Here is a 52444-nt window from a genome sequence, read left to right as displayed (position 1 = left end):
GATCTCGGAGGGTTGGAAAGGGCTGCGGGGCGGGTGGGCACAGCAGAGCTCTCTGGGTGAGCACGCGGAGGTCTGCCGAGGGCTGCAGGTGCGCGCCGAAGCTGCGGGGAGCCGGCGCCAGCCTGGGCGGGCGCCGAAAGCCGAGAGCGGGTCGCGCCACCCCAAGCCCAGTGCACGAGCCCCGCCCCCGCCGCTCCGTCCTGTGGGCCCCGCCCCCGCGACCTGCCCATCGGCCAATCAGGCAGCGCGGCTGGCCTCCCGGCCCCCGAGGCCTCACCCCCTACCGGCGCTCCGCCAGCCAATGGGCGGCCGAGCCCCGCGCCCAGTGCGCGCAGCCCGCGCGGAGCCGGCTCAGAGCGAGAAAAGCGAACCCAACCCGTCGGGGCCGCCGCTCCGGACCCGCCAGCCGCCGCTGCCGCCTCCTCCCCCCGGATCGGGTGTACTGTCCCAACCCGAAAGTCCAGTTCTGCGGCCCGGCAGCGGCGAGCGAGCGCGATGACACAGGAGTACGACAAGTGAGTGAGGGAGGCGGGAGTCCGGCCGCCGCGGGGCGCCGGGCCGAGGGGCCGCCGCCGCCTGCTCCCTCCGGGCCCGCCGGCCGCACCTGCCGCGAGCGAGCCCGGCGCTGGCGCCGGCCCCGGGAGCCGGCGAGGCGCGGCGCGGCGAGGCCGGCGAGGCCGGCGGGCGGGGGCGGCGGGCCCGGCCCCCGCACCCCTGCGCGCCCCTTTGTTCGGCCGGAGACTGGGAGAAGACCCCTTCCCGGGGAAACCCGACACCGGCCGCGGCCTCGCTCCCCCGGGAGCGCGCGGGGAGCACCGGCGACCCGCCGGCCCGTGGCGCAGACCCCGCGCGCCCCGGGACCACTGCCCAGGTGGTCTGTGGATCTCTGCGCGACGCCCCGCGCGGCGGGCCAGGTAGACCCCCGGGGATCGCTGTCCTGTCGTCTGCAGACTCGCTAGAGCTCCCCGAGGGAAATTCAGGGGAAGGTTGAAGGGCCCGGTGGCATTTTCTCTTCCCTGCTGGCCGAGTGAGTGAGAAAGCTGCTGTGGGTGTTCTTTACCACTTGCATCATTGATAGTAATTACAGATTACTGCGTTCTTAATGCCCGGGAATATCAAGAGGGTGAAACTGAAATCAGAGTGATAAGCTGATTGATATGCCGTATAGAGTTTGTGACTTAGGTATGAGGGGTACTGTAAGATGTGATGATGGGAGACATTAGGGATCTGGGGTGAGGGATAGTTCTAAATTTTATTTGCAAAGTTTCTGTAAATATAAACTTGTTACAAAAAAATCTTTAAACAAAATTTTTAAAGGAAATAATAGCAAGCCAGTTAGTCTATTTCAGATCAGTCAATCCAGGGCAGGTAGTTTTCTAATTACTTGTTAAGGATCGTTTTCGGTGTGCTCTTTTTTTGGATGAAGAGATTAAGTATCATGTATAAAGCATCTAAAAGAAATTGATCTTATAGAGTGTGTAGTTAAGGGGCTGGGGTTGTAGCTTAGTGGTAGAGTGCTTGCCTATCACGCATGAGGCACTGGTTTCCACACTCAGCTCTGCATATAAATAAAATAAAGGTCCTTTGACAACTAAGAAAATATTAAAAAAAAAAAGAATATTCAGTTAAGTTATTGCTTGAACTATATTTCAGAAGCCTGAGAGGAAGAGTTTAAGGCTTACCTGAAAACTAAGGAGTCTTAAGGGCCTAACCACAGCTTGATGGTGGAGAAGAACAGACTAAGAAAGGCAACTGCTTTTCTGTTTATTTCTTGGCTTACAGTTCAGATAAGACAAAATTTCCAAAGCTAACATTGTGGCCTTAGGCACACTTTGGGAATATAAAACACCTTCAGGGTGATAAGAGACATAAAGCCATTTGAAAAATATTTTCTGGTGCTTGTACAAATTTGGGTTGGGGGTGGGAGAAGAGAAGCTGAAAAACTAGCATTACAGGAATTGAATGAGCCAAGTGCTGTCATAGTCTTCTGGAAGTAGCTATTAGGCTATTAATAATAGCTGAGAAGCACACCAGGCAGTCTCCCTAAGGTACCACTGGTTCAGTACCTGCTACACTCTGGATTTGATGGCTTAGGGAGTGCCACTCTGTATACTTCTTTATTTCCTTGAGATTTGTGAGGACAGTCTTCTCCATTTTCAAACAAACTGTCTACTCTGAACAACTCTTGGTGTTTGTTCTGTGTTAGAATAGTACACCACCTCCACACTTAATCTTACAATGCAAACGCCTAGGATTGTATACCAGGTGTGAGTAATGATGTGGGCTCTAAAATAGCACTTCATTCTGTAAAGTAAGTTGCTGGTTTTTTCTTTCTCCTTCCAATGATGTTCTCCTTTTTCCAAATCTATATGTTTTTAAAGGGCCTGGGTTTCTGCCAAACACTGACCTTTGTTAATTACTTGAAAAGATAATCTTTCTACATTCACTTTTAGAACAGGTAGGTCACCTTCAGCCCTATACATATTTCATTTGTGTGTTGCAATGAGAACTGATTGTTAATTTACTTGTCAGAATAGTGATAATTCAGAGTTCCAAACATTTACAATTCATTTTTTTTCCTAAAAAAATGTGCTTCATTTGCTAGAGTAATTGTTCCATATTCTCTCTTTATTGACTTATTAAATAGTACCAACTGAACAGTTGTTGAGACTGTTTACATTTCAAGTTTTTGGAATCAGTAATGTTTGCTTTAACCTTTTAAATTAAATCTTCTATAAGGCTTCACTAAAATCATGATTGTTTTTTCTGAAATTTTCCCAGCACACTACAGTGTTAACATGAAACAATTCTTTCCCAGAGTGAAAACCAGTAAAGATTTTATTTATTGGGGGTGGGGTTTGAACCCATGCCCTCAAACATGCTAGGCACACATTTTACTGCTGAGCTACACCCCCTTTAGCCTCTAAAAACTAGTAAAGGTTTTGTTGTCGTTGTTGCAGAGTTGGAATGGAACCCAGCGCCTGTACGTGCCATGCAAGAGCTACTCCGCTGCCCCAGCCCACTTGGAAAGCCTTTTAGAAATAGATTTCCCCATCTTCTAAAAAAAAAAAAAATTTCTTTTTGTTTAGTGGCTTCATTTATTGTAGTTTCTTAAGTGTTTATCTCTAAGATAAACAGTTAACTCCCATGCCAGAAAATTATGCCTCTTTATTGATTTACAGTCCCCTTTGGCCACATTCCATGTTCAGTCTGCTGGTAATCAGTAGAATATTTTAACTTTCTCATATACCCCCAAGGATTACATGAAGTATCCTCCTTTCATTCTCCCCCTCCCTTACCCCTGTTTTTCGGAAAGAGATGTTTTTTAAGGCATGGCATCTGCAGGAGAAAGGGAAGCAACATGTAAGAGCATGATGCACGCAGACGTGTTTGGGAAGAGGCGCAGTCCTGATGGTGTGTGTTCCCAGAGAGGGGATGTTCTTTTTGCCCGTGTCCTTGTTCTACTTATGTAGAATATTGGTATAGCTTGGTGTTTTGGGAGGGATTTTTCCCCCTAACTGCAGGTTCCCTGGCTGCCTCTGTACCCTATATCTTCCTGAGGGACCCACTGGTCTGCATTAAGTGGTTTGCCTTCTGATCTTGTCTTCATTTGACTTAGCGGGTCACAGAGAAACAATCAGGAATGTCAAGGGATTGGCTGTTTGGTTTTTAAAAGTTAGTTTGTGTGATGCCTTGAGGAGAAGAATATGATTTTTTAAAAAATTTTTAATTTCTCTGAAGCAAACGGCCAGTGTTGGTTCTTCAGAATGAAGCACTTTATCCCCAGCGGCGCTCCTACACCAGCGAGGATGAAGCCTGGAAGTCTTTCCTGGAAAACCCGCTCACTGCGGCAACCAAAGCCATGATGAGCATCAACGGAGACGAGGACAGTGCGGCGGCGCTGGGCTTGCTCTACGACTACTACAAGGTAGGCTGCTGTGCTTTAAAGCCCTTGCCACAGTCTCAGAGGCACTTGATTCAGCAGCATATAAAACAGCCATTTGCTGGTGGAGTGTGAGGCTGGTTGCTTTTGTAGTGACTGTAAATAGTTTAATGAGTACTTTGACTTACCCTGGTTCAAAGCTGAACATCCACAGTCATAGACTCAAAGGGCTGTTTTTAGAACGTGTGAAATAGCCAGCTATTCTGCTCTCTTTGTAAGGGGGTGCTCCCATTAAAGCAGATGGCAGATGTGTCTCACTGGGTCGAGCGTTGTACCAAAGAGGGTTCTTAGTGCCACGAGAAGAGGGCAGTGCTAATGCACTGTGCTCTTGCCTCTGTTTCTTTCTGGTCAAGGTGCTTGCCTTTTTCTGTAAATGTTATTATGGAGGCTTTTGATTCAGTTTGATTATAGGATTCATGGCGGGGACACAGTTTTTACTCTAGGAGCCTCTAGTTTTAAGATCAGGACATATTTTGTTGCTTGTTTCTAGAGATTTAAATTAGTGTTAAATAGAATCATATGGACTTCCACATGGTTTTCCTTCTCTGGAAAGGACACCACTGTCTGTCTCCTTATCTTTATTGTTGTCCTACTAATGCAGCTCCCACTCACTGATGACCTGTTAATGCTGGCCATGTTACCAGCGTGCATGTGTTGCTTCTCACTCTCGGGTCCTGCAGGTGGGGCTTCCGCACTGGTCTGGGCCAGTTGAGGAGACAGCCTGCTGTCTGCCAAGGGATTTGATTCTTCTTAGTTCCCCTTGCCATTCTTCTTTCCGACCAAAGCAGATGTTTGGGGATGGCTATTAAGAGTCTAGGACACATATCAAGAACTATGTAATGTTTTGAACAACCAACAATTAAAAAAAGAAAAAAAAAGAGTCTAGGACACAGGGTGTGACAGACATCCAGGGAGGCTGGCAATGTTGTAATTCTCTTCTTGACAGTGGTTACATAGATTTGTTCACTCTGTGATAATTCAACAGGCTTTATACTGATAATTTATGTACTGTTGTTCTCTGTAAATACTATATATAAATAAAAATTTACTTAAAATTTTTAAAAAAAGAGTTTAGGACACAGTTTAAAGGGTATACTAAGTCAAAGTACATCTTGCTATGTGAACTTTGTCTCATTGCCACATGTGTCTTATGTACAATCATTGTGCTGTTACCACTGCTGTGTGTATGTGTGTGTGTGTGTGTGTGTGTGTGTGTATGCACACGCATGTGGTTCTGGGAATCGAACTCAAAGCCACACATGCAAGGCAAGCACTCCACTGTAGAGCCACATCCTCAGCCCTAAGAAGTGTCCCAATGACAGGGTCTTCTTACAGATATGTGTGGGCATATGTATGTATATATGTGTGTATATTACAGTCTATATTTTACCATCTTTTTGTTGTGGGGACTTTCAGGCCTACAAATAATGAAATCATCAATCCCGAATACATTTACCTAGGTTCACCAGTCACTTGCTTTTCTGTTATATTCTGACTCTGTGTTCTATTCTGTATATAAGAAAAACAAAGAAGAAAAAAAAGCAAAGAAGATAATTGTATTACCAAAATTAGGGTGGAAACTGAACAAAATATTTAATTGTTTCCTGGTATAAGGTCATGTGTCCGATTTGTAGTGTTTGGTGAATTGCAGTAAAGATTTTGGTCTTTGAATATGAGTAGGAACTTGTATAATAACTAAAGATGCTAAAAAGTGTAGCCATGAGGGTTCCTTTGAAGTAGAAATTATTATGTATCTGATCCTATGGCTTATTGATTCAATCTGTATAAAAATTTTACTAAGATATTAATTATGAAACTACATTTTTAACTGAAACTTTTGAGAATGGGAGAAATTCAATAGTTTAGTGCCAGAAAGACTAATGTAGTAATGTTAGTTGTAATGGTTTAAATCATGAAAGTATTTTACATCTCAGGAGTAAAGAACTTCTCATATCTGTCCTAATATTAATTGTAACAATTTCTTAGTGGTAATTACTCATCAGGGTCTTTGTGATAAAATGTGAAATTATTTTCTTTTTTTTTTTTTTTCCTTGATGCTGTGGATTGGACCCAGGGCCTCACACAGGCCAGGCAAGATATCTACCACTGAGCCACATCCCCAACCCTAATAATTGCTTTTTACCCATCAAAATGGGGGCCTGTAGTAAACTCCTTGAGGCCAGAAGTGCCTTGTTCGTTGTGTCCCCAGAGCCTGCTGCCTGATAGGCCGTCAGGGGACAAGTGAATGACTGAGTTTGGTGGAAACTGAAAGGCTCTTTCTTTGGGTGAACCATCTTCACTGGGTGAGGGCTGATTTTTTTCTCATGTGTGTTAATGTTTAAGGTTCCAAGAGAGAGACGATCATCAGCAGCAAAGCCAGAAGTTGAGCATGCGGAGCCAGATCACAGCAAAAGGTGATATTTAATATTGAACAGTCCACTCAAAAGATGCCACATTTCTGTAAAAATAAAATGGGAATTTGTCTAAATGAATAAACACTAGAGAAAGAGATGGGTAAATTTACCTGTGTTGCTCTGTGAAGTTTCTTTAGACAGTTGCCTTTTCTAGAAAATGAAAGTGTTAACTTTTTGCTCCTCCAAAGGGATGTTTTCAGCGATAACTTAAAGTGTTTGCTTATTTGCTTTGAGGCCCTCTTAAGGAGGGTGTGGCAAGAGGGAGGGGGGGGGTCTTTAAAAAAATTAACTACCACTGTCTGTTGAATAACTGCCTGAGTTAAACTCAATAAAATAAAGTAAATGGTATCCAGACTCCTTTTAAAAATATTTTTGAAGTATTTTAGCTTAAAATTTCCAGAAAATTAAGGTTTAAATTTATGGGCATGAGAAGCTTTTTTAAAAAGACCTATTAAATGCCCTCATGTTTTATTAGTAATAAAGAATAAAACATTTAAAGAATGAGTGCTCACTTAGAATCCTGCTGTCCTGAAGATTATTTATTTATTTTGGCATATGCACACACTTGATGTGGCTGTGGTTGTAGTCATAGATAGCATTTGGTAATATGCTTTATTCTACCTAGTTCTTCCTAAATACTTTCCATTTTGCTGTTTTAGTCTTCACAATTATCCTTTGGAGAAGTGCTCATTTATGGCTTTTATTGTGTATTATGCACATTTTCAATCAAAACAGGAGAAGAATAGAATAAACCCACTTGTATTTATTACTACCTTCAGCAATTATCAATCAATACAAGTTCTTCGATTTAAGCTGCTCCTCCTCATAACAAGCTGTAGTGAAAAACTTTCTATATTGTTCCTCATGCCCTTTGTCTCTTTCTTTGAGACAGATTCCTGTGAGAGAATTTATGGTTCAGGGTTTGAACAGTTTTATTGATCTTGAAAGGCATAAAATTGCCAACATGCTTTTTTCCTTAGTTTTCAGGAGGTTTTAAAAATGCATTCATCTCACCCACTAGGAATCATCAACTATTGCCCAGGATATTTATTAAAGAAAAATTAATTTTATGCAAAACATCCCACTGGTGCAGTTTGATACTAGCTTTTCCTTTGGTGAAGGAGAAAACCAGATGGCATCAGTATTGGGAAAGGCAGGGATTGAGCAATGCTAGGTTGCTCTTCTTGAGCATCTGTGGGCCAGGTGCTATTCCGTGTACTTCAGGGGAATCCTATTCCATCCTTGGCCACGTAAGAGGATAGACTCTGTTGTTATCCCCATTTCACAGATGAAGATGTTACTGAGCCGTGAAGTAACTTGTCCAGGATGACACAGAATTCGAACCCAGGCAGTCTGACTCAACTAATAGGGTACACTTACAGCTTCAGGCTTATAGTAAAATATAAGAACTTTATTAAGGTTTTTGAAAATAAAGCATATAAGAAGAAAGCTGTTAGTTGTCAGTATTTCAAATGAAACAATGCTTTTGGATTTAACTTGGACTAGAACTGTGAAGAACTTTTTCCTTCTCTAGTAATGTTGATGGTGCCATTTTCTGTTTAGTTGATCTCTGTCAAGTGTATTATTAGTGCATGGGACTTATTATTATTATTTTTTAAATGTTTATTTTTTAGTTGTAGTTGGACACAATACGTGTGTTTTATTTATTTTTATGTGGTACTGAGGATTGAACCCAGGGCCTTGCATGTGCCAGGTGAGCATTCTACTGCTGAGCCACAACCCCAGCCTGGGACTTAAATTAATTAGGGACTGGGGATATGACTCGGTGGTGGAGCAGTTATCTAGCATGTTTGAAGCCCAGGCTCCATCCCCAGCATCACAAAAAATAAAAGAAGAAAAAAGAAAGAAAAAGTCAAGAACTATATCAGTGCTGAGATTGAAAACACAAATTTTTTTTTCCTTTCTTAAAGAAATAACATACCAAACGTAACAGATCAGCCTCTCATTTCTGCTGGAGAAAACAGAGTGCAAGTACTGAAAAATGTGCCCTTTAACATCGTCCTTCCCCATGGCAACCAACTGGGCATTGATAAGAGAGGCCATCTGACAGCTCCTGATACAACAGTCACTGTCTCCATAGCAACAATGCCTACCCACTCTATCAAGACCGAAATCCAGCCTCATGGCTTTGCGGTGGGGATCCCCCCAGCCGGGTATCATCCTGAGCCCACTGAGCGTGTGGTGATTTTCGACCGGAATCTCAACACTGACCAGTTCAGCTCTGGGGCTCAGCCCCCCAATGCTCAGCGGCGGACCCCAGACTCCACCTTTTCTGAGACCTTCAAGGAGGGTGTTCAGGAGGTACAGGAAACAAAAACATCTTCCTAACACGGCTGTGTGTTTGTTTAAGTATTGGGTTCCACCTTTTCCTTGTTATGTAAGCTTGAAACTCAGCCGAAAATGAATGGATTAGGAATAAAAGATTTTTTTTTTTTTTTTTAGCAGAAAAGGCCCATGGGTATAATTTGTAAGCTAAACCTATAAATCCAGAAATTATTATCAAGGGCACATGGCTAATCTTACCAGCAGCTGAGTTAACAATTATGATTACAACTAAGTGGTTTTGCTGGAGGGAGAGAGAAAGGAACCCAGTGCATAATTGTCCCTCGACCACAGATGTTCGAATACTCTGTTTTCAGCTTTTATCATAGGCCCAAGCAGGATCCCTGCAAGTGGCCTTAATGTGAATGATTTATCAAGTGTTTGCTGAGTGTTTCTTGGTTGGTAGTACAGCCACGGAGGTAGGCAGGTTACAAATGCATCGTGTGAAACTTACAACTTAATCCCAGAAAGTTGTGAGGGTTCATGATCATGCACATCTCACTCACGTTAAAGGGATATGTAATGATTTTTAGTGTCCCAGTGGGGAAAATGGCATCTACCTCTGCTTGTGGGTTAGGGGCAGAATATAACCTTTCCCAAGAAGGCACCAAACTCATCTAGCTGGGGTGCAAATTGAGCTCCTAGAGCTCGCGACATTTTGGCTGCAGATTCTAGAGTTCAACAGAATTGGGATGCGTGGAAAGGAAAAGGGGGATAATGGATACAAGTAATTTACTTGAGTGGTATATAAAAGTGGATTTTTAAAATATTTTTCTTTTTTTAAATTTAAAGTTGTTTTTTTAAATAGATTTATGGCTTTTACTTTAAAATGAATGTTGAACAGGTAGTGGGTTTCTGTGAGCCACACACTGTGTGCTGTACCAGACCTTCGCCTTAGTAACCATAACAGTTACATGGTTGTGGCTTATTACATTGATATTTCAGGTTTTCTTCCCCTCGGATCTCAGTCTGCGGATGCCTGGCATGAATTCAGAGGACTATGTGTTTGACAGTGTTTCTGGGTAATAGTTGTCTTTTAATTTGGTTTTTAATTTTCAGCATTTATGATCTCTTCCCTTTCTGTTACCTTCATCCTGACAAATCAGAGGTGGCTTTGGCGGGCTTTCTCCTTCATCTGACTCTGCCGACTGTGGCCTTATCTTGGGTAGAGGACATTTGATTGGGGGCTCTTGAAATTGTTTCCAGTTTCCTCAGCTCCTGGTGTTGGTGCTTTGGCTTCTTTCTGTGATGTGGTAGGAGGGAACCTGGAAGGAGAAGTGGGGGTTACCCTAAATCAGTGAGGCCCTTCTGTTTTCAGAAATGTATAATTACCAAGAATTTAGGAGAAACATCAAGTGGACAAAGGCCTTCATTTTTTTTTAATCTTCCTTACTAATGATAAAATAATTAAAGGCAACTTTTTTCTGACCTGCTTTTTTTTTTTTTTTTGTTACTCAGTGGTTAAGGGATACTTAACCACTGAGTCCAGAGTCATGTCCCCGGGCCTTTTTCTTTTTGTTTTTTATTTGGAGACAGGATCTAAGTTGCTCAGGGCCTTGCTAAGTTGCTGAGGCTGGACTTGAACTTGTGATCTTCCTGCCTCTCTGGAGTCACTGGGATTACAGTCATTCATCACCGCTCCCAGCTCTAATTTGACTTCTTTTTAGCCTCACAGAATTGCATCCCACTCTGGGAATAGGAGTATTTCCAAGTTATTTAGGAACATACCTTCGGGATTTTTTTGTTGTTGTTGTTGGAGTCTAGGGTTTCCTTTTATTATTTTATGAGGGTTTTTAAAAAAAAAACATGTTATGTTTTGTAATTTTTTTTAAAAGAGAACTTTTTAATATTTATTTTTTAGTTTTCAGTGGACACAACATCTTTTATTTTTATGTGGCGTTAAGGATCGAACCCAGCACCCCGTGCATGCTAGGCGAGTGTGCTACCGCTTGAGCCACATCCCCAGCCCCATATGTTTTGTAATTTTTAAAAATAGTTTTTTAAAGTGTAGGGTTTTAAGAGAATTGAGACTTCCCTTATAGACCTGCCTCAAAGTGTAGGTGTCACAAACTCAGATGCCTTTAGGGTTTGGGATAGAGGTCTTCAACTGTTGTAATGGGTCAGATAGTAAATATTTGGGGCTTCGTGGGCCATACAGCCTCCATGGTTTTGTGACCCAGTTCTGCCCTTGTAGTGCAGAAGCGGCTGCAGATATAAACAAATGATATGGCTGAATTCTAATAAAGCTTTATTTACAAAGATAGATATAATTTGCCAACCTCTGGCCTAGGAAGGTTATTAAGGGGCACTTCTGAGGGGTGGTGTAAAGTGATAGGAAACATAGAGAATGTGGGGTGTCTCCTTAGACATGTTTTATGTTACAGGTAGAAACAATAACAAAGTGCTGGGCAGTGAGGTCACATTGGTTGCAGGGATTTCCAGCTGTCTCTTTGCAACCTTTGCTGGAAAAACACCACATTCACAGCTTGTCCTGTGAGGGTTCCTTCCCGGGGCCTTTTACTTACTGCTCCTCTCCTAGACTCAGCCTCCAGATGTTTGGTTATTGATGTCACATCATAGAACTTCTAGTAGGCATTTTTTAGTTCTCCATCTGACAGCAATGAGAATTTCTGGTCTCTAACTACTTGTGTTTTAAGATTCTGTTTATCATAGAAAGGTAGCAAATGCTCCTTAGATATGATATGGTCATCTGTTGGATGTTTGTTGGTGGTCTGCTGTCTCAGTACACCCACTCTGAAGCATTTCAGCATGTACTAAAGCATACAGGAAGCTTCCAAGGGACTGAATTACAGATCTGTGACTTTTTGTTCTTTAGGAACAACTTTGAGTATACCCTCGAAGCTTCAAAATCACTTCGGCAGAAGCCAGGAGACAGCACTATGACATACCTGAACAAGGGCCAGTTCTATCCCGTCACCTTGAAGGAGGTGAGCAGCAGTGAAGGGATCCACCACCCCATCAGCAAAGTTCGAGTAAGTTCTGCTCATTTTTTCCCTTGGAGCTCATCAGCTGTCCCCTCGTCCTAATACTTCTGTGTCTGAGGCAGCTCTGAATGAAGGCCTGATAGTGTGTTTTTAAGAATTAACTATAAAATCCCTCCTCATGTCTTTTCCAAACTTGTCCTTCAGTGTCTTTATGTTGTGATGCATTCTTGTTCTCAGAGTGTGATCATGGTGGTTTTCGCTGAAGACAAGAGCAGAGAGGATCAGCTGAGGCACTGGAAGTATTGGCACTCCCGGCAGCACACTGCTAAACAAAGGTGCATTGACATAGGTAAGTAGCTCAGGAGCTTGCTTTTATTCCCAGAGGTGCAAGCACCCAGCTTTCTAAATCCAATTATTTTTGGCACTGGCCAGCTTCCTGCTGAAAACATTTGAATTTTTATGCCAACCACTGGTCTGTTCCAACCACTGTTCTGGGACTCCTGGAATCAGTATCTGCCTTTGCTTTTCTCACAAAGGCCTATGCCCAGGCAGTGGCTTTCCACATGATGCTGGTGCCAAGAGCTTTAGCCAGCTACCTTAGGAGTTAGCCTGTGTTAACTGTTCAGTCTGCATTTCTTCTCCCCTGTGGTGTTGGGGATGGAATTCAGGGCCTTGTGCCTGCTAGGCAAGTCCTCTACCTCTGAGCCCAGTTTGCACAGTTTTTGAGTGTCTTTTTTAAGAGATGCTGACCATTTTTTTGGAGGTTATGATAAGGAAGATAGAAAAGCCAAACGAATGAAAGGAAGGAAGCTCCACCACTGTGCAGTTGCCTATGGTCTTCCCCAGTTAGTGCCAGACCCTGATCTGTGTGTCTGTGCATAGCCCAGGGATCTGCCACCTGGAGTGCAGCAGCAGGTTGCACACACCGCGTTCCCTGAAGTAACTTTGTGATAGATGGCCATTAATCATAATACTCTTTTTTCTTTAACCTTTGCAATGCTCCTCTACTCTTTTCAGAAGAATTACAGGAACTTACTATAATTAGCTTGTTTTCACAGACTAGTTTAGTGACCTTGGGCCATTGTTTTAACTTTTGAGACCTAAATTTGATTTTTTTTTTTTTGGAACCAAGGATTGATGCCAGGGGCATTTTACAACTGAGCCACATCCCTGGTCCTTTTCATTTTTTCTTTTGAAATGGGGTGTCACTAAGTTCCTGAGACTGACCTTGAACTTGGGGTCCTCCTGCCTCAACCTCCCAAGTCTCTGAGATTATAAGCGTATCCCACCACTCCTGGCTTAAATTTCCTTATTTTGACAAAATGAGATTGAATCAAATACTTTCTAAGCCTACTTCTGTTATAAAAAGTTCTGTTTTTCTTCATTTCTCTGAACTTCTTTCAGCCCAACAAAATGTTTATTTAAATTATGCAGAAATGGTAACGTGAAGAATTGAATGTTTCTCTAAAGCTACCATGATCTCGTGTCAAAAGTAAAAATCATGAACTTCTTTTTCTTGTTCACCATTTCTCATAGCTGACTATAAAGAAAGCTTCAATACCATCAGTAACATTGAAGAGATTGCTTATAATGCCATTTCCTTTACCTGGGACATTAACGACGAAGCAAAGGTGAGTCATCAAGTCCAGAGGCACCTGTATTCCAGCTGTTTGAGAAGTGGGAGGAGCTTAATGATTTGACAGCAACGTTTTTTTTTGTTTTGCAGTTTTACATGTTTTCATTCCCAGATGTTGTAAAAGTGTCCTCCTCTCATTTTTGTCCTCCCCCATTGACTGAAGAAGATCCTTTTATTGACATTCTTCAGCACACAGAGTCTATAGATGGAACCTCAAGGGCCGAGCTGTTGTTTGCCACTACTCCCTCTCTGTCCCCGGGCAGCTCCTCCTCCACTTCGCTTTGCTTCCTCATTTACAGAGTGGAATTGACATCTGTCCTCTCCTCCTGCCCATCAGGTGGAGTTTTTTGGAAAGAATCTGAGACACTTGCTATCATTAGCGGTACTCATTTCATATGTGACCTTGTAAATACAACTCAGTGTTAAGATTCTTTTATTTTGGACTTTTGCAATTAAAAATGGACTCCAATTTAGATGGTCATTTGGATAATAGGAGTTTTTAGTACCCTTTAAAAAAAAAAGCATCATCTTAAGTCATTTCTGTTCTTCCCACTGTATGCTTCACTTGTAGTATAAGTCTTTCTCTTTACTAAATTATTAGAGTTCTGATATATAGATAGATAGATAGATAGATAGATAGATAGATAGATAGATAGATAGATAGGATTACCTTAAAATCTGGGAGCTTGAGAAAAAGTATGGAAAAGTCATCCTCAGCAACTTAGTGAGGCCATAAGCAACTTGGCAAGATGCTGTCACAAAATAAAAAAGGCCAGGGATGTGTCTTAGTGGTTAAGCACCCCTGGGTTCAATCTCTGTTACCAAAAAAAAAAAAAAAGAAAAAGAAAAGAAAGAAACACAATAGAAGCATGTTTTGTTGAGGGGCCAGTTGTTGAAATAAGAGGCATCTGAAGTTTTTGTTACAGTATCAGGAATACTTTTCTCTCAGGGCCTGGGTACAAAGCGTGACCATCTTCTGTCCTCTTTTTGCCTCTACTTTCTGGGCTTTCTTCTGTTTCTGTAACAAGAAGTTTAGTAATTTATGGACTAAGACAGTGCATTAGAGGCTGAGTGTTTGGGTTTCAATTTACCCTACCCTGAGATTGCTTTTAAAACTCAAATGATGCCGCTGGGTGTGGTGGCGCATGCCTGTAATCGCAGTGACTGCAGTAGCTGAGGCAGGAGAATCTCAAGTTTGAGACCAGCATCAGCAATCGGTGAGACCTGTCTCAAAGTTAAAAATAAGAAAGGGCTGGGGATGTGGCTCAGTGCTAGAGTGCCCCTGGGTTCAATCCCTGGTACTGCAAACAAAACAAATCAAATGATGGGATTTGGGGAGCCATGTTAGGTCTGTATTATAATTGCTTTCTGTCTTCTTATGGGTGTCACGTCTAAGGCATAAGAGCGTCTGATATGGAGGAGATGATCAGCCAGGAAGCTTAGGCGACTAATCACATAGAGGTTTTCCTGCTGACCCCCTTGATCAAGTACAGCTGCCAGTAGGCTGCTCCTTCCAGAGATGGACATAGGATTAAATATTTGATTTACCATCGAGAGAATGCTGGGGAAAAACAAACTTGCCACTTTCTAAAATTGTTGTTATAGTTATTTTAAAATTAAATACCATAATAAGACTCAGTGTGCAGTGGCTAAAAAGAGGTGGCTCGTGCCCTCTGGGTGCTGGAGAAATGCTTCCTGTTTGCCGTCGGGACTGATTGGGAGATGTGGAGCAGGCAGTGAAGAACATACAAGTCCTGAGGTCACTTTTCTGATTTACGTGTGACCTTGACTCTCAGTCCCTCAATTCACTGGTTTGGTTTTTGCTTCTTTGCTCTGGAAGAATCAAAAAGCTATATGGCCGGCTTCTCTCTCTTGGGTGTTGCCAAGATTAATAAGCATGATTGTCAAAGATCTTGGCCGGAAGGGCCTGCGTATGAGCAGAGAGAGCACTTTGTTTGATGTGTCACTCTCTGTAGTGGGAGTAATGACAACCGGGATGATTGGAAGGGACAGTGGCTTGTTTACTTGAAGGCCTCCAGTGTATTTGTGCTGGAGAGAAGCACCTGAGGAGGAGGCTCTTGGAGTCTCAGTGCATTGCTAACCAAAGAGGCAGCTTCCGTCTTGTTCCCCTCCAGCCCCCAGGTTGGTGCCAGTTTCCAGCCTTTGTGGCTCCTGGAAGGTGCAGTAATGTCTCTTAATGAAGCTGCTTCCTTTTGAAGCTGATATCAGGCGAGGCTTAGAGTGTGTGTTGGAATTCAGTATCTAGGTTTTTTCCTTTCCCTGGCCAAGATGATTTCTGATTTTTTTTTTAAGTAATTAATGCCTCAGGGCAGCTAGAGGGAGCAAATGCATGTACAGAATCCTATAGAGTAGGGTGTTTTAACTACCTACTTTTTCTGAAAATATCTGCTTTATTTGCCCACTTTCTGTTTCTCATTTAGGATATATTGATTTTTTTTTTTGGGGGGGGGGGCAGGAGACTACTGAGTATTGAACCCAGGGTTGCTTAACCACTGAGTCATATTTCCAGCCCTTTTTGCTTGTTTCTATTTTGCGATAAGGTCTCAGTCCTTAGGGCCTCTTTAAGTTGCTGAGCCTGGTCTTGAACTTTCGGTCTTCCTGCCTTAGTCTCCCAAGTTATTGAGATTACAGGCATGTGCCACCACGCTTAAGAATATGTTGATTCTTGATTCCAGTTCCTTCTCCCCCACAAAATACAAGGTTTACTGAAGTTGTGTGGCGTTCCTCCTCAGACTTTTCAATGATCTCTGACATACCCCTTGGTCCTGGCAGAAAGAGAACCTAGTGTCAGCCTCTGAATCTGCCCTGGAGCCTTTGCTTCTCATGTCAAGGTCACTGTGTTGAGGACTCATGAAGCTGATTGTGAATGTCTTGGCTTCTGTTCACTTGGGGCAGCACTGCCTCAGCCAGGACTCACACTGCCCCTTGCACACTCATTCGTGTGTGGAAGACTGTGCCTGCTAGTACCAGGGAAGCTTTTTTTTTTTTTTTTTTTAAGAGAGAGAGGGAGAAAGAGAGAACTTTTTAATATTTTATTTTTTTTAAGTTTTTGGGGGACACAACATCTTTGTTGGTATGTGGTGCTGAGGATCGAACCCGGGCCGCACGCATGCCAGGCGAGCGCGCTACCGCTTGAGCCACATCCCCAGCCCCCCAGGGAAGCTTTAAGAGAAAAAGCCATTAATTTTCAAACTGTTGGGGAAGAAAGAAGTTTCTTTGAAGAGCAGAAATGTCTTAGAAACAGTCCTCAGAGTCATTGATCGGTTCTCACGCAGACCTGTTTTGTTGGTTATTGTCCTCCCTGAGAGCTAGGGAGGTTCACCTGGATAGTCAGGTATCTTCTGATGACTCAGGAACCTCTGGACAGGTTGTAGTGCAGACCTTGACACTTCATTGGGAATCACTCACTCAGATGTACAGTGATATCAGCTGCTTCAGGAAGATCTGTCAGGGCGATGCAGCAGCTACTTTTGAGCAGTAAAAGGTGGCACTGCAGTAGGGTGCTGAAGCTTATGGCTGCAGGGCATGACGGGAGGGGGGTGGGGAGGCCTGCAGGTGAAGGTGCATCCAGCAATGGGGGTGGGGACACAGGTTCCGTTGTGTCTGCCTTTCTCCAGCCCCAGTGGCTCCTTTCCCACTGCAGGAGTCAGAATGTCATCAACCAGTGCCTGATGCTGCTGGCCCCAGGCTCCCAGCCTCAGTTCTGTAGTTCTAGGACACTGACTAGTATTGTGGTTCAGGGAGGTGGTGGGTTAAATGAGTTCTTGTGGGATCATCTGAGACCCTGTGTGTAATATTACTTCAAAGGAAAAATTTGTAAATCACTTTACAAATGAATTGTGAGGACACAATTTGTAAATTGGGGCTCTCTGTCCTGCAGTATTTCCAGTATTCTCTAAACTCTATGGATAGTTGTGGGTTGTAAGCTGCCCATCTTGGCCTAGGAAGTGTTTTTTTTTTTTTTTTTTGGTTTGTTTTTGTTTTTTAAATATTTTTTTAATTGGAGGTGGACACAATACCTTTATTTTATTTATTTGTTTTTATGTGGTACTGAGATCAAACCCAGTACCTTGCACATGCTAGGCCAGCCTCTACCGCTGAGCCACAACCCCAGCCCTAGAAGTTAGTTTTTTGTTTGCGTTGTAAACCTGAAGAGTTTACAACAGCATTAAGATTTGTTTAGTGGGCTGGGAATGTGGCTCAGGAGGTAGCGCGCTCGCCTGGCATGCGTGCGGCCCGGGTTCGATCCTCAGCACCACATACCAACAGAGATGTTGTGTCCGCCAAGAACTAAAAAATAAATATTAAAAAATTCTCTTTAAAAAAAAAAAAAGATTTGTTTAGTGATATGAGTGAGGGCCTCTCAGAGCCTAAAAATCTAAAATAAATAGAGGAAAGAGAAGTCGGGGGAGAGAGGGCTTCTTTGATGCCTGTTATCTCTGTTCTGTGCCGAGGTGCCTTGCCTTTGTCCCCAACTTGCTCAGCACCAAGAGGCAGTGCCTGGCCCTCACACCATTATGCATTTGCTGCTTGGTTGTAAGAAAGAAGCCTCTGCAGACACAGGAATCTAGGTCCTGAAATGGGTGGGAAGCGTTTTTGCCGGGAGGTATTTAAAAGTGTGAGTGCGTATCCACGGGCAGCAGCGCTGTCGACCCACAGGCACGGGCTCCTCCAGCCGAACAGCACTTCTGCTGCTCAGAAACAGACTTGCGTTGGGTGAGTGCTGGGTGGCTGCAGAGGAGTCGGAACTAAACCAGGAAGCCCTGGGTCCACTGCACACAGGCAGCCAGCCTCACAGGTCCCGGGCAGCACCGAGCAGGACACCGGGCAGCACAGGAGCATCTCTGACCACAGTTAACTAGAGTATGGCAAAGGGAAAGATGGAGACCCTTGAGAGCACAGCTCACTTCAGAGCACAGTTCAAAGTGTGCTGTGAAGTTCTTTGTGGTCTGTATGTAGATATGATCTTCGTGAATATTAAGCAGATTTTTTAAGGATGTCATGAACCCCCAAATCCCTAAACAAATTTTTTTTCTAGTGGTGACACCTAAATTCTTATCGTTCAGATATTCCATTAAACGCTAAATACTAACAGCCAGGAGCCCCCTGGCTTACAGGTGCCACACTCCCACTAGAGTGAAATGGTCAGCTGATTGGGCTCTGCTGCTGGGCCGTGTGGTTGATGGCTTAAGACACTCCGATGCTGTGGCCCTTTCTCCAGCGGTGTGGTTGAGAGCACCAGGGTGCTCTTTTGCAAGTCTTCACCAAACCTTCAGGAGGAGAGGCCAGGTCTCAGTGTGGGCCCAGGCTGCTTGCACACTGAGAATCTGCACCTTTTGATGGCATGATCCTGCCTCTGGTGTGACAGCCAGGGGCCACACACTTTTCATCTGTTCCTGTCAGAAAGTCAAATAAGGAGGCTTTGTGTTTTTACACTTAATTTCAGCCTCTCACCCCTGAGAAGGAATTCTGAGGCATTGGGAAGGGTTGTCCAGAGTCAAAAGTTTTATGTCATGGAAAGGCTCATGTTACAAAAGGAGGAGGATTAAAGCAGAATTTGGAGCCCTGCTCAGTACCTACAAGCTTTAGCACCAGGCGCCTGTGTGGATGGAGGCCGGATCTTTCTCTTTTGTCTTCTTGTCTCAGCAGAAGTGTGCTGAGAATCCTGGTGGGGGCTTGTTACTGAGGCTTACAGAATGCATTCTGTAAAAGAGGGGTGTAACCACTGTGGTAACTTGAACTTAAGACGTTTTGTGAGTGCTTGTGGGATGCAGGTTTATGAGTTTAATAGCAGTTTGTTGTTTTGTCTAAGCATAATATTTGGAATTCATTGTGAGAGTAATTTTTAATTTGTTTGAACTAAACATATTGCTTGCATTTATAGGGATTCCATTCTGGTGAAGCATCAATCAAGTGTGCCATTAAAGTAAGGTGTTGCCGTGTTTGGTTGTATTAAGCAGGGACAGGTTTGGTTTGTTTCTCAGCTTTAAAATTCTAGCGTGAATGGGAGGGCAGAGGGAGGAGAGGAGTGAGTCAGGTGTCATATTTGCAATTGCAATTAAATGATGGCAGGAGATTTTTAAAACTAAAGAATATACTCCTCGGCCTGAATAGGGGAAGAAATCAGGAAACACTGTTATTTAAAACAAAACATGATAGTCTTTTAGGCAAATCACAAAGCTAACCAGATTGAACTGGATTATTCATGGATTTCTTCTATCTGTAGAATCCAGGATCCTGAGAAAAATTTGAGGTAGCCTTTCTGGCTTCTGAATTGAGATTCATTCATTCATCTATTTTTTTTTTTATTGTTGGTTGTTCAAAACATTACATAGTTCTTGACATATCATATTTCACATTTTGATTCAAGTGGGTTATGAACTCCCATTTTTACCCCGTATACAGATTGCAGAATCACATCAGTTACACTTCCATTGATTTACATATTGCCATACTAGTGTCTGTTGTATTCTGCTGCCTTTCCTATCCTCTGCTATCCCCCCTCCCCTCCCCTTCATTCATTCATCTATAAGGATTTTCTTTCATGCAGTTTGGAAACATATTTATTAAAATTTTAAAAAAATCACATGCTAGAAAGGGTCATTCCTTTATAAGGAAACAGGAATCTTTGCACTTGTACTTTGGTCAGTATTGGAAATAACAAGAAAATTTTCCTGGTTGGAAATTTGTGAATGCCTTTAATTAGCTGATACAGAATGAATTCTTTACTCGGCATTTGGAAATTTTGCTTTGAAGCAACTGTTCTGAGTATGATTATGAGGATGGTTTCCTCTCTGAATTTTTTCTTTTTTTGAGCTAGGTTTATTGGACTTTGCCTCAAAAGCATTTTAAGAAGTGTACTTTGTACTGTCTAGGCAAGTGGTTCCATCCAGATGTAAAATAAAATAAAATGAATCATGGCAGAACTTTAGAACTCACAGGTAACAATAGTGTGCACTTATTCTAGCACACGCCTGAGGGTAAGGCCAAGTGGAAGATGTCTCTGATTGGACAAGGGAGATACTTGGCAGCTGAAGAAAGCTTAGCTTGGTAGTCAAACTTGCATCTTGTGAAACGGGTTTCAAGCACTCGTGTTTGTTTAGCCACATTTGTGCTGTCACTTGAATTAGTGTTTCATTCTCAATTTTGGGGGGAGGGAGGAAACAAGTTCTTTTGCTTCCTCCACCCTGCCACTCTCAAGAAACAATAAGCTCCTCTATAGAACACTCTTTGATGGCTTTTCACCTTAACCCTCCTCCTTCTAGGTCCTTCCTGGAAATTCCATCTACGGTGGCTTTCTAACTCTGTCATTTCAACCAGTTTTGCTACTTATAAACAAAAGCAAAGAGCTTTGACTCTGACCTGATGTTATTGGTAGTGACTCAAGTTACCCTGAGTAGACTTTTCAAGGCCGTGTGGAGGCCTTCAAGTTCAGGTTTCTTGCAATGGCAGCTCTCTACAATTAGTACAGTGGAATCTCCACGTTCATTATACACTTTATCTTTAGCATTTTAATTTTAGTGGAAAAAAACTTTAATTATAAGTTTTGATTGGCAGCCAGCTTGCCTGCCAGTCTCCTTTATGACCCACTTCCTCACCTGTCCTGTTCCGTACCCTGTGATGATGGAATGTGGTCTGTGTTTGCCTTGTGTCACACCTGCATCTAGTTCTGCATATTTCAGAGCACATATTCAACTTATTTGGGACAACAGGTGCCAAATCACTGTACCTGCCAGTGTCCTTAAGTTCACCAGGTCCTGTGCGTGGGATGGGACAGAGAGAAGAGCAGCACACAGGTACCTCTGAATGTTTTCTTCTCGTCTCTCTTTTTATCTGTGTGGCTTTTTCCCTGGCTCTCTGTGCTCTGCAGAAACCAAAATGCATGTGGGCGGTGTGGGAAGGCCGCTGTGGCAACAGCCAGGCTGCTGACTAGGGCCTTGTTTTCCCTGGGGAGCCGCCCGCTGAGCCGTGGGAAGAGGAGTGAGCAAGAGGAGTGAGCGCCTTCCTCCCCACCTCACAGGCAGTCCCGCCTGCCCCTGCCTGCCCCTTCCTTTCCTTTTTTCTTGGTGGTCATTTGATAGTCTGAGAAGTGCTAGCGGCTCAGTTGGTCTTTTGGTTCTCGGTGGCATTCTGTAGTGGGATATTTCAGTCACCTCCCCTCATCAGAGGATCGAGCAAGTGTGACGTGCTGGGATTATCTGACAATCAGTAGTGGAACTGGATTCGCTTCTGAGTCTGTGACTCAGTCTCTGATGCCTTCTCGGGCTTCACTCATTAATTAGCTCCGCCTGTGGACTGGGCAGTAGGGGCTGCAAGGCTCAGCCAGGACTGAGAATCAGGCTTGTCTGTTTGTTTGGGTTGGGTGTGGACAGCACTGTGCATTATGATTAAGTGTCTGCATGTAATGCCCAATAAACGTTCCTGGCTAATGAGACCTCATCAGAGAATTGGATCTTGATTTCTTAGTAAAAACGGTTTCTCCCTCCATTGGCTTCAGTTCACATTTTTAACTTTATAAAGGTATTGGGAAAACATTGATTGTGTTCTCTTTAATTAGTGCTGTTGAAGTGGGGTGAGAAAAAACTACATTATTGACTTTACATCTTAATTTTGGTTGTCAGGAGATTTCTACCTATGAAGAAATACTTTGAATTGTCTTAGAGCCCATGTTTTAGACTGACTTTTAGAATTCAATTAAAATTATTCTAGGGCTTTTACATTTGATTTACAGATCTGTTGCATTGTAGGAACGGCATTATGCACATTATATCTGTATTTGACTACGCTGAATTTTGACACATGAATGAATTAAAATGATAAAGACTCCCAGAAGCTCCTGGGACTGGCACAACTGCACCTGTGTCTCAGGGAGCCACGTGGTCATCACTGAGTCCTGTGACTTCAGTTGAAACGAGCAGGAAGCTTGGCACGGATTGGACGTTGGTTGAAACACAGGGACTTCAGTTTCACGCCTTCTGCTCGGCCCTTTGGGAGTCACTTCCCTGCTGCTTCCCCTGGTTTGCCAAACAGTTTTTCCACAGGAGCTCCTCCAGCTCTGCACTCTCCCTGTGGCAGTGTGGTTTCCAGAAAAGGACAAGGAGGTTGGAGTCAGAAACATGGGTCCTGCAGGACTCTGTCGTCTGATTAGTGTGCATCTTTTCCGTCTGTCTTTGGAGCCCTGGGCCTTCGCCACAGCTTGGCTGCCCATCTCTAGTGAGGAGACGGTCAGAGCCAGGGCTTGGGAACAGGGTTTATGTAATGGCAACTTACTTTCCTCTTTCCTTTTCTCCCTCCAGCAGATCTGTATTTGTTATGTTTACCAGGCAGCTAGAGCTCAGTTCTGTGTGTCATAATGCACAAATGACACCCATCACCGGACGTAGGAAAGGAGGCATGCTCTAAGCTCTGAGACTGAGCCTCTTCCATAAGTCTGCTTTGTACAGTCTGAAGTGCAAGAGCAAAACATCATTCTCTCTCTAAGTTCTGTTGACCAGTTTGACTCATTTCTAACGTCCTTCCAGGGAATTCCGTGTGAGATAATCAATGTATGGCTGCTATGTGGAAGAACTGGCTTGAGATGTCGTGATGCAGAGAGCCAGCTTCCCTTCCTGTGTGTTCATTCATTCAGCAAATCATTCACTGTAATTCTTCTTGCAAGCACTGGGAGGGAATGAAAAAGTGATTAAAATGTTAAGCCTGTCCTCAGGCGATTGCACTTTCTTTATAATCATACATGTCATCCTTGAGGTTAAAAATTGTAAAGAGTTAGGTTGGGTCAGGTGTAGTAGTGCACACTGTAATCCCAGCAACTTGGGAGGCTGAGGCAGGAGGATGCAAGTTCAAGGCCAGTCTGGACTAAGTGAGGCCCTAAGCAACTTAGCAAGACCCTGTCTCAAAATTTAAAAAAAAAAAAAAAGGGCTGGGGATTTACTCAGTGGTAAAGCACTCTTGGGTTCAATCCCCAGTATAAAAAACAAATAAAAATGAGGTTAGGGGCTGGGGTTGAGCTCAGTGGTAGTGTCCTTGCCTAGCACGTGTGAGGCACTGGGTTTGTTTCTCAACACCACATATAAATTTAAAAAAAAAGATCCATTGACAACTAAAAAAATATTTTAAAAAAATGAGGTTAGGATTTTCAAGGGAAAAGTGTTTCAGCTAAACGAATCCCATAAGATGTTACTGGAACTACAGCACATTTTTGTAAAGGATGCTTGATTGGACCTTTTTCCTTTCCCCATCTTTTGCCCCAGTATGTCTTGTGGTTTTAGGTGGGAGAGAGGCAATTGAAGAGGTTGGTCTAAAGAGAGGCTTTGACGTAGTGGGGTACAGCCCTTGCATAGGGCAGAAAGTAAGTTATGAACTTGTGTTCTGCAATATCAAGGCCACACTGGAACCTCAGGAGCTATAGACTTTACCCTGTAAATGTAACATGAAGCTCCAAACCAAGGGATAACTGATAGGTGATTATCAAATTAAAAATTGCTCACTGGGTACCTGAAGTTTCTTAAAAAGATGGTCACCAGAGATAGCATTTTAAAGTACAGAAGCAATATACATAGTAGGAAATTATGACCTAGCCCATGACGTGGGTTTACATTTACCTTATGTATCTTAGCTTATGTCAGGGAGCCTCTTAATAGCCTGGTCTTTTCCAAAGTAACTCCTGGGGTATATGTAGTGAATATTTAATTATGCATTCAATAGATATTTATTTAATGTCGTATATGCACAAAACTGCTTGGCATTCTGGGTTCTACAGAGATGACCCAGGAATTCAAATCCATTTAGAGGAGAGAGTTGAATGTGAATAGCGTGTGATCCTGGGCAACAAGTTTATCTAGTCTCTGAGCCTTGGTTTTCTCATCTATAAATTGGGACCAGAATAATTCCAATTCCAAAGGTTATTTTTGATACATTGTGAGAATGGAATGTGGCCCAGATACCTAGTAGCATGTGATTTTGTGTGGCTGGAGTTTAGGAATTTGAGGGCATTTCATTCCATAAACATGGTGCTCAGAGGGTACAAAGATGGATCACATATGACCCAGTTCTCATGAAATCCAAAAATTGGAGGCAGGGGAGTTTGCCACTGTCGTAGGTTCGGTAAGTACAGTTCAGATGAATACAAAGGAGGGGGACCTCGCGTGGGACAGGAGAGTCAGCCAGGTTCCTCAGTCGCACCTAAGGACAGTGAGAGCCCGCCTGGCTTTGACGCTAGAGCTTTATCAGTCGGGAAATGTCTACAGAGAGTGGAGTGGAGCTTATTTAAAATTGAGGGGCGGAGAAAATGAAGATCTCAAAGTGTTAAAGTACCTAAAAAGGAGATGAGAAGCCAGAGTGGGAGTTTGAGCTAGACCGTGGGGGCCTTGAGGGTTTGACAGCCGTCGGTGACACAGCATTGGCGGTGGCTTTTCTCAACCACTTTAGTCTTCCTGGGCACAGGCAGGCCCCTGTGACATGGCACTTGTGCTCATGAGAACACGTTGTTACTCTGTTTTCATTGAAGAATTGGATCCCTTCAAAAGAAACCTTTATCCCTTAAAAAGAAAACCACATCTCCCTGTCATAAAGGTGGTTCATGTTGTTCTTAGTCTCCAGGTTCATGCTTTGAGAAATTCCTTTACTGCTTGTTTGAGCAACCGCACTCGGAAAACCGTAAGGCAACACTGTCCCTTATGGTAGCAGCGTGGCATGCACGGCATCCGCCTAAAGCTCTCTCTGAGGAAGGGTTGAGACTGTGTCATTTAAGCATTGGGTTCTTTCTGTATGGGAATAATGACAGAGAACGGATGTTACTGTCACTGTGGTAAATTTTTTTAAAGGAACAACCTCCTTGCTAATTCATGAAAAATATCGTGGAATAGTGAACATGAATTAATCTGGTTCATCATTTAGCTTCTGACTCAACAGCTTATAACTTTTATAACTTTTGACTGATGCATTCTAGGTGTTTTGTTGATGCTTTCTTTTCTGCAGATTAGGTGAGTGAAAAATATTTCTTCAGTTTTCCCCCCACAGAGTAAGTCTACTTATTAAAATTCACGTATCTGACCTTTCTTTACACAGTCAGCAAGTTCTAACTAGACTGGTGCCTTGGTTTGTAATGATAAAACTTAAAAAGAAGGCCAGATATGGAGGCTCACGCCTATAATCCCAACAGTTTGGGAGGCTGAGGCAGGAGGATTGTGAGTTCAAAGCCAGCCTCAGCAACAGCGAGGCACTAAGCAACTCAGTGAGACCCTGTCTCTAAATAAAATACAAAATAGGGCTGGGAATGGGGCTTGGTGGCCTAGTGCCCCTGAGTTCAGTCCCCAGTACCAAAAAAACAAGAGCAACAACAACAAAAATACCCTAAAAAGAGTGTATCAGTTGGGGTTTCTCACACTTATTCTTCTTTAATCTTTGCTTCCACCTCACAGGCTGGGCAGTGACCCTCGGGGTCACCCCTAGTGTGAGCAGCCTTTCCCTGTGGCTTCCTCCCCTTCCTCCCCTTCAATAATGTACAGCACCTCATTTTGTAGTCTTCCTCTCATTTTCTAACTGAGGTTTGTGAACAAAATTAAATCTTCTGCAATATCATACGTGCATGAGTTCTCAGCCCAGAACGAGAACCGTCTCTGGGGTAAAGTGGATACTTCGAAGAGCCTTGCAGAGCGTCCCACCGTTAGTGGTTTATTTTGGGGGTTAGTTTTTTCCTGATCTAATAAGTTTTTGGGGGTGGATGGGAACTTAAGTTGCTCTTGTTTTGAGATTAATGTTCTATTTGAATAACATGTTACTTTTCCTTTTCCTCAAATTAAGTGGCAAGGAAGTGTGAGAACAGAGAAGGGGTCCAAGCCCCTTTTAGAGGTCTTTGCCTCCTTCTGAAGAAAGAGGAGCAGCCGGGTGTGCTGTCTGCCCGTGCTCTCCGAGACGCCCTGGAGTTTTCCTGTCATTGTGGGGGTGGGCTGCACATTTGTTTTTCTGGACGTAGGTGACTTGCCCCATAGTCTTACTTATTCAGGGTTCAACCCAACGTGAAGTGTGTAAACTGTGAGGAGCAGAACATGCCTGTCTCGTCGCTTCCACAGGATCCCAGGAGAGCCCCACCTCACATTCCACACTAGCCTCTTGCCTGTACTGGGGCCACCAAGTAAAGACTGCCACCTTTCTTGGGGTAAATGATCCCTAGAAGCTGAGCTTGTCCCTCCACACTTGCCCAGCCCCCTCCACGAGTGTAGCTTGCATTGACAGAGACAGTGTTCCTGTGGGTGATTGATGTGTGGCTGAGAAGCACACAGCACCTGCCTTGTCAGAAAGTAGAAATACTGAATTATGAAAAGGCAGGTACTCTCCCTCCCTGTTTAACCACATCAGGATGCACGGAGAGGTCCAAGAAACCTAGAGAATGGTTGGGTCAGTGTCAGCAAATGACAGCTCCTGGTCACAGGCCGGCCAGTTTCGTGTTTGTGGAAATAAAGCACTATTGAAAGCCCGTCCATTTACTCACGTTCTGTCTGTGGCTGCCTTTACACTGTTAGGCAGGGGCACGAGTTGCACACGGCCCACAGCCTGGTCACTGCTGGGCCCCTTACAGAGACGGTCACCTCCTGGTTTAGACGAATGCATGGAAGTGGATTTCCTCACCATGTTCATTCACTACTCCCTCTGCCTTTCTCCTTCTTTAATTGAACTCATATGTGTAAGCATACACCATGTCCCAGGCACCAGGAACAGAGAAACGACTGGGGTAGGATCTCATGGCAGTCACAGTGTGGTGAGGAGGGCACCGCAAGTCATGCCTTGCTGTGGAGGTGAAAATTACAACAAAAACGCAAATCCCTGCTCATATAACAGGAGTCATAAAAGCAAGAAGTGGAGTTTTTATAGGGTTGGGTTTTTTTTTGTTTTGTTTTGTTTTTTTTGGTGGTGTTTGTTTTTGCAGTGCTGGGGATCAAACCCAGGGCCTCACACGTGCCAAGCATGTGCTCTATCACTGAGCCACATCCCTAGCCCCAAGTTCTATAGGTCTTTAGTAGGTTTTTTTCTAATCAACACGTTGTAAACTATGAGAATTCGCATGACTTTATTGTGTAGCATGGTTGAACAGAATCCTTCAATTCTTTGTATTTTGTCCTCCTAATTATTTATTTAGGAGTGATAGAGATCGAACCCAGGAGCATCCTACCTCTAAGCTACACCCCTAGCCCTTTTTATTTTACTTTGAGACAGGGTCTCACGAAGTTGCCCAGACTGTTCTTGAACTTGGGATCTTCCTGCCTCAGCCTCCCTGGTAACTGGCATTCCAGGCATGTACCACTGTGCCCAGCTTATTTTCTAATTATTAAATAACATTTTTATTTGATAAGGTTCTGCCTCAGTAAAATTTTTTATTTTAAATGTACCTGCTGGGGGGCTGGGGCTGTAGCTCAGTGTTTGAGCGCTTGCCTCGCATGCATGAGGCACTGGGTTCGAGCCTCAGCACCAATTTAAATAAATAAATAAATAAAACGAAGATATTGTGTCCATCTACAACTAAAAACTATTTTAAAAAAAAAGAGAGTACCTGCTGGGATACATATAAATGCATATAAAATTGTCTGAACTCTTTATAAAGAAAGGGAATCATGTACTGAGACTTGTTTTAAGAATCTCAGTTTTAGGGCCAAAAGGAGAACTTTTTTAGAGTGAAGTGTTCAGAGAGAGGACACAGTGGTGGCTTTTGTCCTGGTTGATCACTGGAATTACCTGGGAGTACCAAAAAGTCAGTCCTAGTGTCTGGAACACCCCTCCCACTGCCACTAAGGCCAGGAAGATCTGCATCTCCGGCTGTGTGGCCAGGCTTCCAGGTGACACAGGGCCACCAGGATCCTGGTGCAGTCAGGTCACAAACACTATTTGACCCATGAGCTTCCCACCCTCGAGTTTCTGATTCAAGGAGTCTAGGAAGGCAGGGATTTGACATTTCTAGCAAGTTCTCGTGCCGTGTTGTGTGAGAATCTTCATTTCCCATAAGTTGTTACTCTCATTACTTTAAATAGCACCTTGCTTAGTGCCTTTAAAATAATAGGATATACAGAGTTGATTGGCAGTAAGAGTCTGGAGTGGGAGGTGATCTAGGTCCTCTAGATGGGGCGGACCCCTGCCCAGCATTGCAGGGCAGTGATTGGCAGAGCTGGGACTGAACTTCGCTGCCTTGGTTTGCTTACTTCTGCTTGTGCGGCTTCTGTCCCGCATACCGCCTTCCGCTAGAAAACGCAGGGGCCCTTCTCCCTTGCCAGCCTTGGGCTGAGGCCCAGCCTGTCCCTCCTTGGCCCTGTGTGTCCTTGCCTTGGATCCTGCTGTGTGAGGCTTCGCCTCGTGGGCGCCATCCCGGTTTCCTTTTGGGGGTCTTCAGGCCACTGTCTTCCCCTCGTGGACTGGGCTTCGGCTTCACACCTTTGTCCTGTTTATTGGTATATTTGTGTATTTATCTACAATTTTTTTTAAATGCTGAGTTAGGAATGCTTTAAATTTTCTTCTATAAATTTAGAGGTCTGCTAAGTTTAGAAATAATTTTTACAAATAGAAGGAAAATATGTATAAGTAAGAGATTGTGATTGGAAATACCTTTCTGAAGTCCACATGTTTATACTTATCCTGGGATTTGACTCCTGCTTATTTCTGCTTTGCATAGAAATGTGGAGCCAGGAGGCAAAGGGAGGTGAGCTGGGCAGGATGACCGCGAAATCCTCTGGTCAGGGAATGGCACTCAGGGTCAGAGGCTTCCTGGGATTGCTGAGTGTAACTTTCCCAGGTGTCTGTTTCTGACTTAGGAATTGAGCTACATGTCCTAAGATGACAGAGAAAAGGGTAAATTTTCTACTTGATTGTAAAATGAAGTGTACAGTGGTTTGGAGACCTGATGTGCCCAGTTTATATCCCCTGGACTGCTTCCCCCAGTACTAGAGATTGAAACCAGGAGTGCTCTGTCACTGAGCTACACCCCAGTCCTTTTGTTTTTATGTCCATGTCACTTTTCACTTTTACAATTAGACCTAGGTCTTTTAAAAATTAATTTTTTTTTTTTTTTTTTTACTGGAAATAAGTGGAAAGAAAAATCTTAGCAGGCAAGATACAGCAGTGCTAGAGAAGGCATGTGCTGGGAACGTGGACCTGGCAGTATTCACAGTCTGTTCAGGGCAACGAAACACACATCCGAATGGCTCTTCATCGAAGGTCTTGAAACAAAGCCAGGGATTTGTCGGGGGGAAAAGTTGATTTGTAAAAAAAGAGAGCAAGCAGGTATGGAGGGGGAAGCCCTTGCTATAAATACACGTTCTTTGCTTTCTGCCTGGAACAGCTTTCAAAAGCACCCTGGTTCCATCTGTGACAGGGCAGTATCCTCTCCCAGGCACAGTGACGGCTCAGTAGTGTCTGAAGAGCCCAGCACCCAAGGGGGTGGCTCCCGGTCTGTGTGGACAGAGCTCTGTGTGAGGTGGGAGCCAGCCTGACCTTGCAGAGTAAGCAGGTGGAGCTGTGGGTGGCCTGAGCAGACCAGAGAATCCGGGAAGGGCTGGTGAAGGACAGAATGAGAGGTGACTTTTAAATCTGTTAATTTAGATATGTTCTCTTTCTTTTTAGGATGTTCTGGTCTTATCCCACTCAGAAGCAGTACATAGACTAGAGTAAGGAAAACCCTCTTTCTGCATTTTGCCTCCTGTGCAGAGAGCGTTCTGTGTAATTATGGGTCCTTTCTCTGTAAATTTTCTTCCTGTCTTCCCTGTCACTTAATGTTCTCATAGGTGTTTCTCCCTTTTATAACTTAGTCATCCCCGCCTATCTCAGTTCAGCCAGTGACACTGGGTGTTGCTTGTGGTTACCTGCTCTTTTTGTAAAAAAATTATTTATTTATTCTAATTTCTTATAAACGGTGGCAGAATGCAATCCATTTCATATTACACATATAGAGCACAATTTTTTCAAGTCACTGATTGTACACAAAGTATTTTTACACCATTCGTGTCTTCATATATGTACTTAGGGTAATGAAGTCTAACTCATTCCACACCCCTTGCCCCTCCTTTCCCCTGCCTCCCCTTTGTCCTATCTAAAGTTCCTCCATTCCTCCCATGCTCCCCCCCATCACCATTATCAATCAGCATCCTCATATCAAAGAAAACATTCAGCCTTTGGATTTTTGGGATTGGCTTGCTTCATTTCGCATTATAATCTCCAACTTTATACATTTACCTGCAAGTGCCATGATTTTATTTTCTTTTAATGCTGAATAATGTTCTATTGTGTACGTATACCCAAAGTTTCCCTTTCCATTCATCTACTGAAGGGAATCTAGGTTGGTTCCATAATTTAGCCATTGTGAATTGTGCTGCTATAAACATTGATATGGCTGTGTCTCTGTAGTACACTGTTTTTAAGTCCTTTGGGTATAAACTGGGGAGTGGGATTGGTTACCTGCCCTTGACTGTTGAGGCTGAAGGGTTGACCCAATGGTCCTTCATAAATCTAGCTTCTTTGAAATGTGGCAGGTAGTTTTAAAGGCTGTGGTTCCAGGAATATCCACTACATGGCGCTCATGCGTTAGAAATAAATTCTAAAGCCAGTTGCTGGGGAGATGAAGAGCATTGTGACCATGTGCAGACAGGTTAAGATCCAGAACCGCAAAAGAAGGAGGAAATCCGAGGTGTTCATTTGCACTGCAGAGTCGTCTGGCTTCCCTAACAACAGCCTCCAGTACCATGATAATAATATGTCAAAATTTGTTTTAAATTTTGAGACAATTTACTGGAAGATGAAAATATCTTAATTGATTGGTAAAAGGCATGTCCTCCTTAGACTTTCCTGTAAAAAACAATCCCCGCTGGAAAGCTTCCCTCTAATCAGTGCCTGGGTGGGGTGCCTGCCAGCTGCCACAGAGAAAACCGCTAACGCTGACCCTGTTGTCCTTGGGAACGCAGAAGCCGATGTGTGCAGGGCAGTGGTTACGTGGGTGCTTGTGAGCCTTAGCCACAGCCTCAACACCGCAGTTTCCTCCACAGTAGTTTTGTGACTGACTGCTGGAGCCCGTCTCCAGTGCTTAGAGAATCAGGGTTTCTTTTTTTCTTATGGACATGGAGCCACCAGCATCGCATCTTCCTGAGTTCTTGTCCCAGGATGTTCTGCCCACATCTTTGTGGAGCTCCCTTGACTAAGGAATGCTTTAGTGCGAGCTTTGTGGTTCTTAGTCTTGGTGCTCACTAAGTTCTTGGTCTGTGAATATACTTTACCATTTTTGTCTTGGTTTTCATCTGGGCATGTAAAGGAAAATTATATTTTAAAAATGAAAGAGCCTCAAGCTGATGGTCACTCCCTGAAAGAAGATGTGATAGATATTATTTTCTGAATACCAGAACCAATAAGAACAACCTGGGAAAAAAGTAAGACATTTCTGTCTCGACAGGGATTGAGAGAACTTCATTGATACTTTATAATCATGGACGAGGAATCCTGATTTCATAAGGCCCAGCATATTAGGATGTGGGATGCTGTAGGTTATGCCTCGGTGACATGGCCACTGTAAGTGATGGCCATACTCTTGTGTTTATCACAGCTGATACCGGAGAGCTGCTCTGGAAGGGAGGTGAACAGAGCTTTTGAGCTGCTCCTTTTCCCCCTCATTCGTGTGAGCAGAGGCAGTGTCCAAACGAATGCTTCGTGGCCTCTGGAAGGTTGGCACGGAGCTGAGCTTGGCTCTGCCTGTCTTACATGCTGCACTGAGCTGGCTGTGGGCCAGCTGTTGACAGCCTTCTCTCCCTTCCCAGGTGTTCATCTCTGTGAACTGCCTGAGCACTGATTTCTCGTCCCAGAAGGGTGTGAAGGGATTGCCTCTTAACATCCAAATCGACACCTACAGCTACAACAACCGCAGCAACAAACCCGTGCACCGGGCCTACTGCCAGATCAAAGTCTTCTGTGACAAGGTGAGAGCAGGTCGGGGCTGGGGGTAGAGCATGGAGATAACTCTCCTCCTGGAAAAACTGCACTGTGCACACAGCACTGCCAGTGGAAATGGCTTCTCTTAAATGAGCAATTGTTGTTTGGGCCTTGCCAAGAAGTGCTACCTAGTGACGAAGAGAACCTTATTCTAGCTAAAAAAAAAAAATTGGAAGGTTTGCTCCGCATCTTGTCCAGTGTGTCTGATAAAGTAAAGGTGATGGTCAAAAGCCACGTCCAGTACAGCTCAGGACTGCTGCACTGGCCACCCTTTATCTGTCTGTCCTCTCTGCAGGACCTGGCAGGTGGCCAGCCACCTCAGGACAGCAGCAGAGGGTGGATTCAGGCTCTGCTCCACAGCACAGGGTAGTGCGAGACAAAGGAGAGGGCCCTAGGAGAGCTCAGAATCAATGCTTTTCTCTGACATGGCCCCTTTTTTCCCAGTGAAGAGATCCTGCTTTTTCCAGATCCTGTTTAACCAGAGAGAATCTGACAGGGCAGGTGTGCCTGGGGGAAGCAGCTGCAGAGGGTCCAATGGGCTCAGATCGAATAAGACTTTGCCTTTTCTAGTTCAAAAAATGTTGGACTGCATGGGTTTTTGTTTTTGTTTTTTTGCCAGTTCCTCTCTTCCTAACCTGTTTAAAAAAAAAAAAAATTCTTACATTACGATTTTTAGAGGGTCTAGGTCTAGATAACTTAAGGTATATTTGCTGTGGAGTCCTGGTCTGTCATCCCGATTGTTGACGGGCTGCACAGAAGCACAGTATCTGACCACAGGAGGGCGCCTGGGACCTTCCAGTTCAGAGCATCCATACACTGAGACTGCGGGAGACTGCAGGCTCCTGACAGCTGGTTAGGATGCACTAGCTTTCTTTTGTCGTTGTTAACAAATTACCAAAAACATAGTAGCTTAGAACAATACAAATGTCTTATGCAGGTCTCACTGGGCTAAAATTAAGATGTGGACAGGACTGTGCCACTTTCTAGGGGGTCTCTGGGAGAACCACTCTGTGCCTGTTCCATGTGCTGGAGGCACCTGCATTCCTTGGCGCGTGGCTGCTGTGGTCTTCGGAGCCCTCTGTGGCTAGTCACACCTCACGTCCCATCGTTCTGACGCTTTGTCCATCACCACATCACCTTCCATGACCCTTCTGCCTCCCTTTTCTGCTTTTTAGGGCTCCCCCAGATGGCCTAGGAGAGTGTCCCTCTCTTGCAGGCAGCCAGCTAACAGCCTGAACCCCAGCTGTCAGCTGGCCTGTTCCCAGGCCCTGAATGAGGCTCTGGGCACTATTGGGCACAGATGTTTCTGGTGGGCTGCATCTGACAGAAGCTGGGTCACAGCTGGTGAGCTCGGGATCTCTGAGCCTAAGGCAGTTTCTTCCCCTTTGTGCCACATTCCTCTTTGGAGCCTCAAGAAAATCTGAAGGGGAAATATCAGGATATTCATGTTCTTTTTCTAAAACTCTAGGAAGAAATTTTAGTTTTATTGGTTCAATTAAAATATTTTTTTCACATCTAATGTTTCTGAAAAACTTCCCTGATAATTTTTTTAGTTGTGGGTGGACACAGTGCCTTTATTTATTTATTTTTATGCGGTGTTGAGGGTTGAACCCAGTGCCTCACCCGCGATAGGCGAGCGCTGTACCACTGAGCACAACCCTAGCCCCCTGTCTGATAATTTTCTTTGACATTCTTGAGAATTCTTAATTTCCTATGAAATGCTCATTTTCCGTGCCTGTGCTAACAGAAAGGTAAACACGGTAGAGCCTTGGCCAGCGCCCCCACAGGGTTCCCGCTGTGGGAGCCCACGTCAGAGGTGGCTCCGTCAGAAGAGGCAAGAGGTTATGTCCTGCATCAAGGTCTTTCCTCAGAGTTCAGCACTGTGGTCGCTTAGAGCAGTGTCTCCATGGGCATCTGTGGTGGAGAATTCTGTTTTTTATTCTAACCTGTTATGCCTTCTACTACCATAAAATACAGTAAATACTCAGACGAATTGCCAGAAGAGAATGAAATGGTGCAGAAAAACAAAGTCATGTAAACTACAAGCTCCAACTTTTATATTTCATTCAGGAGACATAAATTGTTCCATATAATTGCTTCCCAAATGCTTACTCAGTTTCTGGCCCTGCTGTCCTGGGACCGGTGGCAGCCATCCCTCAGGTTACACTGAACATTGTCTTGTCAGTAAATAAGCACGAGTCAGCAGGAGTGGCAGTGTTCCATGGCAGATGATGAAACTTTTATATGCAGTTTTGGAAAGAAGGAATGTATAGATATGTGCTCTTAAACAAATTTAGTTTCAGTAAAGACTTTTCTTAGGAGCCTTCTGCTTTGGTAGCTGATTTAGAAAATGAAACACAGGGCAGGTTTGTGAATTGTCCAAAGTTACTTTATCAATCAGTGATTGTACAAAGTGTAGAAACCAGTTCTCTCTGCTGTGGGAGGGCTTTGAGACCACGCACTGGTGTGCTCTGAAGCAGAGTGCCTCTCTTCGGGTTGCAGAATTGAATGTGTCTTGGAACAGTGCGTGACTGCTCTTGCTGATGTTTCTGTTGCCTGCTGATCTGTGGATCACCCACACTGGGAACGCGCTATCCAAGATTGGGTAGCAGGTTGGATGTGCAGTTGGTCCCTGATTTTCCATTACTTGTGTGTTCAAAGGACGTCACACAAAGCCATGATGAGAGAAGTGGGCGTCCTGCTCCCAGTGTGCTTTGTGGATTCATCAGTGGATACTCAGATGCCCTTGGCCTCCATGGGTCATCACCTTCTTTGTGAGGCCTTTAAAAATATCCATTACTATTTTTCTCCACCTGCTAGAGTATGTAGTCCTTGAGATCTGCATAGAGATGAAAGTGGTTGGTCTGCTCTCCCAGTATCTCCCATTTTCTGCCCTTATAGCATAAGGAAGCCTACGTGTTGTATAGTATTGCAGGACATTTAGGGACATAGAAGGTAAAATTATACACTATTTTCCAACACTGTTTTAATCTCAGAGCTGTTTTAGGTTGACATAAAGTACTAAATGAGAAGGAACTGTATCGTGTGTGCTCTGTGTAACGGATGTTCTAAGGTGGATCTTTTGACTATTTGGAGCCCCACGTGACCTCACCCCTACTCATGACCTGACGCACCTGTCTGCGACCTTTCTGCCATCCTGCTGTGACTATGATAGTCACTTCAAGTTTAGGTCTGCCTTGCCCTGTCTCTGCTCTGGACCATTCCCTCTGCCTCCCCAAGTCTGTCCTTTCCAAGGTCTGACTCACCTGTTATTGACCTCTGCCCTTCACTTCCCCTCTGCCGATTCTTAAAACTCTCTCATTTTATGAGTCAAGAAGTAAGAGATCTTTTGGCATCCTTCAGAGGTATTATTTTTCTCTCCTGAGGGGAAAAATTATATCAGCACTATTATGAGTTGCTTAACTCACTTGATAAATGGAATTTTCTGTTATTTCAGAAGCAGCAGCAACTTAGCACTTTATCAGAGGAACTGGAAACAGAAATTGAGTCTGTAACCATGGAAATTTGGCAATTTCTCTTTCTGTGAGCTGTGGATGTCTCTGGTCCATCCAAGTAGAGAAGAATCTCATTGACACTGTTTCCCACAGAAACCATTTTCTTCCTCATCAGCTGTGCCTGAGGACAGGATTAACTTTTGTTAATGTTATGGACTCACTTCTTGGGGCAAACCTAATATGATTTCCCCAAGATCAGTCTCATTACTTGTTGACTCAGAGAAATAATCTGAACACCCGAAGTTATGAAATGCTTTCCCATAATGTCCTAGAACTTCCTTCAACGTGTCCTGCAGTGTGTGCCGACTGAGTGAATTCTTCCAGCCGTTCTGTGTCTGAGAAGTGTTTCTTTTTTTCTTGTTTTTTTTTTTTTGTTCTCAAACATGAATTTCTCAGATTCATGATTTAATTTGTTTTAATTAGTTATACATGACAGTACAATGACTGATATTTCATACATTTGAATCAGATGGGATATAATTTCTCATTTTTCTGCGTGTACAGGTTGCAGAACCATATTGGTCATGCAGTCACGTATATACCCACAGTGATGATAATGCTGTGTCATTCTACTATCCTTCCTATCCCTCCTCCCCTCCCATCACTTCCCTCTACCTAATCCAAGGTAACGCTGTTCTTTATTTTTGTTTTCCTCACATCTTCATACATGTATTTTGTATAACGATGAGGGTCTCCTTCCACCAGTGTTTATTTCATCTTGTATTCTGAAGACTCTTCCTGCTGGGTATAAAAGTCCAGGTTGACTGTTTTCCCACCCGTGCTCCTAAGAGGCTGCTCCGCTGTCTTCCGTCTGATGCGGTTTCTGATGAGAAGCCTGGTCCTCCATGTCTTTGTTCTGTACATAATGTCTTCTTTCTTGGGAATGTCTTCAAGATTTTATCACTGTTTTTGAGCGGTTTGGTTATGATTTGTTCATGTTTCTTGTGCTTGAAGTTCGTTGAGCTTCTTGAATTTGTTGAAAATCATTAACTTTGGAAAATTTTCAACAGTTGTTTCTTCCAGCTCATGTGCTGCTCTTCCTCTGTTGCGGTCTCCACTTAGACATTTGTAGGGTACTTGAGGTTCCCTCAGAGTTCACTGATGACCTTTTCTTTTGAAGGGACTATTGTTTCTCTGTTTCATTTTGGATGTTTGTCTTGTTGCCTCAAGTTCACGGGTTTTTTTGCCAGGTCGAAATTGCCGTAAATCCCAGCCAGCATATTTTTTGTGTCAGACGAGGTAGTTTTCCTCTCTAGAAGTTCAAGTTGGAGCTTCTAGATTTAGTTTTTTCCACTGGCTTTTTGAACATATGGGGTGCTGTTACAATACCTTGTAGTATCCTTGTCTAATATTAGTGTCAGTTGTGGGTGGCTTTGGAGGTTGGATTGTCCTATTCTAGCCATGTTTTCCTGCTTCTCTGCATGCCTGACAATTCCACTGGATATTCCCCCTTGTGAGTTTTGTGTGGTACTGGTCATTTTTGTATTCCTGTGACTTTTCTTGAACTAGATCTTGTTAACTTCTTGGAAACAGCCTTATCCTTTCAGATCTTCTTTTTATGATCTGTTAGGTGGGTCTGGAGCCTGGCTCAGTGTCAGGCTAATTATTCTGCACCCCTGGGTGAGATTTTCAAGCAGATCCTATTCAACATGCTGTGAGTTGTGAGTTTCCCCAGTTTGTTGGGAACAAGCACTATTTTTGGTCCTATGTGAGTTTCAGGTGCTGTTTCGCTAATATTTTCAGATGGGGGGGGCATTGGGCAATTTCCTTGCCCTTGTGTGCCTGCAGAACTTGCCGAATACCCTGGGGCCTCTGTGGATCCCTGGGGCTCTCGTAGCTCCTTCCTCTTTGGTCTCTTTCCATCCTGCTCCTCCTGTCAGGGCCTGCAAGCTGAAGGCAAGAAGGGCTCACCTTGTTTGTGAAACAATCCTTGTTTCATGCATTTTACCTGTTTTTTGCCATTGTTCCAGGGTGGAGAATAAATCTGGTCTGTCACTCCGTTTTGGGTAGAAGTAGCAGTTCCTTAGCATTCTCTACGGATTCATCTGATAAAGAAGGAGGAATAATAAGAACTATGTAATGTTTTGAACAACCAACAATAAAATAATTAAAAAAAAAAAGAAGGAGGAATATACTCGTTTGTAAAACCATCTTTTAGGACGTACACTTTATCATTGAAATGAAGTTATTGTTAGACTCTTAGAAGGGACTGTTGTGCAGACCAACACCATACAGTAATGTCTGGGAGACTGGGGACATTGACCTGCTTTTCAATGTCAGGGAGGTAATGTCTGTCTTATTGCGTAGCAATTGTTATAAGCAGGTGCTTATAAAATGTTTACCAGCAACATGTTAGGATATCAGTACCCTCTCGAGTAAGCAGAAGTGACTTTGTGTTGTAGGTATTTTTGTATGTAATAATGCCAAGATCACTGTGAAGATTTTTATTTCCTCTCTTTAGCCAACTTAACTGGAAAACTGTGTTAAAAAAAAATCTGTGTCATGCAGAAATACACAACAATAAATCAAGTAAGATGACTAAATGTTATGTTTTTGTTATATCTAATCACTTAATTTCAGTTCATGTTTATTAATATAGTTCATTCTAAAATTTTTGTGGATTCCGTTGTATGGCACTGTCACTCTTTGTATAATTGATGTACATAGTACAAATGCGTTCTTTTTATAGAATTCAGAATACACTTGTTCTCGTAAGTGATCATGCAGATTTGTAATTTCGTCTTTGCTTTTGTGAATCACAGCTGGTTGCATCTGTCACTCAGTGGAGGCCCAGTTCTTGGACAGAATCTAGCTCTCAACAGTTGCATGGCTCACATAGGAGAGTGCATTTGAAAAGAAGATCAACCTATTTTTCCTTTGGTTTTCTTTTCCTCCTGGACAGTGGGAAAAGGCACTCACATCCCTGCAGTCAGCGTGTGCATTAGCCGATTTTCTCAGCTTTTCATTTAGCCTTTTTATGTCTATTACTGAAAGAAGTTTTGTTTTATTTCTTTTTGAAATGTTGATTATTTATGATGTTAAATATGAATATGATTCAATGTAATCAATTTCACATAGTTAAAAGTAATTTTAAGATCAGGCTTTTTAGAGGAAATGACTGTGAGAAGCCCCATGAATATAGTAAGTAACAGAGTTCACTTCCAGAGAGGAGAGAGGCCCCCCCCCGCCCCCCATTGATCAGGATAAGAGCTAAATATTTCAGAATCAGATTCATGGAATCCCATCTTTTCTCCTTTTGACCTGCAGGGAGCTGAGCGGAAAATCAGGGATGAAGAACGAAAGCAGAGCAAAAGAAAAGGCAAGTGTCCTGACCCCAGCTCCCAGGGCAACTCCTGTAAGTAGAGACGTTCCAGGCTGCGCCTGCCTGTCCGGCTGAGCTGTGGTGGCGGGTGGTGGTGGGCGCGGGAGGCTGGGATACACTAGCGAGGCTACCTGCAGCAGATGCAGCGGAGAGGAGTGGCTGGATCTGAAGAGCTGCACGTGGGGGCTTCTAGGATTTCCCAGAGCTCGGGCTCTTTAAAAAAAAAAAAAAAAAAAAAAAATATATATATATATATATATATATATATATATATATATATATGTGTTGTAGATGGACACAATACCTTTACTTATTTATTTTTAAAAATATTTTGTTTTCGTTGTAGTTGGACACAGTAAACCCATTTTTAATTTTTAGGTGGCGCTAAGGATCGAACCCAGCACCTCACATGTGAGGGGCAAGCGCTCCACCGCTGAGCCACAACTCCAGCCCCGAGCTCAGGCTCATTTAGCTATCAGTTTGGGTTCAGGTTTGGTTTCAGTTCTGAAAAATAACACATGTTGCCCATGAGCAGCTGCTGAAGTTGGGGCTTGTTTCCATTCGTAAAAATAGTAATACCTCCTGAGATTCGGGGTGTCTGGATTCCAAATGAGGACCACTTCACACATGTAATCACACATTTGCAGCGTCTACAGGGCTTCCCTCAGACCTTCCACCTGGAAAGCATTTGTTCTCTCTCTCTCTCATGTTTTAAGTGAGATTAATATGCATATTTACAAACTCCTGTCTGTAAGAGGCTAAAAAGGGAAAAGTGCTGCTTTGTGCTTAGGGGTGTTTATCTGTGATGTGGGCTTCCAGACGTTCTGTCAGCCCTACACCACGTGGATGAGATTCTCCTACTGGCACCAAAGTGCAGCCTCCAAGTGCCACTTGGGAGAGCAGCTAATGAACTAGGAAACTTCGCAACTGAGTTCATCAGGACCAGATGATGGGGAGGATGGAGTCCATAATTACTAAATTAAAAACTAGTCAAATTCACTCTTAAGCTCAGTGCTGATTCTCTTGATATGTTCCAAAGTCAAAGGGTGTGTTGCTATTAGAATGTAAATTGCTAATAAGGATGACTAAAGTAGAATTACTTCCAAATTGTTCATATGGTAAGTTTTAGCCTTTCAGATAAAAACTAAATATGCTTTACCCCTCCCTGTTCCAGTTCTTCTGTATTCATGTGTCTCTGTTTTCAAAGATCTTTTTCTGGTGAAAAGATCTTGATAAGATGTTCAGTGGTTGTATTATAAGTACAGACAACAAATTCGCTTACATAAGCAGTGACTCTCCTAGTGCATCTCCTATGGGGCTTTGATGTCACTGCTCAAACTTGGAAGGAGCTGCTTTATGGCCTGCTTCCAGCTGGCAGATGCCATCTGCTGATGACACTTTCCTCATTTTGTTTCTTTCAGTTTCTGATGCCAAAGTGCCACTGCTTCCCTCACACAAGCGGATGGACATCACAGTGTTCAAGCCCTTTCTTGACCTGGATACTCAGCCTGTCCTCTTTATTCCTGATGTGCACTTTGCCAACCTGCAGCGGGGCACTCATGTAGGTAGCCACTGTCCCGGGACGCTGCAAAGCATGGCAAAAAGATTTTTGGGGGCATTGTTCATGGTAAATAGGAGCCAGACTTCAGCAAGCTTGACTTGTTCACCAGCTGCACGGACCATCAGCTGTGGTGATGTGATGCCCGTGCAGTAAAACGGGTGAAGCTCTGTTGACTTGAACATGCAGGACGAGACCTGTCAGCTTCCTTGTGCTTGCATTCACTCCCTCTCTCACTCACCCAGGTCATTTGAAGGATTCTAGAATAGCAACATAATCAGACCTGTGGTCTATTCTGTGAGTTTCCCTAGGGAGGCACCTATGCCAGGTGGCCTGGCTAGCATGAAGAACACCCGAGGCTCTTCTCATGGTTGTTGGCACATGCAGGGTGGTCATGTCGTGGCACTTAATGCTGAATTCTTTAAATGGTCACACCCTGCTTTGTGGCAGAAGCTTACCGGAGAGACAGAAACTTCAGTAGAGTGGCACTTGCTTCTTATGCTGAGCTCAGCTAAATATCACCAAGACACCCGTCCGTGCATATCACAGGTAGATCTGTGAGGACTACAAGGACTTTTCAGAGTTCTTGAGCATCCATTGCCAACATATTCCGTTTCTAATGGAAAGCTTTGGGGTAAGCAGGGGCTAGCAAACTTTTGTAAAGAGTGAAATGGTGGTCAAAATTTTAGGCTTTTGGTCCACGCTGTTTCTGCTGTGCTGTTCAGCTCTGCCATTCGCATGTAGAAGTAAATAGGTGGTTTTGTTTCTGTAGCTACTTATATAAGCAAGCTTTGGACCCAGATTTGGCCCACAGGCCACAGTGTGCCAACCCCTGAGTTAGAGAAGTTCAAGGTGTCTGTAAGAATCTGGGCATTGAAAAATAAAACTTAAAGGACTTGATATTTTTTTAAAAAGGATTTGATGTTAGATTGGTCAAATTCAAAATTATTCTTGTTTTCGGAATAATTCATTTATGGTCTGAAACGTTCTACACATCTGTTTGACAAGCAATCTGTGTTTTGGTCTTAGGTTCTTCCCATTGCCTCAGAGGAATTGGAGGGTGAAGGGTAAGATTTATATTTTGTTTTGCTTTAATAAACTTGGTTATTTTGAAACAATCTCTACAAGGACAGTACAATGAAGAACTCGTTTTTCCTTGAGCCATTTGAGAATAAGTTGCGACCCAATGACCCGTCATTCCTAAGTCCTGTGATGTGTGCATCCTTCAAACAAGGACGTCTGCATGTCCCAGACAGCCAGGATCTTCACCCTCACTCAGACCCAGGAACCCTTCACAACAGGAGAGGAGCCCGTCCAGGACCACGTTGTCTGGGAGGTCACGAGTGTCCAGTTGCCTTTGTCTGGAGCAGTCCTGGCCTTTCCTCAACTCTCCTGGGGGGATGCTTTTGTGGACTGGAAACCAGTTGTTTTGTGGAGTGTCTCCAATGGGCCTCGTGTCAGATTGCGGCTGGGCACCTTGGTGAGACCCTCCTAGTGGCGACAGTGTCCTCGGGCATCCTGCCAGAGGCACTCAGTTCACCCCAGTGCTCACTACCAGTGCTCACTGTAACCCACAGCAAAGTGTGCGTCTGCCAGGCTCGTACTGTGACAGGTCCTTCTCCTTTTGTAGTGGGTGCTTTGGGATAAGGTACATTGTACCTCTGTAAATATCTCATTCCCTGCCAAATTTTAGATTTATTCACCAATTTATTTGTGTCAGTATGGACTCTTAAAGTTTCCCACTTTAAGTTGTAATGCATTACTGCCATGTGCCTGGACATCTGGTTGCCCAGAGTTGGGCAGTGAGGCCCAATACCCTCCTGGCGCACTCAGGTGTTTCCCTCCAGCTGCAGCAGCCTCTTCTCCAAGCGTCTCTGGTTGTCACTAGTGGAGAAGGCGTTTAGAGTCAGGATGGGACCTGGATGTGCCTTTGAGGTTTGCTGCCCACCCCCAGACCACCCTTCCCTGGTGGGCGCCCTGCTGGGGTTCAGACCCCTGCATCAGGAAGCCCCATGCAGAGGAGCCCGTGCAGCCCCTCCTGTCTGTGCATGCCCCTTGTCCTTCCTGGTGGCTCTAGGACTGAATTTTCAAGAAGGGAAAGGTTCTGTTTTGGTGTTTCAATTTCCCCTTTTGTCTTAATACAGAAAAGTGCAAGTGACAGACAGAGCCTAGGGCAGACAGCATCTGCTCCTCAGCCTCCCTTCCTTCCTTTTGGGGCCACTCCCAGGACTCCACCTGTCCTCTCGGGGACCCTCCCAGCCCCACACACGTGCCAACTCTGCCTCCTCTCCAGAGTCCAGTCCTGCCCTGCTTCCTCTGCTCTTGGTGTTTGCTCTTGGCCAGGCAGGTACCTTCTCTGGATGCCTGTTGTGCGCTAGGAACTGAGAGACACAGCATTTTTAAGCCCCACTCCCCCAGTTCCCAAGCTGATTGTCCTGTCAAAACCAAGCACACACTTTCCTGTTCTTCAGCTCTTTGAATGTTTTCCCCCTCACCCTCAGGCCCTCCCCGTCGGGCTTTGGCAGGGGTCAGGGAGACCTGTGCACGCCCTTCCCCGCACTCTCCTATCCATTCTTCCCCTTTCTTCCCCTGAGCACCACGACGCTGTGTTAGCCCTGAAGATGCACTCTGGTAATCACCGTCTCCTCTCGGGCTAGCCTTCCTAGAGTCCTCTGCAGTGTGACCACACACCTTGGCCACAGCCTGTCTCACCAAACTTAAGAAGCTTCCCTCTTCCCTTGATGCAGATTGACTCCTTCCAGCTGACCGGTGAGCCGGCCTCCCTCCTAGCTGGCCTCCCTGGTGTTCTGTCTGGGCCTGCCTGGCTTTGCCTTTTCCTGCTCAGCTTGCACTCTTTCCAGATGCCCTCTCACCCGTTATCCAAGATCCTGTCTGTCTCCTCCATACCAATTTCTCCACCCTTGAGCAGGCAGCTGGTCTTGTGAAGAGCAGCAGGATGTCAAGCAGGTGGCCCCGAGATGCCGTCCAGTGACCGGGAGTCCTGGCTCTGTGGTTATCTTGCCCTGGGCCTCAGTATTTTTTCATCCACAAAACAAAGACGCTGAGCCCATGAAATTCAGTGATATTCACTAAAACTCTTTGTTTATGCAGGTAATGGAGGTGGAAGTCACTAACTCTGCACTGTTGATTGCCCACAGATCTGCCTTGAAAAGGGGCCCGTATGGAACAGAAGATGACTTTGTTGTCCCCACTCCTGCTAAGCTGCCCCGGATAGAAGAACCAAAGAGAGGTGTGTTGGCGTGTGTGGCTTAGTGGGGGTCTAATCAGCAGTGAGCTCCGATCTGTCAGCAGCACAAATTGCACAAAAACATCTTTTCCACTTGAATTCCTTGAGTGTTCTTCTGTCAGACTTGACACTTGACTTGAGCCTGGACAGACATAGAGTTCAGAGCGAAGGCTGCAGCCTGTGACCTTGGGACGGTGTCACCTTGTTCACGTTTGCTGCCTTGGCTGTGGGTGTGTCTTTTTATCTTAACTGGTGCCCATGATCTGCTTTCATATTTTGTTCCTGTGAATTAATCACGTACTTCATTCTCTTCTCTACCTCCTTGTTCTGGCTGGGGCTAGTGCTTCTCTACGTTCGAAAGGAATCCGAAGAAGTCTTTGATGCCCTGATGCTCAAGACCCCATCTTTGAAGGGCTTAATGGAGGCTGTAAGTAGGACACGTGGCGGGATCCCTGTTAAGCATGAATCAAGCACAACATAGAATTCCATCCAAGCAAGTTGTCACCACCCAGGCGTTTCCATGTGCTGGGACCTATGTCCCCCTTTCCAGATCTCACTTTGTACCTGTCATGTGGCCACACTGTACAGCTTTAGGGTGTCCTCTTTTGTTTGCAGATCTGTCTTGTCCACCCGGGGTTCTCACCCATGTGCTTGGCCTTGGGTCGTAGGTGAATCGCCCGGCCTTGAGTGTTCTACTGAATGGGACGCATCTGTGAGGGCCTACAAAATAGTTTACATTTTATATACTTAGTTAAAGGGAGACTGCCATGCAGCAAATGCTCTAGAGGCTAAAATATTATTTTTAATCAGTAAAACCTTAAAAATATCATACATAAAAATAGTGGAAGTCATCACAATGGCACAACCCTGTAATCCCCACAACTTGGGAGGCTGAGGCAGAAGGATCACAAGTTTAAGGCCAGCCTCAGCAATTTAGCGAGACCCTGTATCAAAATAAAAAGGTCTATGGATGGGGCTCAGTGGTAGAGCAGCCCTTGCTTGGTTTAATCTCCAGTACCAAAAAGAAACCCCCAGTGGCTCCTGAGTCGGCCTTTGCTCCTGATCCTTGCTGAGCTGTGCAAGACTTTGCCTGGAGATATTTGAGAGCATGTGAAGGTGCAGCCAATAATGACCAGAAATCCTTATTCTGGACCGATCAGTGAGATCCACTGACCCCAGTATCCCTGGGGATGTCAGTGAGAGAGGGGCATGGAAGGGAGGGTGTAGCATTGTTCTCTCCTGGCTTTGCCCTTGGCTGAACTTTGAGGATGAGCACTGTGTCCTGAACTTACCAACCTCAGGCCACGGTAGGCCTGGAAGTCTTTGAGCTCAAAGGAATGCATAATTGGACTAAAATATACCCCCAGGCCCCTGACAACCTGCACTGTGTTGACTTCATTTGACAGATCTTTATAGGGGCTGCTTTGTGCCAGGTGCTGCTCTAGTCAGTGGAGTCACAGGAAGGAGGGACACAGTGCCAAATGAGGCCTGCCATCCACTTAAGACAGAGACAATGAAATAAGCAAGAAAATTAACATGTAACTTTTTAGGCACAGAAAGCACAATGAAGATGTGGGTGAGGGGCAGAGTGTCAGGGAGCTCACAGGTCCCTTAGTGTCCCTTCCTGCTTGTACAGAGACAGCACCCCCATTCCCACTGTCATTTCCTGCTTCCTGCATTTTCTCCCTTCTTTTTCTTCCTTGTCCTGTCTGTGACCGTCTTTTACCATTTCTTAAGGATGCTGCATTCCCTAAACTATAGGGAGAGGTGAAATGAAAGGGGTGGAGCATGGCTGTCTGGTGTAACTCGATCCTCACAGATCTCAAGGAGTTCCCTCGGCTTGTGTTCCTTGGGGCTGGGCTTTCATCAGGAGGTGGAGCATTGCTGCCTAGTGCTGCGGAGGGAAGAGGGCTCGGTTTGTACAGGCGAGCCCTGTGCGTGGATGCAGGCTGAGGGGCGTCTCAGTGCTGCCCCAGCAGAGCCTCACCCCAGCCCCAGCATGGTAGGCAGCACTTCTGAGGAAGGTATTCGATCTTGAGTCAGCAGTGTGTCCTCACCCCAAGGTCTGATCACCTCTATACCCCAAATATGGCACAGGAGCAGTGCGACAGCAGGGCAGGGCATCGCTGCTCAGGTGAACGGTGGGCTTGGGTGCGGACTCCGGAGACAGCCCAGATGCAGCAGCCATGGGCGGTGTGCACGTGCAGAGGATGCGCAGGAACTCTGCTTTCTGCTCCTTTTTCCTAAAAGCCTTAAACTGCTCTATGAAAATAAAGCCTAAGAAAGAACCAACCATGACCCTGTAATTCACCAGCCTTGTCCTGGGTGTACGTTTCCCCCTCAGTTGGCCTGTTGACGTCTGTGTGAATTAGGGGGATGCCACGGACCCTCACTACAGCACCCACCCTTCTCCCCGAGGACCTGGTTGGGTCTTCTCCACGTAGTTGAATTGCTTTTTGGCCTTTTGGCTAAAATCAAGTGAAAAAAAGGAGATTGAGTGACTGGGTATATGTGTGTGTGTGTATGGTGGATTTTTGTTTTTTAAAGTTGTGAAAACATTTTGTAATTATTTTTCTCTGCTCTTTTAGATCTCAGACAAATATGATGTTCCCCAGGACAAGATTGGGAAAATATTCAAGAAGTGCAAGAAAGGGTGAGCAGTGGGGCCCTGTGCATACCTCTCCCTCACACACTTACTGCTTCCCTTCAGAAACAGCCAGAAACACTAATGCGCAGGGTGGTTTTTCTCACCAAATTATTTTACTTAAAGTTGATCTACTTTCAGGCTAGGGTCGTGGCTCAGTGGTAGAGCACTTGCCTAGCACGTGGGAGGCCTTGGATATGATCCTCAGCACCACATATAAATAAGTAAAACAAAGGTATCGTGTCCAACTACATCTAAAAATATATATATTTTTTAAAAAATTGATGTACCTTGAAGTCCACTTTTGTGGATTGTTTTTCAAGTAGAATTTGTATCTACTGTTCCCACACGTAGCAGCTGTGAGCAGCGCACACCCCAGGGCCACAAGGAAGTTGGCTAAGGATGTCAAACGCAGCTCCTCCGTTCCCTGCGCGCCGTCGTGAGGGAGCCAGGCACAGAGTGGGCACTCATGTGCTGCTGCATCTGGTTTTCACAGTGTCTTTCTGAATGGTGTCATTTACCTGCGGCCCTAGACTAGGCACCTCGGGCTCAGAGGGCGTGAGAGCTGTGGCCGGAATCACGCAGCTTGGTGGCAGTGCAGCCACGACTCAGCCCAGATTCCGCTGGCTGCAGAGTTTTTGTCTGCCCTTTGTCTTGAGCACCCTGCCCCACGTCTCATTTTCTTCTAGGTCCAGAAATTGACATTTTTAGTTTAGGATAACTTGCCAGGGAGGACAGGTTGTCTGGGAGCTGGGGCTTCGGGTTGTGGAGATGAGTTTTACCAATGTGTGTTCTGAAGCTGGACCACTGAGTGCCGCTCTGCAGGCCTGTTCTGTGTACTAGGTGCCATGGATTGAATGAGTGCCCCTGGCAGGAGGCAGTAATCCACAGGCCTCTTCCTGTCTCCACCCATGTGCTTGCATCCAGCAAGGGCTTACTTGATTCCCTCCTTGTTCCTTCTCAACACAGCTGTCACAGTGGGCTGTGATTGTCAGTGAGGCAGTTGAGGCATGGGGTAGTTTAATAGTCATGCTTGTGTCACAGCTAGCGAGTGCCATTAAACCCAGGTCTCCCTCCAGAGCCAGGAATGCTGACACAGATTGGTCTCCTCCCCAGGATCCTGGTGAATATGGATGACAACATTGTGAAGCACTACTCCAATGAAGACACCTTCCAGCTGCAGGTTGAGGAAGCCGGGGGATCATACAAACTCACTCTAACAGAGATCTAAGGCCTGGGCCTGCAGCCCCCTGGGAGGTCGATGGAGATGTTACGTAGATGTTTGGCCCACTGCAGGGACCTGGACACCCACCTTGCAAACGCAGGTGGCTGTCAGGGGAAGGGATTGCTTTTGAGTTGGCAGTGGACCTGCATTTAATGTATTACGTTGACATTTTTCAGTTGACAGAAAAATCCATGTATCATGATGTTTGAATTTCTGAAATACTTAGGACTAAAAGTGAAAATTTTATTCTAGGATTTAACAGATTCTGGAAGCCTTTAGGGTGCCTGCTGCCTTCTTATTTATCAAAATACTGAGATCTCTGCCTTGTCTACTCTACAGTAGTAGTGGTTCTGTGCACTAGTGGGGTCAGGAACAGCAGCTTGAGGATTGTGTGCTCTTGCCTGACCTCAGTTGAACTCCGGCTGCCCTGAGCAGTAAAGGGGTGCACCCCTCCCTCAGCCTCTCGTCCCCCATTAAATGTTTACTAACTAGGGCACGTTACTGGAATCTTACTTTGCAACTTCCTTGGACATATCAGCTGCCTGTCTTAGGAAGAACCTAAATGGGTCACAGTGTGAAATGCATTAAGATAAAGCTGCATTGTATATAAGTGCAATATCTTTTTGAAGGTGTGTGTCTGTAAATGTGTATATACGTGTCTGATATAAATATATAATATATAAATAATGGTATCTGTGTACAGATGGTGAAGATACACAGTAAGATCTACCTTAGAGAGTTTCATAGACAACAGGTTAAGTTATTTTTGATAATGTGGACTAAGCAGAGGGAACGCTGTATTTTCCCAGACACAAGCACCGCTCCCCAGCCTAGCAAGATCTTCTCAAATGACAAAAGTCCCTGTCTGCCATTGAGAACCTTGCTCTGTGGGTGTGTGCACTGTTCAGAAGTGAAGTTAAAAGCGACCGCGACTGCTGTGTGGGCGGGTGTCGGGGTGTTCCTGGGCAGTGAGCACAGTTACAGCCACATGCCGCGATCACTGTGAAGCTAGCAGGGTAGCTCCAAGTGGATTTCTTCCTCCTCTTCCTGTTACAAGAAATGGTTCTTACCATATTTCAGAGCCTTTAAGCTTTGATTATCTTGTATGTTAACTACTTTTAGAAAGCATTCATGAATTTATGAAATTATACTACTGTGGCAGGGGAGCATTTTGTACACATGTTTAAATACACAGAAGTACTTAAAATGTAATTTTATAACAAATCACGGGTATCTTTAGGTTCAGGGAACTAGAATAGGTTATTGTATGAGTAGGATTGATAGTCACCTTCAGAGGTTCAAATATTCTAATGAAGTATGTGAACTAAATTGCTGGTTTTCTAAGATATCATGGGACACGGGTCACATAACAATATTTTATATTTGTTTTATGAAATGAAATTGATTGTGTCTTATTTTTAATTTTGTCATTGCAAATGTGTTTTAAACCAAAGGGATTAAATTTTATATGTCTATTTCGTAATATGTCATTTCCTGTTATTCGGCTTAAGTTTATCCTTTCATTGGTTTGAAAATCTACCAGTAATGTTTTAATTCATGAGAATTTCTTAAACACCTGTCCTGAGCAGGTCATCCAGGGCCTAAATGTGAGAGACACTAAAACATATGTTTAATGAACATAGTCCAATCAATGAAGTCCGTTCCCTGGTAGACCGCCCATCACATCTGTGAGTTTTCATTCTGTTCTTTGGGCCAGAAGCCCAGCCTCTGCCTGCAGCCTCGGCTTCTGATCTGTCAGTGGCTGCAGAGTCCAGCTTAGCACAGGGAACTATGACCCTGGCAGCAGCTGGTCTGTGGGACCACTTTTCCCTGGCCTGGGTCCTGTCTCTGACTTCTGCATAGCCACTTTGCCCTGGAGGTGGTGACCTCCGTGACCTCCCCAGGGGTTACCCTCTTCCTTGGCCCAGGCTCCCTCTGAGCTCTCCCTGCTTAGGATCATGATGGGACACCTGCCTGTCCTCCCCAGCCTCAGATGGAGGTCAGATGGATGTCTTTGTCACCTGTGGATCTCGTAACACCCAACCAATGATAGTCATGTAGTAGGTCCTCAGGAAAGCACTCTGTAATGTTGAAGTGAGTGACACATAACCCAGTCACTTGCAAGAGACTTTGTAGAAGTGACAAGCTCAGAAGTTCATCTGGGTGGATGTTGGACCAATAGTCCACAGAGTACAGCTGGTAGGTAGAAATTGCCTGTCTGGTCCCAAAGAGATAGTGGCTCAAGGGACAACAAGCTCTGGTGCGTAGGCATCGAGGGGGCAGGCTGGGCCGAGTCCCTGCGTGGCAGGGCAAACTGGACTGTACCTCGGTATCAGTGCTGGCCAGATGTGCTGTGTTCCTTCCCATCGCTCCAGTCCCCTTGTGAAGGAAGCAGTGTCTCACTGGCTTCCAGTGTCAGCAACATCTGTACCCCACCTGAGGTCACAGTCAGTGGTATAGCCTGGCTTGGGACCTGACTTCTGCCTCCTGATCCCTCCCTGGTGCCCAGACCTCCTGGTTCTTGGAGCAGCACCTGGACAGCTCCTCTCATGATGAAGTCTCTTCTTTCTTTTTTTTTTTTTAATATTTATTTATTTATGTATCTTTAATTTTAGGTGGAAACATTATTTTGTTTTTATGTGGTGCTGAGGTTCGAACCCAGTGTCTCGCGTATGCTAGGCGTGCACTCTACCTCTGAGCCACCACTCCAGCCCCAGTCTCTTCTTTCTTAAATGCAACACACTCTTGGTCCTGAACCCCTTAGTTACCACCCGCTTCACATTTCCTTTGAACCAGATTTTATTTCATTTTAAATAAACTAAGAAAAAAGATCCACAAGCATTCCATTAGAATGAAAGTTACAGCTCCATGAGAAGAGTTTTCTGAGAAAGAAATTCCTACCTCCCCAGTCCTACTCAGAGATGAGCACTGAGAATTTCCCAAAGGAGGGAGGTTTGTGGAATTGGCTAATTGGATTAGATTTAAAGATGCTAATGACTCCTTTTCCAGTAGTAAAGAGAACACTGGAGTCCATGGCATGAGCTATTTGTAGAGAAATGCAAAATATGACCATTGGATACTCCTAATTAACCGCTGGTAAGAACAAAGAGCTAAGTGACTGTATGAGACTTTCAAACATTTTTGGAAAAGCAAGAAATATAATGATGGTTGGTTGGTTCTCGTGTTGCTGGACAAAGTACTCAAAGCCAAAGGTGTGCTCAGGGATTCAGATTCCTGGGTCTAGTGCCACATGAAAGCCTGAGCGTCTAGGAGTGCCCTGAAGGAGAGCTGTAGCTGCAGACTGGAAGGGCTGGAACCACGCAGAACCTCGTGGTACAACCCAGATTGGACTCAGCCTTGCACAGTGTCTGCCATCAATGTGAGAGTGCTGACAGAAGAAATGGGGTCCTCTAAGTTGGAATGAAGACTCAGCCCCTAAATGCTGATGAGTTTGCCAGTGGAAAAGGTCTCTCCACCCCAATGGAACTGACCTCCCGCCCTTAATGGTGGTGACTGATACAGCAGTATCAGCCCTTCTACCTCCCTTGAGCAAAATGGTCATAAGGGCAGGAATGGAGGTTTTGCATAGGCTGAGCAACATGGCCTTCTACTGACCTGGCTATGGCCACTGCCCAATCTATAGAAGCAGAGACAAACACTTGAGTCCCTGACACAGCACCATTTCCTGGGGTGATCAGCCAGCAACATGGCAGGTTGATTGCATTGGACTCCTTCCATCATGGAAGAAGCAATGTCTTTTCCTTTCTGGGACAATCAGGATTTGATTTGCCTTGCCTGCGTGCAATGCTTCTGCCAAAAGTAGCATCCATGGACCTGACAAGTGCCTCATCAAGGAACTCACTTCATAGCCAAAGTTGTTTAGCAGAGAGCACATGCTTGTGGAATTCTCTGGTCTTGGAACTGTGGAATGTTCCACCAAGACTGTAGAAGACTCAGTTAGAATGCAACTAGCTGGCAACACCTTGTAGGGGCTCCTCCAGGAAGCTGTGCGTGCTGTGAGCCAGCATCCAACATAGGCTGCAAGGTCCAGGAGTCAAGGGGGTGGGGACGGACACTGCTCACTGTTACCCCCAGTGACCTACTGAAAAATTTTGCTTCCTATTCCTATGTCTTCATGCTCTGCTAGCCTAGTTGTCTTAGTTCCAGAGGGAGGAGAGCCTCTTCCAGGAGAGACATCATTGATTCCATTGAACTGGAAGTTTGAACTGGCTCCAAGCCGCTTTGGGCTCCAAGTGCCTCTGAGTCAACAGGCTGAGTTATGGTGTTGTCTGGGGGCATCGGTTCAGGTTGCAGCAGGGAGGTGGGAGTATGTCTGGATACAGGAGGTCACTGTGCCCTATGCCCAGGATATGATGAAGGTCAATAGGAAACCACCCAATCCAGGTAGGACCATAGGTGGCCAGGCGCCCTGCCCCCCCCCCAGGCCTTCCGGGAGGTGCGTGGCCTGGAGGCACTTGCTGAAGGCAGCAGGAATACAGAATGGGTAGAAGAAGGAGCTAAACACCAGCTGTGGTCACAGGACCAGGCATGAGAATGAGCACGATTGCCATGTTTCCTCCTGGTTATGAAGACATTGCGTCTTTTCACATATGAAGCAAGTTTTGTTTTAATTTTTTCTTTCTTGTTTCATGTAATGTAACTCTATTGACTTTCTAACAG

The 52444-nt window shown here is 44.7% G+C and overlaps 1 protein-coding gene across 1 annotated transcript; it reads left to right on the top strand.

The window, feature by feature from the left end:
• Positions 1–352: 352 nt before the first annotated feature.
• Positions 353–49215, top strand: GRHL1 (grainyhead like transcription factor 1). Its single transcript, XM_081265587.1, has 16 exons — positions 353–515; positions 3742–3928; positions 6287–6357; positions 8289–8679; positions 9646–9722; positions 11537–11693; positions 11883–11994; positions 13182–13276; positions 32082–32240; positions 39036–39087; positions 40512–40651; positions 41678–41715; positions 43807–43898; positions 44237–44322; positions 46484–46548; positions 47656–49215. The coding sequence occupies exons 1-16, from the start codon at positions 496–498 to the stop codon at positions 47768–47770; spliced, it is 1857 nt and encodes a 618-aa protein (XP_081121713.1). The 5' UTR covers positions 353–495; the 3' UTR covers positions 47771–49215.
• Positions 49216–52444: the final 3229 nt, after the last annotated feature.

Source organism: Spermophilus citellus (genome assembly GCF_964194105.1).
Source record: "Spermophilus citellus genome assembly, chromosome: 13".
In the NCBI taxonomy this organism is placed as follows: Eukaryota; Metazoa; Chordata; class Mammalia; order Rodentia; family Sciuridae; genus Spermophilus; species Spermophilus citellus.
This window is presented reverse-complemented; position numbering and strand designations above follow the sequence as displayed.

Coding starts and splice junctions, on each gene's coding strand:
- GRHL1 (XM_081265587.1), top strand. CDS start 496: ATGACACAGGAGTACGACAA. Junction 9,723..11,536: donor GTGTTTGACAGTGTTTCTGG/GTAATAGTTGTC, acceptor TTTGTTCTTTAG/GAACAACTTTGAGTATACCC. Junction 43,899..44,236: donor GATAGAAGAACCAAAGAGAG/GTGTGTTGGCGT, acceptor GGCTGGGGCTAG/TGCTTCTCTACGTTCGAAAG.